At 38.7% G+C, this 72,089-nt stretch overlaps 1 protein-coding gene and 1 long non-coding RNA gene across 6 annotated transcripts; both read right to left on the bottom strand.

Moving 5' to 3' along the window:
- Window positions 1–14,680: 14,680 nt before the first annotated feature.
- Window positions 14,681–48,846, bottom strand: LOC105607767 (uncharacterized). Of its 5 annotated transcripts, none has more exons than XR_009599541.1 (8): window positions 48,776–48,846; window positions 43,685–43,796; window positions 39,033–39,100; window positions 37,835–38,145; window positions 31,162–31,260; window positions 29,136–29,204; window positions 19,429–26,140; window positions 14,681–19,265 (listed from the first exon to the last, which is right to left on the bottom strand). It is a non-coding gene; the product is annotated as an uncharacterized LOC105607767 (long non-coding RNA). The 5 variants fall into 5 exon arrangements; XR_009599542.1 differs by lacking the exon at window positions 39,033–39,100 and adding an exon at window positions 27,651–27,854; XR_006058644.2 differs by lacking the exon at window positions 39,033–39,100 and having other exon boundaries at window positions 19,429–22,011; window positions 22,421–26,140.
- A 9,384-nt stretch (window positions 48,847–58,230) lies between these two features.
- On the bottom strand, window positions 58,231–58,793 carry LOC101119878 (large ribosomal subunit protein eL21-like). The gene has a single exon (XM_004004295.5). The coding sequence runs from the start codon at window positions 58,751–58,753 to the stop codon at window positions 58,271–58,273; it is 483 nt and encodes a 160-aa protein (XP_004004344.2). The 5' UTR covers window positions 58,754–58,793; the 3' UTR covers window positions 58,231–58,270.
- Between the last annotated feature and the right edge of the window lie 13,296 nt (window positions 58,794–72,089).

Raw genomic sequence — 72,089 nt, 5'->3', positions numbered from 1 at the left:
CCTCCAGAGGAAACATACAGCAAGCCTGAGATGGTGCTCACATGGTGCCCCCAGGAAACCAAGCGGCCAGGACCGGGGAGGTGATTAAGACACATGGCTCACCTGGGACACTGTGCTGGCCAAGCACCTGGTTGCTTGAGCTGCTCAGACCTGGGAAGGGCACAAAACACATGCCCAACCCACAGAGACTGAGCCAGAGCTGTGTCTGAGTATCTCCTGTGAAGGTGCAGATAAGCAGTGGCCTGCCACAGGGCCAGGGGCTCTGGGTGCTGCAGACCTGGGTATGGCATAAGCCCTCTTGGAAGAGGTTGCCATTAACTCCACCAAGAAACCACCAGAACTTACACAGGACTGGGGAAGCAAACACTTGGAGGGCACCAACAAACGTTGTGTGCGCCAGAACCCAGGAGAAAGGAGCAGTGTTCACACAAGAAGCTGACCCAGACATGCCCTTGAGTGTCTAGGAGACTCCAGCAGAGGCGTGGGTTGGTGGTGGCCTGCTGCAGGGTCGGGGCACTGAGTGCAGCTGTGTGTGCATGGGACCTTTTGAAGGCGATCACAATTATCTTCATTACCTCCACCATAGTTTAGCCTCAGCCCAAGCAGGAGGGAGGGAACACAGCCATACCCATCAACAGAAAATTGGATTAAAGATTTACTGAACAAGACCCAGTTTCCCCCTCAGTCAGTCTCTCCCATCAGGAAGCTTCCATAAGCCTTTTATCTTTGCCATCACAGGGGAGACAGAATGAAAACCACAATCACAGTAAACTAACCAAACTGATCACATGGATCACAGTCTTGTCTCACTCAATGAAACTATGAGGCATACCCTGCAGGGCCATCCAAGACAGACAGGTCATGGCAGAGAGTTCTGACAAAACGTGGTCCACTGGAGAAGAGAATGGTAAACCACTTCAGCATTCTTGCCTTGAGAACCCATGAACCATATGAAAAGGCAAAATGGTATGATACTGAAAGATGAACTCCCCATGTCAGTAGGTGCCCAATATGCTACTGGAGATCAGTGGAGAAATAACTCCAGAAAGAATGAAGAGATGGAGCCAAAGCATAAACAACACCCAGATGTGGATGTGACGGGTGATGGAGGTAAAGTCTGATGCTTTAAAGAGCAATATTGCATAGGAACTTGGAATGTTAGGTCCATGAATCAAGGCAAATTGGAAGTAGTCAAAAGGGGATGGACAGAATGAGCATCAACACTTATGGAATCAGTGAACTAAAATGGACTGGAATGGGTGAATTTAACTCAGATGACCATTATATCTACTACTCTGGGCAGGAATCCCTTAGAAGAAATGGAGTAGCCATCATGGTCAACTAAAGAGTGCGAAATGCAGTACTTTGAAGCAATCTCAAAAACAACAGAATGATCTCTATTCGTTTCCAAGGCAAACCATTCAACATCACAGTAATAAAAATCTATGTCCCGACCAGCAATGCTGAAGAAGCTGAAGTTGAATGGTTCTATGAAGACCAATAAGACCTTCTAGAATTAACAACCCCCAAAAATGTCCTCTTCATTATTGGGGACTGGAATGCAAAAGTAGGATGTCAAGAGCTACCTGGAGTAACAGGCAGATTTGGCCTTGGAGTACAAAATGAAGCAGATCAAAGGATAATAGAGTTTTATCAAGATAAAGCACAGATCATAGCAAACACCCTTTTCAACAACACAAGAGAAGACTCTACACATGGACATCACCAGATGGTCAATACCGAAAACAGATTGATTATATTCTTCACAACCAAAGATGAAGAAGCTGTAAACAATCAGACTGGGAACTGATTGTGGCTCAGATCATGAACTCCTTATTGCCAAATTCAGACTTAAATTGGAGAAAGGGGAAACCACTAGACCATTCAGGTATGACCTAAATCAAATATCATATGATTATACAGTGGAAGTGACAAATAGATTCAAGGTGTTAGATCTGATAGAGTGCCTGAAGAAATAGGGATGGAGGTTCATGACATTGTTCAGGAAGCAGTGATCAAGACCATCCCCAAGTAAAATAAGTGTAAAAAGGCAAAATGGTTTTCTGACAAGGCCTTACAAACACCTGAGAAAAGAAGAGAAGTGAAAGGCAAAGGAGAAAAGGAAAGATAAACCCATTTGACTACAGAGTTCCAAAGAATAGCAAGGAGTGACAAGAAAGTCTTCTTCAGTGATCAATGCAAAAGTAATAGAGGAAAACAAGAGTGGGAAAGATGAGATCTCTTCAAGAAAATTAGAGATACCAAGGAAATATTTTATGCAAAGTTGAACACAATAAATGACATAAATGGTATGGACCTAACAGAAGCACAAGATATAAAGAAGCAGTGGCAAGAATAAACAGAAGAACTATACAAAAAGATCTTCATTACCCAGATAATCACGATGGTGTGATCACTCACTTAGAGCCAGACATCCTGGAATGTGAAGTGAAGTGGGCCTTAGGAAGCATCGCTATGAACAAAGCTAGTGGAGGTGATGGAATTCTAGTTGAGCAATTTCAAACCCAAAATATGATGCTATGAAAGTGCTGCACTCAATATGCCAGCAAATTTGGAAAACTCTTCATTGGCTGCAAGACTGCAAAAGGTCAGTTTCCATTCCAATCCCAAACAGATGTAATGCCAAAGTATGTTCAAACTACTATACAATTGCACTCACCTTACACACTAGCAAAGAAATGCTCAAAATTCTCCAAGCCAGGATTCAAGAGAACGTGATCCATCAAATTCCAGATGTTCAAGCTGGATATAGAAAAGGCAGTAGAATCAGAGATCAAATTGCCAACAACTGTTGGATCATCAAAAAAGCAAGAGAGTTCCAGAAAATCGTCTCAGTTCAGTTCAGTTCAGTTCAGTTCAGTCGTTCAGTCGTGTCTGACTGCGACCCCCTGAATTGCAGTATACCAGGCCTCCCTGTCCATCACCAACTCCCAGAGTTCACCCAAACCCAGGTCCATCGAGTTGGTGATGCCATCCAGCCATCTCATCCTCTGTTGTTCCCTTTTCCTCCTGCCCCCAATCCCACCCAGCATCAGAGTCTTTTCCAATGAGTCAACTCTTCGCATGAGGTGGCCAAAGTACTGGAGTTTCAGCTTTAGCATCTGTCCTTCCAAAGAAATCCCAGGGCTGATCTCCTTTAGAATGGACTGGTTGGATCTCCGTGCATTCCAAGGGACTCTCAAGAGTCTTCTCCAACACCACAGTTCAAAAGCATCAATGCTTTGGTGCTCAGCCTTCTTCACAGTCCAACTCTCACATCCATACATGACTACTGGAAAAACCATAGCCTTGACTAGACGGACCTTTGTTGGCAAAGTAATGTCTCTACTTTTGAATATGCTATCTAGGTTGGTCATAATTTTCCTTCCAAGGAGTAAGCATCTTTTAATTTCATGGCTGCAGTTACCATCTGCAGTGATTTACTTTTGCTTTAATGACTACACCACAGCCTTTGACTGTGTGGATCACAAGAAACTATGAAAAATTCTTAAAGAGATGAGAATACCAAACCACCTGACCTGTCTTCTAAGAAATCTATATGAAGGTCAAGAAGCAACAGTTAGAACTGGATGTGGAAAAACAGACTGGTTCCAAATAGGGAAAGGAGTACATCAAGGCTGTATATTGTCACCCTGCTTATTTAACTTATATGCAGAGTACATCATGAAAAATGCCAGGCTGAGTGAAGCACATGCTGGAATCAAGATTGCTGGGAGAAATACCAATAACCTCAGTTACTCAGATGACATTACCCTTATGGCAGAAAGAGAAGAAGTAAAGAGCCTCTTGATGAAAATGAAAGAGGAGAGTGGAAAACCTGGCTTAAAACTCAACATTCAGAAAACTAATATCATGGCATCCAGTCCCATCACTTCATGGTAAATAGGTGGGGCAACAATGGAAACAGTGACAGACTTTATTTGGGGGGGCTCCAAAATCACTGCAGATGCTGACCACAGCCTGAAATTAAAAGACGCGTGCTCCATGGAAGAAAAGCTACGACCAACATAGCCAGCATATTAAAAAGCAGAGACATTACTTTACCAGCAAAGGTCCATCCAGTCAAAGCTATGATTTTTCCAGTAGTCATGTATGAATATGAGAGTTGGATTATAATGAAAGCTGAGCTGAAGAATTGATGCTTTTGAACTGTGGTGTTGGAAAAGACTCTTGATAGTCCCTTGGACTGCAAGGAGATCCAATCAATCCTAAAGGAAATCAGTCCTGAATGTTCATTGGAAGGACTGTTGCTGAAGCTGAAACTCCAATACTTTGGCCACCTGATGTGAAGTACTGACTCACTGGAAAAGACCCTGATGTGGGGAAAGATTGAAGGTGGGAGGAGAAGGGGATGACAGAGATTGAGATGGTTGGATGGCATCACCAATGCAATGGACACAAGTTTGAGTAGGCTCCGGGAGTTGGTGATGGACAAGGAAGCCTGGTGTGCTGCAGTCCATGGGATCACAAAGAGTCGGACACGACTGAGCGATGGAAACAAACTGAGTGATGTACCTTACACAATACATTTTGCATACCAAGTGATGCCACATTGTTAAGGAAGTTAGCAGTATGGTCTGCGGCCAGGAGATATGAGTTTTGGTGCAGTCTGTGATACCCACTAGCTGTGGGATCTTGGAAAAGAATGCATGGGCCTCAATTTCATTATCTGAAAATCAAAAAATTTAAGTGGATTATTTACAACCATCCTGCCAGTTCTAAAAGTCTGTAGTTTGAAATACATGTTTGATCATTTTTAACTGTTCATGCAAATTTATATATGTCTTTACTTTGGATCATTACTTCACTTGATGCTGGATTCCTATTCAGAAAAACAAAGCTCATTTATAACAGTTTCCTCAGGGAGACTCTGAGGTTATATATTTTACAATATAATTTTCTCTTGGGCCTTTGGGTGAAGTGGTTGGACAATCCGTGTGAATAGTTTCTAAGGTTATTTCATGTAAGACTTAAGACCTGAGCAGACCAGGTTAGGATTTGGTAGGTAGTAGGGGAGGCAATGGCAACCCACTCCAGTACTCTTGCCTGGAGAATCCCATGGACAGAGGAGCCTGGAAGGCTGCAGTCCATGGGGTCACTGAGGTCGGACACGACTGAACAACTTCACTTTCACCATTCACTTTCATGCATTGGAGAAGGAAATGGCAACCCACTCCAGTGTTCTTGCTTGGAGAACCCCAGGGACGGGGGAGCCTTATGGGCTGCCATCTATGGGGTTGCACAGAGTCAGACACAATTGAAGTGACTTAGCAACTTAGCAGCAGGGGAGGCCAGAAACCAGGAGACTTAAGTGATTAATGAAGAACAATAAACATTCAGGCAAGTTTATTTGTCTTAAATCAGTAGAGCAAGGATATGTTCTAATGCCAGAACCGGTCACCACATGAAATGTTAAGTGTTAGTCGCTCAGTTGTATGAGCCACTCAGCACACAAAGTGTTAAGTGTCTGTTGCTTAGTTCTATCTGACTCTTTGCAAACTCATGGGCTGTAGCCCACCAGGCTCCTCTGTCCATGTAATTCTCCAGGCCAGAATACTGGAGTAGGTAGCCATTCCCTTCTCCAGGGATCTTCCCAACCCAGGGATTGAACCTGGGTCTCCTGCATTGCAGGCAGACACTTTACCATCTGAGTTACCATGGAAGTCCTTGGCACACAAAAGTGCAGGATTGAGGAACACATAGATCCCCAAAGGACCGAAATACATAACAGGTTAGATATGATACCATAGTAGAAACAGGAGTCGGCAAACTTTTTCTGTTTAGAGCCAGATACTAAATATTTTAGGACATACAGACTTTGTCCCAACTGTTCAACTCTGCAGCTGTAGCACAAAAGCTACCATAGATATATGTAAATGAATAAGCATGGCTATGTTCAAGTAAACCTAATTTATGGACATTGAAGTTTTAATTTCACATTACACTTACATGTTATAAAATATACTTCTTTTGATCTTTTCAAACACTTAAAAATGTAAAAATCTATTCTTAGCTGCTGGGCCATACAAAAGCAAATGGCCAGCGAGATTTGGCCTGCAGGCTATTGTTTGCCAACCTCTGATAATAACATAACAGCCAAATTAGGGGCTTTTAAAATATGAATGAGTCTTTAATATGTTAATTTTTGTAAATTACTATCAGCTAAAATTTTTGTATTTTAAATGTTGTCTTATTGCTTTCAGTGATAGGCTGTAATTCAAACTAGCTCAGCGAAAATTTACTGAACCTTAATTTAAGAAATAGGGAGGGAAAACTTTAATAACCACATGTATAATTTGTGAGATTTATTTTATCCATATTATTTGAACACATTCCTTTTTTTAGGTTGAAATGTTCCCTTGCAATGGTATTTGCATTCTTCATTAATTTGATAATCATATATAGTACTTGTAGTTTCCTATCAATGTTCCAGTTATAATCATTTTATAGACTTTTGCAATTATTCTCTAAAATAATAGTTGCATTTTATATACAAATGAAGTGATCAATAGTTAATTTATTCAAGATTTCATAGCTAGACAAAAATTGAAAGCATGTTTTTTTAAATACTCTATTTCATTGATTCAGATATGTTTTCCTTTAGTAAAACACAGGCAAACTTGGTTCATGTTCATATGGGGTCAAATTCTGAATTGATTGTTGTTGCTGTCAGTCGCTAAGTCGTGTCCAACTCTTTGCAACCCCATGGACTGCAGCACATCAGGCTTCTCTGTCCTTCACTATCTCCCTGAGTTTGCTCAAACTCATGTCCATCGAGTCAGTGGTGCCATCCAACCATCTCATCCTGTGTCACCCCCTTTCCTTTTGCCCTCAGCATCAGGGTCTTTTCCAATGAGTCAGCTCTGCACATCAGGTGGCCAAAGTATTGATAGTGAATTGATAGTGAGGGCTAATCTTGTATTCTTTCATCAACCTTTTTATTTTGAGGAAATGTTTTTGTAGAATTTATATGAAAATTTAAAAATAGTGAAAAACAGAGAACTAAACGTTCAAAAAAGAGATAAATACAGAGTTATTTTAAGGCCATAATGAAGTACAGAAATCACTGTATGACTATTTCCAAGGTCAACAGTTTTTAACAATCACATCCCTATTTAATTCAATCATAATATTTTTAAGTATCTTAGTACATTTAATAGAAACTGGAAGTGCATTCATTTATTCAATCAATCATTAAATATTTATTAAGCATCTACATATGCCAAACAATATGTTCTACTTAGAAATGCAGAGAAAGTGTTGGAGAAAGACAGATCCTCCTTTCTGTCCTCAGTCTCATCAAAGACAAAAATTTATTAAACGAGCAAACACGTATCTTTCTTTATTTTTTTGGCTGTGCTGGGTCTTACTTGCAGTATGAGGGATCTTTGATCATTTTTGTAGCATGTGGTATTTTTAGTTGCAGCATGCAAACTCTTAGTTGTGTTAAAAATGCATGCTGTGAAAAAAAGATTAAGGATTCCACAGATTTGTGTCCATTTTAGGATGGAGAGTCAGGGAAGACTTTTGAAATGAAACAGAATCCCATGGACAGAGGAGCCTGGCAGGCTACAGTCCATAGGGTCGCACAGAGTCAGACATGATGGAAGCGACTTAGCATGTACACGCATAGCATGGCAAAGCTAGTGACATGAAGAGCAGGGGCCAGAACTCTCATAGCCCTGAGACTGGAGAGCATGTGGTGCTGTCCAATGCCTGCATGCAGCAGCTGGGTAGCAGCCCAAACTCACACTGTGGTGACAGGCAGAAGGAAGACCATGTAGATGGAGACAGCATGTGGAGAGTTTTGGTGTTTATTCCAGGAGTCATGAAAGTTTTAAGCAATGGAATGGAATGATCTGATTCTATGATGTGGAGACTAGAATGCAATGGGAACAGAAGTGACCTGGGGAGTCCAGTGAAAAGGGCACTGAATGCTGATAACATTTTAAACTAAGATGGTTGCTGAAGAGAGAAAGAGAAGTAGGCAGACATTAATAATACCATGGATGGCCCTTCAAGGGATATACTAAGTGAATTAAGATGGAGTGGTGTCATCTGTGTATCTGAGGTTATTAATATTTCTCCCAGCAATCTTGATTCCAGCAAGTGCTTCATCTAGCCTGGCATTTTTCATGATGTACTCTGCATATAAGTTAAATAAGCAGGGTAACAATATACAGCCTTGACATACTCCTGTTCCTATTTGGAACCAGTCTGTTGTTCCATGTCCAATTCTAACTGTTGCTTCTTGACCTGCATACAGATTTCTCAGGAGGCAGGTCAGGTGGTGTGGTATTCCCATCTCTTTAGGAATTTTCCGCAGTTTGTTGTGATCCACACAGTCAGAGGCTTTGGTGCAGTCAATAAAGCAGAAGTAGATATTTTTCTGTAACTCTCTTGCTTTTCTGATGATCCAGCAGATGTTGGCAATTTATCTCTGGTTCCTCTGCCTTTTCCAAATCCAGCTTGAACATCTGGAATTTGACGGTTCATGTACTATTGAAGCCTGGCTTGGAGAATTTTGAGCATTACTTTACAAGCGTGTGAGATGAGTGCAATTATGCAATAGTTTGAACATTATTTGGCATTGCCTTTCTTTGAGATTGGAATGAAAACTGACTTTTTCCAGTCCTGTGGCCACTGCTGAGTTTTCCAAATTTGCTGGCATATTGAATGCAGCACTTTCACAGCATCATCTTTTTGGATTTGAAATAGCTCCACTTCCATCACCTCCACTAGCTTTGTTCGTAGTGATCCTTCCTAAGGCCCATTTGACTTCACATAGTGATCACACCATTGTGGTTATCTGGGTCATGAAGATATTTTTGTATAGTTCTGTGTATTCTTGCCACATCTCTTAATATCTTCTGTTTCTGTTAGGTCCCTACCATTTCTGTCCTTTATTGTGCCCATCTTTGCATGAAATGTTCCATTAGTATCTCTAATTTTCTTGAATAGATCTCTAGTCTTTCCATTCTGTTGTTTTCCTCTATTTCTTTGCATTGATCACTGAGCAAGACTTTCTTATCTCTCCTTGCTGTCCTTCAGAACTCTGCATTCAAATGGATATATCTTTCCTTTTCTCCTTTGCCTTTAGCTTCTCTTCTTTGCTCAGCTGTTTGTTGTACACATACATGTATCTGTTCTCTTTTGAAGTTCTCTTCCCATTTACAGATTATTACAGGATACAGAGCAGCGTTCCCTCTGCTACGCAGTCTTTGGCGCTCATCTGTTTTAAACACAGTAGTGTGTACATCAACGAACCCTCCCCCACCGTAACCATAAATTTGTTCTCTACATCTGTGAATCTGTTTTGTGAGTTCACGTCTATCATCTTTCTAGACTCCCATATGCGTTATATGAAATTGGTTTCCTCTGCCTCACTTCACCTAGTATGGTATCTGTGGGTCTATCCATGTTGCTGCAAAGGGCACTATTTTTCATTTTTTATGCCTGAGTAATATTTCACTGTATACATGTACCATATCTTCTTCATCCATTCCTCTGAGGATGGGTGGTTAGGTTTCTTCCATGTCTTGGCTCCTGTAATTAGGGCTACAGTGAACACTGCGGTGCACGTGTCTTTCCAAACTATGCTTTTCTCCAGTTAATGCCCAGGATTGGGATTGCTGAACCATGTGGTAGTTCTTATGGTTTTAAGCAACCTCCATACTGCTCTCCAGGAGAAGGCAATGGCACCCCACTCCAGTACTCTTGCCTGGAAAATCCCATGGATGCAGGAGCCTGGTAGGCTGCAGTCCATGGGGTCACTGAGGGTCAGACACGACTGAGCAACTTCACTTTCAATTTTTACTTTCATGCTTTGGAGAAGGAAATGGCAACCCACTCCAATATTCTTGCCTGGAGAATCCCAGGGGCAGTGGAGCCTGGTGGACTACCGTCTATGGGGTCGCACAGAGTCGGGACACGACTGGAGCGACTTAGCAGCAGCAGCAGCAGCAGCATACTATTCTCCATAGTTGGTGTATCAATTTACATTCCCACCATCGTGTAGGAGGATTCTCTTTTCTCCACACCCTCTCCAGCAATTATTATTTGTAGAGTTTTTTCTAATTAATTTTTATTGGAGTATAGTTACTTTACAATGTTCAGTTCAGTCAGTTCAGTCAGTTCATTCGCTCAGTCATATCCTACTCCTTGCAACCCCATGAATCACAGCACACCAGGCCTTTCTGTCCATCACCAACTCCCGGAGTTCACTCAGGCTCACGTCCATCGAGTCAGTGATGCCATCCAGCCATCTCATCCTCTGTCGTCCCCTTCTCCTCCTGTCCCCAATCCCTCCCAGCATCAGAGTCTTTTCCAATGAGTCAACTCTTCGCATGAGGTGGCCAAAGTACTGGAGTTTCAGTTTTAGCATCATTCCTTCCAAAGTACTCAGCCTTCTTCACAGTCCAACTCTCACATCCATACGTGACCACAGGAAAAACCATAGCCTTGACTAGACGGGCCTTTGCTGGCAAAGTAATGTCTCTGCTTTTGAGTATGCTATCTAGGTTAGTCATAACTTTTCTTCCAAGGAGTAAGCGTCTTTTAATTTCATGGCTGCAGTCATCATCTGCAGTGATTTTGGAGCCCCCAAAAATAAAGTCTGACACTGTTTCCACTGTTTTCCCATCTATTTCCCAGGAAGTGATGGGACCAGATGCCATGATCTTATTTTTCTGAAAGTTGAGCTTTAAGCCAACTTTTTTACTCTCCACTTTCACTTTCATCAAGAGGCTTTTTAGTTCTTCTTCACTTTTCTGCCATAAGGGTGGTGTCATCTGCATATCTGAGGTTACTGATATTTCTCCTGGCAATCTTGATTCCAGCTTGTGCTTCTTCCAGCCCATCGTTTCTCATGATGTACTCTGCATATTGTCACCCTGCTTATTTAACTTATATGCAGAGTACATCATGAGAAACGCTGGACTGGAAGAAACACAAGCTGGAATCAAGATTGCCGGGAGAAATATCAATAACCTCAGATTTGCAGAGGGCACCACCCTTATGGCAGAAAGTGAAGAAGAGCTAAAAAGCCTCTTGATGAATGGGAAAGAGGACAGTAAAAAAGTTGGCTTAAAGCTCAACTTTCAGAAAAATAAGATCATGGCATCCAGTCCCATCACTTCAAGGGAAATAGATGGGGAAACAGTGGAAACAGTGTCAGACTTTATTTTGGGGGGCTCCAAAATCACTGCAGATGGTGACTGCAGCCATGAAATTAAAAGACACTCCTTGGAAGGAAAGTTATGACCAACCTAAATAGCATATTCAAAAGCAGAGACATTACTTTGCCGACTAAGGTCCATCTAGTCAAGGCTATGGTTTTTCCTGTGGTCATTTATGGATGTGAGAGTTGGACTGTGAAGAAGGCTGAGTGCCAAAGAATTGATGCTTTTGATCTGTGGTGTTGGAGAAGACTCTTGAGAGTCCCTTGGACTGCAAGGAGATCCAACCAGTCCATTCTGAAGATCAGCCCTGGGATTTCTTTGGAAGGAATGATGCTAAAGCTGAAGCTCCAGTACTTTGGCCACCTCATGCGAAGAGTTAACTCATTGGAAAAGACTCTGATGCTGGGAGGGATTGGGGGCAGGAGGAGAAGGGTCGACTGAGGATGAGATGGCTGAATGGCATCACGGACTCGATGGACGTGAGTCTGAGTGACCTCTGGGAGTTGGTGATGGACAGAGAGGCCTGGTGTGCTGCGATTCATGGGGTCGCAAAGAGTCGGACACGACTGAGCGAGTGAACTGAACTGAACTGAACTCTGCATATAAGTTAAATAAGCAGGGTGACAATATACAGCCTTGATGTACTCCTTTTCCTATTTGGAACCAGTTCATTGTTCCATGTCCAGTTTGAACTGTTGCTTCCTGGCGTGCATATAGGTTTCTCAAGAGGCAGGTCAGGTGCTCTGGTATTCCCATCTCTTTCAGAATTTTCCACAGTTTATTGTGATCCACACAGTCAAAGGCTTTGGCATAGTCAATCAAGCAGAAATAGAAGTTTTTCTGGAACTTTCTTGCTTTTTCGATCATTCAGCGATGTTGGCAATTTGATCTCCGGTTCCTCTGCCTTTTCTAAAACCAGCTTGAACACTTGGAAGTTCACGGTTCACATATTGCTGAAGCCTGGCTTGGAGAATTTTGAGCATTACTTTACTAGCATGTGAGATGAGTGTACTATATAATAAAATGAATCAGCCATTCATATACAATACATGCCCTCCCTTTTGGATTTCCTTCCCATTTAGGTCACCATGGTGCTTTAAGTAGAGTTCCCTATGCTATACAGTAGGTTCTCATTAGTTTTCTATTTTATACACAGTATCAGTAGTGTTGGGCACTTTGGACAGATGAGCCTGGCAGGCTATAGTTCACGGGGTTGCAAAGAGTCAGACATGACTGAGCGGTTAACACTTTCTTTCACTTTCATCTTTAGTGCATATGTTTCAGTATGTCTCCCAATTCCTCCCACTCCCTGCTTACCCCTTGGTATCCATATGTTTGCTTTCTGTATCTGTGTCTCTATTTCTTTTGCAAATAAGATCATCTATACCATTTTTTTCTAGATTCCACATATAAGCATTAATCTATGATGTTTTTCTCTTTGCAACTTACTTCACTCTGTATGACAGTCTCTAGGCCCATGACCTGATTTTGACCTCTATAAATGTCCTGATTGTGTTCCTTTTTATGGTTAATATTCCTTTGTATATACATGCCACGTCTTCTTTATCCTCTGTTGATGGACATTTAGGTTGCTTCCCTGTCCTGGCAATTGTAAATAGTGCTGAAGTGAACGCTGGGTTGCTTGTAATCTTTTTGAATTACGGTTTCTTTGGGAAAAAGATTACAAGCACTCCAGTGTTCACTTCAGCACTATTTACAATAGCCATATACCAAGAAATCCCACTCCTGGGAACATCCATACTATTTTCCATAGTGGCTGTACCGGCTTACATGCCCACCAATAGTGCATGAGGGTTCCCCTTTCTCCACATCCTCCCCTGCATTTATTGTCTGTAGATTTTGTTGATGATGGCCATTCTGACTGGTGTGAGGTGATACCTCATTATAGTTTTGATTTGCATTTCTCTAATACATAGCAGTGTTGAATATCGTTCTATGTGCTTTGTGGCCACCTGTGTGTCTTCTTTGGAGAAATGTCTGTTTAGGACTTCTGCCCATTTTTTGATAGGGTGGTTTGTGTTTTTTACATAGAACTACATAAGCTGTTTGGATATGTTGAAGTCTCTGCTTTCCACCCCCCCCCCCCCCCCTCCCCGGGAAAGGCCTTGTGTATGCTGAAGAGTAGAATCTCTGTTTCCCCCAGTTCTGTGGAGTTCTGCACTAAAGCCCAGCTGCTCTGAGGGACTCCTCCTCCTAATCCCAGACTGTCAGGCTGGGCAGCCTGACCTGGGGCTCAGAGCTTTCACGCTTGTGTGAGAACCTCTGCACCATAATTATTTTCCAGTTTGTGGGTCACCCACCTGGTGAGTATGAGATTTGATTATATCACATATGATCCCCTCTTACCATTTCCTTGTGACGTCTCCTTTGTCTTTGGATGTAGAATATCTGTTTTAGTAGCTTCCAATCTTCTCTATCAGTGGTTGCTCAGCAATGACTTGTGATCTTGGTGTTTTTGTGAGAGGAAGTAAGCTCATCTTACTCTGCAGTCTTGTCCAGAATCAAGGGGCTGATTGGAGTTTGGGTGCTTACTGCCTCTTTCCTCAGTGTGTCGTGCAGGTGCAGAGACCCTTGTGTGCTCCTGGGATGGCGGGGGCAGCCTTTGGCACTTGGGTTTTTTAGTGGCACGGGTGACTCGTTCCCTGCCACCCCCAGAGCTCCTGTTGTTTAGTCACTCAGTAGGTTCCATTCTTTTGTGACCCCGTTGTAGCCTGTCATGCTCTTCTGCCCATGGGATTTCCTTGGCAAGAATCCTGGAGTGGGTTGCCATATCCTTCTCCAGGGATAGAACCCACATCTCCTGGATTGGTAGGCAGATTCCTTATTGTGGAGCCACCAGGGAAGCCCTGTAAGTGGTATTGTTTTTACCCAAATGTGCTCACAGGGAGAGAAGCTTTTATGGTGGTGCTGCCCCTCTCCTTGTACAGCCCCCTAGTAATGGCACCCTGCCTTTCTCATGGGCCCAGGCTTTTTCTGAGTACATCCTCTGTTACCACAGTCCAACTTCTTCACCCTGGGGAGGGAAGGGCAACAGTGCTGGCTTTCCCTGTTTTAATTCCTGCAAACCCACTGCCATGCTTCCCTCCCAGGCTCTGAAGCCCTGCTCATTCCTCCACCCACGTCAATCTCCCTGCTCATAAAGGGGCTTCCCAGGGTGTGGAAACCTTTCCTCCTCCACAGTTTCCTCTCTGGGGCACAAGTCCTATCCCCATTCCTATTTTCTTTTTGTCCTACATGATGTTTTGGAGGTTTTCTTGTCCTTTTGGAAGTCGGAGGTCTTCTTCTGGCTGTTCACACAGTGGATGTTCTGTGTAAACAGTTCCACTTGTAGATGTATTATAATGATTTTGTAGGAGATGTGAGCTCCACATGCTATTCCTCTACCATCTTGATCTCATCCCCATGAATTCTTTATTTTAAAAAATTCAAAATCTAAAGATTATATAAACTCAAATGAATGAGTGAATGGAAATCACATTTAATAACTGAGAAAAATATAGACATAGTTTGGGCAAACAAGACTATTTGGTGAGGATTTAAGCTTGGTATTAGAAGGGCTTGAGAGTGAAAGAAGTGAAGATTAAGAATTGTACCCATAATGAAACCATCTGATTTACAAAATTATTTACTTATCATCACTGAAAGTGTTTTTAGATACCTGCTTACAAAGTGCTCCTAAACTGGTTGGAGACTGAGACAACCTAAAGAGCATCTAAGGATTTTCCCAGCTGAAGACTCTGTAATTTATTTCCTAGGACTGAATCATTTTCATTAGACAGAAGTAAAATATAAATATTATTTTTCAAATTTCATAGCCTCTTTTTGAAAGCAGGTTGTATGGGCAATCTACTTGCCTTCATGGCAACATTTCTTAAAACCATCTGCAAATATCCCAATAAAGGTGGGTAATATCTTTAAGTTCTAGAGGTTCTCAGGCTCCAAACCACCATGGAAACATATTGGTGAAAGCAAAATCAGATGCAAAAGAAAAAGTTCAGATACTGGGCTATTTGGTTTGATATGCGATACACGTTGACCCAAGACTCTGAAATTATCACAAACTTATAATCCAAGATGTATAGCTACATTAGATTGTTTGCCATGAAGACCACTTCTTCTCCATTCCAGGTCCCTGAAAACACTTTGCTCCGAGGCTCAGGTACAGGTGAATGCTGCTATTTGTCACTGATGCCTCCTGTCTGCAGTGGGTGACTGATCACTTCACATTTTCCAGTGAGTGTTTAGGGAAAGATTTTCAAAATGCTCTTTGCTTTACCACCATTTTACAAACAATTACAGCGGGAGCACATGGGACAGAGTTGCCAGGATACCATTTCACAGATAGTTGCTCCAGTTGCTGGTACAAGAGGTACTGTTTTCTGTCTCCCCTCCTGTGGGACTCCACCTTTTGTGCCAGTAGGAATGGCTTTTGCTCTGAGAATCAGGATACCCAGAATGCTCCCACTTATTCTGGTTGCTGGCCTCCACCAGGTGGTAAACCACACCTAAACTGTTAAGCACATTATGCTGAATATCTTCCTACTTCAACCTTTTTTTGTTTGTTTTCGTGTTTTATTCTAATATAAACTAGAGGGAAAGAAGTGTAGACGGCAAAGAATTGTAGTATGTGTTTCAAAGCCCTTTGCTCTTCACTTAACTTATGCATTTCTATTAGCATGGAACAAAGTTATCTTCACAAGTCCTAGTCATGGCAATCAGAAAAAAAAAATCAAAGGAATCCATATTGGAAAAAAAATAAAACTGTCACTCTGCGGATGACATGATATTATACATAGAAAATCTTAAATATGCTTCCAGAAACCTACTGAGCTCATCAAGGAATTTGGTAAATTTGCAGGATACAAAATTAATATACAGAAATCTTGCATTCCTATATACTAACAATGAAAAATCAGAAAGAGATGTTAAGGAAACAATCCCATTTACCACTGCAACAAAAGAATAAAATAGGAGTAAACCTACCTGCAAGGAGATCCAACCAGTCCATCCTAAAGGAACTCAGTCCTGAATATTCATTGGAAGGACTGATTCTGAAGCTGAAGCTCCAATACCTTGGCTACCCTGATGCGAAGAACTGATTCACTGGAAAAGACCCTGATGCTGAGAAAGACTGAAGGCACAAGGGGACAACAGAGAATGAGATGGTTGAATGGCATCACCAACTCAATGGACAGGCATTTGAGCAAGTTCCAGGAGTTGATGATGGACAGAGAAGCCTGGCATGCATGGGGTCTCAAAGAGTCAGACATGACTGAGTGACTGAACTGAAACCTACCTATAGAGGAAATGATCTATACTATGAAAATTATGTGATGCTGGGATGAAAAAAATTGCAGATGACACAAACCAATGGAAAGATACACTCTATTCTTGGATTGGAAGAGTCAATTTGGCAAAACAAGTATACTATCCATGGCAATCTACGAATTGAATGCAATTCCTGTCAAATTACCAATGGCAAGTTTTTGCAGATCTAGAGCAATCAAATCTTGAATTTTTTATGAAGACATAAAAGATTCAAGATAGCTAATGCAATCTCGAAAAAGAAAAAAAAATAACTGGAGGAATAAGGCTTTCTGGCTTGGTAATCAAAACCAGTATGGTACTAGGACAGAGACAGACTTATAGATCGATGAAACAGGACAGAAAGCCCAGAAACAAATCTGTACACCTATGGTCAGTTAATCTATGCCAAAGGAGACAAGGGTATACAATGGAGAAAAGACAGTCTCTTCAATAAGTGGTGCTGGGAAAGCTGGTCAGCTACATGTAAAAGAATGAAACTAGAACATTCTCTAAACACTATATGCAAAAATAAACTTAAATGGATTAAAGATCTAAATATAAGACTGATACTGTAAACTCTTAGAGGAAAACATAAACAGGACATTCCTTGACCTAAATCTCAATAATTGACTTTTTGGATCCATCTCCCAATAATAGAAATAAAAACAATAAACAAATGGGACCTAATTAAACTCAAAAGCTTTCTACACAACAAAGGAAACCATAAACAACATGAAAAGATAACATACAGAATGGGGGAAAACATTTGCAAACGATACAACCACACAGCATTAATCTCCAAAATATACAAACAGCTCTTGCAGCTCAATGTAAAAAACCAAACCAACTGGAAAATGGGCAGAAGCTCTAATAGACATTTCTCCAAAGAAGACATACAGATGTCCACAAAGCACATGGAAAAATGCTCAACATAGCTATGTATTAGAGAAATGCAAATCAAAACTACAGTGAGGTATCACTTCATACCAGTCAGAAAGTCCAACACAAAAATCTAAAAACAATAAATGCATGGGAGGGTGTGTTGTTACATTTCCACCTACACTGTTAGTGAGAATGTAAATTAGTGTAGCCATCATGGGGAACAGCATGGAGTTTCCTTTAAAACTAAAAACAGAAAAATAAAAAAATAAAAAAAAATTAAAACAGAGCTACCATATGACCTCGCTGTCCCACTCCTGGGCATATATTCAGAGAAAATCGTAACTTAAAAGATACATACGCCCTAGTGTTCACTGCAGCACTGTTTAGAATAGCCAAGACATGGAAGCAACCTAGTTGTCCATCGACAGATGAATGGATAAAGAAAACGTGGTGTGTATATATACACACACACACAAAAAAATGCAGTATTACTCAGCCATTATTACGTGGGAGAGGGGTTCAGGATGGGGAACACGTGTAACCCGTGGCGGATTCATGTTGATGTATGGCAAAACCAATACAATATTGTAAAGTAATTAGCTTCCAATTAAAATAAATAAATTTATATTTTAAAAAATAAAAAAATAAGTGAAATAATGTCATTTGCAGCAACATGGATGGACATAGAGATTATCTTACTAGGTGAAGTAAGACAGACAAATATCATGTGATATCACTTATATGTGGAATCAAAACAAATGATACAAATGAACTTATTTACAAAACAGAAGCATAACAGACACAGAAGACAAACTTATGGTTACAAAAGGGAAAATGTTGGGGGAAGTGATAAATTAGGAGATTGGGGTTAACATACACACACTACTATATATTAAATAACCAACAAGGACATACTGTATAGCATAGGAAACACTACTCAACATTCTGTAACAACCTATGTTGGAAAAGAATCTGAAAAAGAATGAATATATGTATCTATATAATTGGACCACTTTTGCTTTACACCTGATACTAATACAACATTTGAAATCAACTATATTCCAGTATAAAATAAAAATCTTTAAACACTGTGGGGAAAAATAGATACGTATGTGACTTATATGTCTATTGAATAGTGGTCTATAATATTGACTGACTCACTCTCCATCTCTCTTTCTCATTCTACCCCTTCTTCCCCTGCTATCTTTGATGAAACATTTTAAGAAAGTTAATTATCCTGAATATATTACTGCTATAATGATAGTAAAATAAAAGTAGAAAAATCAAAAGCCAAAAGGAATACTGCAGCCATGAAATTAAAAGATGCTTACTCCTTGGAAGGAAAGTTAATGACCAACCTAGATAGCATATTTAAAAGCAGAGACATTACTTTGCCAACTAAGGTTCGTCTAGTCAAGGCTATGGTTTTTCCTGTGGTCATGTATGGATGTGAGAGTTGGACTGTGAAGAAGGCTGAGCGCCAAAGAATTGATGCTTTTGAACTGTGGTGTTGGAGAAGACTCTTGAGAGTCCCTTGGACTGCAAGGAGATCCAACCAGTCCATTCTGAAGGAGATCAGCCCTGGGATTTCTTTGGAAGGAATGATGCTAAAGCTGAAACTCCAGTACTTTGGCCACTTCATGCGAAGAGTTGACTCATTGAAAAAGACTCTGATGCTGGGAGGGATTGGGAACAGGAGGAGAAGGGGACGACAGAGGATGAGATGGCTGGATGGCATCACTGACTCGATGGCCGTGAGTCTGAGTGAACTCTGGGAGTTGGTGATGGTCAGGGAGGCCTGGTGTGCTGCGATTCATGGGGTCGCAAAGAGTCAGGCACGACTGAGCGACTGAACTGAAAAGGAATACAAAAAGTATCCAACAACTAAGATCATTTAATTACTGTGATGATACATTGTTTAAGAATTGAAATTCTTGGAGGCTTGGCATAAAAGTAGGATGAATTATAAAATCCATTGATTGATTTAATCATTCAGTGTTATTTATTGTATCATTACCATGCATTAGGCTGAGAGGATTTCTGAATATATTCTAGTTGACAGTTTGCTTTCACCATTTATAGATTCTGCTTATGGTCCTTTTCTTCTTCAGCTGAGGCCTCAAGCTGCCTGTGGAAAGGTGAGGAAATAAAAGAGACTCTTTCTCACACTAATTCATCAATTTGGTAATAATGTCCAGATGGTGAAGCTCTGGCCAAAGAATAGTTTGGGAAATATGGTTGGAAGCTTATTCAATAATAGGAAGTACCTTGCAGAACCATTGATACCTTAAAACCTGTAATTTATGACTTGGGCCCCAAATCAGTAAGTCCTGAGTATGACCCTGATATGTTCCCATCTGTAGCAATCACTGGAACATATTTTCTATATATTGAGCATTTGACTCACCCAAAGACAGCTGAAACACCTAGTCTTGGAATGATAGGCAATTCACTTACCTCCAAGCTTCAGTCTTTCCATTCCTAAAATGGTAATAACAGTATTTATCATGCCAGGAAGTTGACAAATTTGAGATAATATAGATAAATGCATTCATACAGAGTGGCTCATACATATCTGGTTTATAATAATAATTATCCCCATTTTAAAGGTAGGATAAAAAGAGTTATTTGCCTGAGAGAACATTCCTAAAAAGTGGCAGAGACAGAACTTTAGGTGTGCTGTCTGGCCACAAATTGGTGCCATGTTGTCCCGAAGGGAAATCATCAAGTTTTTTGAATGAGGGAATGATAAATCAGTCTGACAGTGACACATATAGTAGATTATAGTAGGGGGAAATGTGGTGATAGGAACACCTGTTATTAGACTATCTCAGCAGAATAGGTTAGCATTCATCTAACTCTGACCTAAGAGTTTGGAGTAAACACAGAAGGGGAAGAAAGCTAAAGGTTACAAATGTAAAGTTTCAAAGATTTGGCAATGACATGTGTTGTGGGAAGAGGAAAGTCAAAGAGAAAAGAAGTAGATGCCCTGGGTAATCAGGAGAATGAAAAAGCCAATTACAACAAGAACAAAGTCGAGTAGAGAAGTTTATTTGAGACCCTGGAGAAAGGTGATGAACATTATTTGGGGATATGTTGTCTGGGGTGTCAGAGGGACAATTAGACGGGGATATAAAACTTGGGGCTTCCCTGGTGGCTCAGAGGTTAAAGCATCTGCCTGCCATGTGGGAGACTTGGGTTCAATCCCTGGGTCAGGAAGATCCCCGAGAAGGAAATGGCAACACGCTCCAGTATTCTTGCCTGGAGAATCCCATGGACGGAGGAGCCTGGTGGGCTACAGTCCACGGGGTCATAAAGAGTCAGACACTGCTGAGTGACTTCACTTCACTTCACATAAAACTCGGAGTTAGTGAGGTCTCTGAACTTAGGCACATTGTTGTTATTTGGCAGGTAGGGAGGTAAGTAGCTGGGTATTTACATGGCAAACAAGCTTTTTATTTGAATTTGATTATTATGGGGCATTATGTGGCTGATACAGATTATGGTACACTGTTCCACCCAATCAACCCTTTAATGCCATCAATATCTATAAGTCACAAGCAAGGTGTGCAGTCATCTACAAACTGTAATAATTGAAAGGTGATAATAATCATCATTTATAAAGTATAATAATCATGAAAATACTTTAGATTATAAAAGGAAAGTACCAAGATAAAAGTTTTCTTAAATAAAACTTTGGGAAACTCAGAACTTCCACCTATGAATATTTCTTCCATAATTTTTTTTCCCTTGCCTACCTGGTTTGCCAATCAAAACATCTGTCTTTAGGACTCAGTTTAGCCACATTTCTTTCTTTTTTTCTTTTTAAATCTTAAAAGTTTTGGCCCTCTTTCCCCTGATTAGTTTCCAAAATAACAGTAAGAATTGAAATTATAGTGTACTTCTTTCCAGTCCCTGCTAAATCCATTAAGGAAAGATAGTATAGAATAGGAATCAGGTACAACTGTTGAATTTCCTTGAACCTCATCAGCTGTTCATTGTTAAGGGACAAGAAAAACTCATCTCTCCACAATATGAGTGTGTTGCATTTATTTCTATTTTGAGTCCACAACACCTTTTCCTTTGTTCAACCACCCTGTCTACATTGCATACAACGCAGTAAGATGATGAGTTGTGGATGCCAAATTCTACAATGTGGTTTACAAAGGATGTCTTTTTCTCCTCCTCTATACTGTCTCTTCACTAAACCTAACTTTGAGGTGTTTTTGCTGACTCTGAAGTGTCCAGATCACTATATCTGTATATGGTTAGCTAACTTAGGGAGAAGGCGATGGCACCCCACTCCAGTACTCTTGCCTGGAAAATCCCATGGACGGAGGAGCCTGGTAGGCTGCAGTCCATGGGGTCACTAAGAGTCGGACATGACTGAGCAACTTCACTTTCACTTTCATGCATTGGAGAAGGAAATGGCAACCCACTCCAGTGTTCTTGCCTGGAGAATCCCAGGGATGGCAGAGCATGGTGGGCTGCCATCTATGGGGTTGCACAGAGTCGGACACAACTGAAGCGACTTAGCGGCAGCAGCAGCGACTTTGGGAATGAACCTCTTTCTTCCAACTTTTATATGACAGTAAGGCATCTGAAAAATAGGGAAGGAAAGCAGACAGATGGTATTCTTCTTACTGCTAACAGTTTTTAACAGGCCGCCATCCTATATTGGTAGCCTAAAATCTTCAAATGTTTTTGTCTTTTGCCCCCTGTTTTCTTACAGTGAATAATTTTTAACCTTTCATACAATGTCAGGTACTATTCTAAGCATCTAAAAATTTCCAATGCATCTTCTAAAAGTTTTACTCTATAAGCTGGTTTTGTGTATTATTTATATCTTTAAAAACTAACGTTCTGATGATAGAAAATAAGGACTCTTAGTAGCTTAGGAGCCCTCATTCTTACTTGTTTAGGCTGTAACGTTAATCCTATCTCAGTGGGCATGCCTAAATATGACAGAATGCTATATAATTGTTGTAAGTTTTCCTTATCGCTCTCACCTATTGTTGTTTATGGGCTTCCCTCATAGCCCAGGTGGTTAAGAATCCGCTTGCAATGCTGGAGACCCTGGCTCAATTCCTGCAATGGGAAGATCCACTGGAGAAGGGATAGGCTACTTACTCCAGTATTCTTGCACTTTCTTGGTAGCTCAGCTAGTAAAGAATTTGCCTGCAATGTGTGAGACCTGGGTTTAATCCCTGGGTTGGGAAGATCCCCTGGAGAAGGGAAAGGCCACCCACTCCAGTATTCTGGCCTGGAGAATTCCATGGACTGTATAAGTCCATGGGGTTGCAAAGAGTTGGACACAATATTCCTCATGTTGTGGTAGCTCAGCTTGAGTTCCTGATTTTTAAAAGTAAGATCAATCAGTCACCATCCTTTACTGGTAATTACGATCTTAAATGTTTCTTTTCTTTTCTTTTTTTTTTTCTTCTGTTTCCCTACAAGGGATAAAAATCAGAAATGAAGGTAACTTGAGAAATGACTCATCTAGTAATTGCAAGGGATTCATGTTATCTTTATTATGAAACTACTGATACTGGAAATTGGTAGAGTTTTGCCTAGAATATTCTCGTTTCCCAAGCCACATCACTGAGATATCAGAGGATGCCTCTCTGATGCCATCTTGGGACACATCACCAAATAGGGTTGATGCAGGCCTAAGAGTTTTGGGCTAGAATGAGGGAAAATTCATGGAAACCTATTTTTCTTCATTTTAGCTCCTATATTTTTAAGCTCAGGAAGCTTCAAAAGACATGTAAGAAAACAAGAAACCATGCAAAATGAAATGAAAAATTCTGGCCAAAGTTGCTCACACTGAAATCAGTAATTTGTCACCCAGATGGGAACATTTTCTCATTGGACACTGTCTTCCATTTTGTTTCTCTCTTAACCATTTCCGGCTACGTTCAGCTGACAACCTTATTTACATCACTTTGGATAAGCTTAAAGGCCTGAAGACTGTATTAGGGAGACTGTTAGGAATTATGATGAGATTCTGGTGGCTTTACTATATTCCTGAGAGAGTTACACACACAGACATTACTTGAAGGAGAATTAAGGCACCACCTGGGCAAGGAAAATGATTATTGTGTTGGGCTATTTGGTAAGAGTTGATTTATAGCAGAGACCTCAGTTCAGTTCAGTTCAGTTGCTCAGTCGTGTCCGACTCTTCGAGTGGGAGGCTTTGTTTTTATCCTTACAGACCACCATACTTTCCACTTCTCGAATCTTAATCCTGAGAGAAGAGTCAGGTTTCAGAGCAAGGCCCAGTATAATCTATGGCTCAATTTTAGTAGAACTAAAATGAGAACTTGATGACCCTTGATGACCTTGGCCAATGGGATCTATTTATCCAGGATGTGGGGAACAGAGGAAAAGAGAAGGGGCCTACACTCAGGGTCTCTGAGATACTTCCCTATGACCACCAGATAGATTTGCAGCCCACACACTATCTGACAGCTTCTCCTTTCCAGGCTGGGGAGCAAAACTAGACAAAGAGGTGAGCATATATGTAGATAGAAAGGAGCACAAATGCTTATTTTTCAACTTCTACCACTTTATATCTATAAAGATTGGCAAGAATATTGTTGCTGCTGTTAATCTCCAAAAATATAGCTATTAGCCTGCAAGATGACAAGCACTCTCTGACAAATATATTCTGACAAGAAAAATATCCCAATATGAAATATTTTGAGTATTAATTTTCTTTTGAAGAGAGATCAAAAGTATCATTATAACCAAAAAATATTAGTTAACAATGAGATAAACTAGTTGCAAAAATTATTCTGATCGTGCTGCTGTATAATCCAGCAATGCCATTGCTGGGCATATATCTGGGCCAAACTATAATTCAAAAAGATATGTACACCCCAGTGTTCATAGCAAGCACTATTTACAATAGTCAAGACATAGAAACAACCTAAATTTCTATTGACAGATGAATGGATGAAGAAAATATGGTACATACAGATAATACAACAGAATACTACTCAGCCATAAGAAAGGATAAAATGATGCCACTTGCAGCAACATGGATGGATGTATAGATCATACTAAGTGAAATAAGTCAGAAGGAGAAAGACAAATATCATATGCTATCATTTATATGTGGAATCGAAAGTATGACACAGATGAACTTGTCTATGAAATGGAAACAGACTCACAGACATAGAGAACAGACCTGTGGTTGCCATGGGGAGGGACGGGCTGGGAATTTTAAATTAGCATATGCAAAGTAATACAGAATGGATAAGCAAGGTTCTATGTATAGCCCAGGAAACTATATTGAGTGTCCTATAATAAATCATAATGAAAATGATTTTCAAATAAATGATTCTCCACTTCTTTCACATCCACACCTTTTGAAATAGCACTTGAAAGAAGCAAGTTCCATCAAGAAGTGGAATCTACTCCCCAGCTCCTTAATTCTTGGCTGACCACGTGACATCCTTGGACCAATAGTTTGCCTTGGAAGTCAGAGAATATCAGTTCCAAGCCTAGGCCTCAAGAGGCCTTTCACATTTCCACTCAGTCTCCTGGAACTCTGCCGCCCCCATGAAAACAAACCCCAGAGCAGACTGTTAGAGTGTGAGGGACCACTCCGAGAAGACCTGAGTCATTCCAAGTTAAGCCCAGACTAGCAAGCCCATAGTCAGCCCCACAGTTGACAAGCTGCAGGACCAACTGAGATGGCTGAAACCTGAGTTCAGGTTTGTAGGCCATCCTGTGCTCTTGCGTCTTCTATCTTGTCTCACGAGAGTATTTATCCTCTGCTTCCTTGTCTGATTCATCTAAGTAAATTCGCCCTCTTTATCCAGCCAGCCCACTGCTCTAATTGATTTCTTCCTTTCTATCTCTTTAAGATCTGTTATTGCTGAACCCCAAGCAGTGCCTGGGGTTCACATAAATATTCATTAATTAATGAACAAATCAATTCCCTACAAAAAGACTTTCTTGACTATATAAAAAATAATTCTTCCTCCATAAATGTCATGATGCTTTTTGTTATTTGCTACATGTAAAAATAAAAAGAGTAATCCAAACTACACAGGGAACGTGCAATTTTATATTGTTTTTTCAGAGTTAGTGTATTTTCATCCATAAGATTTATTTTTAGATTTAAAACTCCATAGAACAGAGGTTAAATCTATTTAACCAACTTAAAACCATAGTCTGTAGTTTTAAAATTAGTAAATAGAAGCTTATTGATTACTTATTTCACCTAGATGATGATGATGAAATAAATGATAGTTTAGTAAATCATTCTGCCTAGGAATTACCGCAAGATAGAAAACAGAGACTATCAAATATGATATCAGGATTATAGATTTGGAAACAGACCAACATTTTGAGGGAACTAATCCTTACTTCTATATAAGATGCCATTTTTAAAAATCTTTTGATCAATATGATTTTTTTTTCTCCATTCTCTGTCTACTGATTCAATGTCGGAGTCTATTTAAAATTCCCTCCATCACGTGTGCATCATGAAGAAAACTGCATACCTCAGGAACCAATTAAAGTTTAACTTACCTCCTCCTGACCATCCCCCAGCAGCTGTTCCCAGAGAAGGCTGAAGGGAGCTCAAAGAAAAGCCGCCTTGGAACAGACTCACCTGGAACTCATGGACTCCTTTGAGCCTGCAGTGCCGGGGGCCCTGGTGTTTCTCTCTGAGCCGTGATTTCATTTAGCTTGAGCGCGGCATTCTGAACAGGGTGCTAAGGGAAATTTACAGACTAGATTAGACATGGTTTTTACCCTCAGGAATTTCACAATTTAATGGAGGAAATAAGATTAACACACAGTCAATTAAGAGAAAGTAGATACACATGTACACATAAAAATATTGATTTAAGTTTGGGAAAGAGGAGATAGGGGCAAAGGATTTAGATGCTAATCAGGAAAGTCTTGCAGACTTTGCAGCCTTCACGTGCACTCATCCGAGTGGATGGAAAGCTCACCATGAGCTGAAAGAAAGAAAGGGGACAGCTTTGCAAGGAGAGATTCCTCGTTTCTCCCACTCCACCCACCCACAAATGGCTCTGGAGCAGGAGCAACTGCGTGCTCAGCGATTATAGGTCGTGTCTGTGTGACTGGCCAGCTGGGTTATTGGATGATGCTGTGGAGACATTTTCACTTGGCCTTCTAGTCATTTGAGATTAGCCAATTTAAAATGCACTTATAGTTTCTGTCCCTAGCTCTTCACTCAATGAGTGAAGTAACATCAACTAGTTTCTCTCTTTTATTAAAGACATAACATTGATATGGTTGACAAAAACATTTCTACTGCCAATGGTTGAGGAGGAATACTTAATTTCATACAGGGGAATCAAACTTGATATTGGTCTCCCATAGCCTATATTTCTCCAGAATTTATGCCTAGCACCATGCTTGCTTTTTGGCTCAGAATGGTATGCATAGGAAACGGCAGTCTAGGCTTTGTAGAAATGCTGTGGAGCCCTGGGGAATCCCAGAGATGATCACCAGAGAGGCTCTGCAGTCCTCTGCGGATTTCCTATACCTCTCACCTCACGTTGAGATAACATTATCCTACAGAACAAAGTCAAGCAATTGCTGTCTTTGGGCATCAGATGAATGGCACTTTTTTAATTTCCGATATTATTTATGGACTTAAAATTCCCTCTCTCTCTCCTACCCCTATTTCAGCTTTTTCAATCTAATCAAAGATTGTTTTCTCTTTGCCTGTTGTTGGGGGGAGCTGGGGGGAGAAGAGACAGATGGTATCGTTTGCAAAAGGAAAGCTGAGAGATCACACATATATCTTTCAGCTTTGTGGCAAACCTGATGCCAAGATTCTTGCTAGAAGTGCGTAGTGCTACGCAGGCACAGAGGCGTACCAGAGCGGGTGAGGCCAGCCGTGGAGGGCAGTGCAGTAAATTGCCGTGAGCTGATCCAACAGCAGAACATGGGAGCTATTACACTTTGGCAGCTATTTTATTTTTCCCTTATGGAGTTTCAGACCTGTCCTGTACACTGAGATAGCTTTCATCTGGTTAAAACTTGTGCTGTATTTAAACTTCTTTCAGACCCGTGGAGTTGGAGGGAGGAAAAAGGAAAAAAAAAAAAAAACCACCTAACATAGCCCATAACACACTGAAATGATGTCGGGGGTGGGAGAGGGGCAGTAATTGTGCCCAGATAATGTTGTCATACTTTGTAAAGCCTTTAATGCTGGAATTTATTTATTAATGATGCATGGGTTATTACCCGCCATCTGTCTTGTGTTAGCAGTGGGCTGTTTCAGATTATGGTAATGTGTTTCTGATTTGAGTTGTGTTGAAAGCCAGAACAAGGCAGCTCATGTGCAGGCCTCTTTGAGGCCTGCTGTTTTCAATTCCTCTTCACAGAAAGGGCTTTTATTTGATTTGTTATGGGGATTTTTTTTCTTCTGTTGCCAAAACAGCTGCAAGCCTGGAAGGGAATAAGACATAGGGCCACATCAAACTTGTTAGCTTGTTAAAAAAAAAAAAAAAAAAAAAAAACTGGAATGTTCCAGGAATCAAAAAAAAAAAAAGGTTATGAAAAGGTAGATGGACAGAACTGGGGCAGAGATGGGGGAGAAAAAGCTTTAGTGGTCATTCTGATTGGCTTTTATATAAAGAGCAGACCCCAACATATTTTGTGATTTTAAATATTACAGGCCAGATTGCTATGTACTTAATTTATTATGCCCATTCTTACCAAAGAGGATGGCTTTCTTTTGAATAGATTTAACAGTCTTTACACTAGTACAAGGAGCAAAAAGAAGTCCCCAGTGAGCTAACCATCCTCCTCCAGTCATCAAAGCAAACACTCAATAAATAAGCTTTTTTTATGTACAAACAAATTGGTTTGTTAATGAATATGAAAAAAATGAAATAGGTAACAGTCAAGCATATCTTGCCTGCTTTGAACATTCACCATGATCTGAGTTCTCTGCATTTCCTCTCACAGGCTATATAAGCTGGCAAAGTATGTCTCAAGACCACTGCTATCCATCTAGCAACGTTGACGGAGAGGCTCTGTGTCTATTCTGTCCAATATGGTAGCCACAGCTACATGTGGTTATTGAGCATTTGACATGTGGCTAGAGTGACTGAAAAACTAAAATTTTTTTGTTTAATTTTAATTAATTTACATTTTAAAAGCCATATGTGGCTAATGGACACCATATTGAAAAAATTCAGTTCTAGGATTAACTAAGCAAAGAGACTTTTCTTCCTTCTGATAAAAAGTAAAGTCATTTTATACTAGTTATTATTATGGCCGACTTTTCTCATTGAGAATTTGTTTGAAAGACTCATCCCTGTTGTATTATTAAAGGTTAATGGCACTAAGGCTTTTTTCCAAAGGCCACTGTCAGTTATATCTTAAAGCAAGTTCATAAATGTTTCCCATGTATAAAATATGGACTTACAAGAAAACTTGATACTCATATGATAAACAAATAAACAACCATGAAGATCTGTAACCAAACTTCTCAAGTCATAACAAATCTACTAATACTAAGGATATTCAAGAATTTGTTTTAAGTTTACTGGCAACAATTCTCTCAATTCAATTTAACACAGACTGATTGTTTCTGGAACATATGGTGTGTTCAAGGAGAAGCCCAAAACCATGTGAAATTGACTTTGTACACACAAATACTACACTGTCCAGATTCTAATTAATTCACATTTTAGAAATTATGAGATACTTCTTACAACTTACAAATAAGTTTTGCAATGTCTGTGGTTGTCAGTCTGCTTTTCCACAACTGTTTCATCAGTGGAGAAGAGGCTATAGAGAGAGATGAGATAAAGAGATGTAACAGGGACAAGACGTGTGTTCACCATTGCCTGATAACTTTGCCACCCACACACATTTAGACTCCACTTCCCAGCCACCCTTGCAGTTTTATGGGACCTTGTGAATAATTCATAAATTGAGTTCCAGTGGAATATGGGTGGAAATAATATATGCCATGTCCAGACCTGATATTAATGTACTTTTTGCATAATTCACTTAACTTGTGTCATTGCAGAAAACAGGCAAAGCTCTGAGGCTCTGGAAGATGGCCACTATATGACAGGAGCAAGCCTCAATCCCTCAGTGACATAGTGGAACAGAGCTATCTCTCCCAAGTAAGATTACTTAGATTTTAGACTATAATTAAAGAATATTCATTTGCTCAATGTAACTGAGATTTGGAGGATGCATTTTGCAAACTAATACTGATACAAGATGACATCTTGGAGAAGGAGAAGTCAGGCCAAGAAGAATTTTTCATAGTGTGAACTTCATGTTACTTGCTCTGTCCCTTAACTTTGCTGTTAAAAACCTAACTTCTAATAGTTTTACCATGAGTTGTTCATATCCAGGGAGAAAAACTTCCTTTTTTTAAAGTAAACAAGATGCAAGTGTATGGAGTGCAAGGTCAATTTATTTATAAATTGACACACACACACACACACACATACACACACACACACACATATATTATAATATAAATATAAATATATATTATATATAAATATAATATACATATATTATAATATAAATATATATATATACACATATACATACACAAAATAAAACATAGTATTACCATGTAGATTAAAATGTAAGCTAAAACATTCTTTCCATGTAGTAAAATCCAAAGGGCAAGCCAACTACAGGTCTCAGGGAACTTCATGTTACTTACTCTGTCCCTTAACTTTGCTGTTAAAAACCTAACTTCTAATAGTTTTACCATGAGTTGTTCATATTCAGGGAGAAAAACTCCCTTTTTTTAAAGTAAACAAGATGCAAGAGTACGGAGTGCAAGGTCAATTTATTTATATATATATATGTATGTGTATATATATGTATGTGTATATATATATACACATATATATTTATATTATATACACACACATATATATTTATATATATATACACATATATTTACATATATATTATAAATGTATATATATGTGTGTGTGTATATATATACACATATACATATACATACACAAAATAAAACAGTACTACCATGCAGATTAAAATCTAAACTAAAACATTCTTTCCATGTAGTAAAATCCAAAGGGCAAGCCAACTACAGGTTTCAGTGAGATAGGCCCTCACATTATCATATTCATTGACATAAAAATGACCATGATTTTGTTCCTGAGATTCTGAGACTTTTTCGCAGGCTCCTCCTATTGTCCTCCTTTTGGATACTTTCATTCTTAGTAGTTTGGTCCTTCCAGCTTCTCTCCTGCCTGGGTGCTGCTTCTCAGCCCATGCCATTCAAATTGATGATACAGCTGGATAGCCTACTTGGCTTGTTATCTTGGTGTCTCCACAATATCCTGCTTAACTTCTTTCTATACACTGAGCCTGTAGGCCTGTCCTTCATTGATCAGAACTCCTGGTACATCAAAACCTCAGCTCAAAACCTCTCTCTATAACTCCTGCTCATCTGGGGTGAGCGCGCAGTTTCAAATAAAATAATAATTACAAGTTTACTGATAAAGTTTTATATATGTTTGTGTCCCCCCAAAATGTGTATGTTGAAGCTCTACCCTTCAATGTGATGGTATTTGGAAATGGGACCTTTGGGGATTTGTTGAGGTTATCATGGTGAGGTCCTCAGGGAGAAGACCCCAGAAAGCTTGCTCTTTCTCTCCCCACACATGCACAGAGAATTCTTGTGAACACACAGCAAGATGGAGACAATTTACAAACCAAAAGAATCCTCAGAATGAAACCTTACCTTGCCAGCACCTTGATCGTGGACTCCTCAGCCACTGGAATCGTGAGAAATAACTTGTTATTTTAAGCCACCCAGGCTATGATATTTTGCTGTGGCAGCCTGAGCAGAATAACACAGCAGGTGATCAAAGGAAGGAAAGATTTTTCTGTCATCTTACATAAGGTAAATGCGGACCACATCCCAACCAGGATGGAAAAGTTTTATTGGCCAGTATAGCCCATTTTATAATCCAGTGGACACATTATATTTGTTTTTTTAATTCTCCCCTTTTCTTAACTTCCTCCTTCCTATTAATGCTGTTTAACTTTTTACAAGTTTTGATACACCTCATTAAATTTCAGCTTGTCTAATACAATCTTCTTATTCTACTATAACTGAGGTAAGAAATTGATTAGAACTGAAAACACTTCAGTTGTTTTTATTTCTAAGTATTGTTGATAGACCTGTTCTCATGTCTATATATTGACTAGGAGAGCCTGTGATATATACTAATATATACAGTAAGTCCCTTACATATGAATGAGCTCCATTTTGAGAGCATGTTCATAAGTCCAATTTGCTTTTAAGTCCAACTAATTTAGCCTAGGTGCCCAAATAACACAATTGGCTATATAGTACTATACTGTAATAGGCTTATGATACTTTCCACACAAATAATACATCAAAAACTAACCAAAAATAAACATTTACTCTTACAGTACATTACCTTGAAAAGTACAGTACAGCAGTTGGCACACAGAGGAACGTTCACATCTTTAAAAGTTCACAACTTGAAGGTTCATATGTAGGGGACTTACTGTATTTCAGTTCAGAAGTTTCATTGTAAAGTCATAAAATGGACCTTAGTTTGAATTCTCAAAGCCACATTTTATAGTCAACATATAAGGTGATACACCTGGATATACAAGATAAGTAAACCAAACATACCCAAGGATAATGTTCCAGACCCATTCTGAGAAACACTGCATTATATTAACCAGTGAAATGATTTGGAAAAATGTAGAGGGGAACCATTTGTTATTCTGATATGCAGTGGTACCAAAATGTGTTATGATCACGAAAGAGCAGTTTGTTGGAATAAAAACTAAATTTAAAGATCAAACATTTAAAGTCTGGAAAGACTAACTAGTTAAAAAATTTAAACCTTATTTCTGTGTATCGAATGATAATGCCCAGTGAACAGATGGAGGCAGGAAACTTTAGGTCTGTGCCCACATCTATGGAAAAGCAGTATAATGCAGGAGGCCCAGAGTCAAGCTATCTTTTAAAGGATATTGGCATATTGGTAGCTTGAATCACACATTATACTTCCAATTTAGTGACATTTTTACATTTACTGAATAAATTACTGAAAAGTACCTTGTATTACTTTGATAATAAAATTATTATGGAATACATATTTAGACAACATTTTATCATTTTAAAGCTTCCCTTTTTTAATATTATCAAAATGCTAAAGAGCCTGCAAAATCCCACAATCAACTAAATATAGAAAGGAGACAGAAATAAACTTCATGAATTTTAAGTTAAAGAAATGTCAAAATATAAACCCCAAAGTAAATGCTCCCATAAGGATAGTTTTGTCATCTCTGGAATCATTTGCTTTATTTATTCAAGTGATGAATATAAAGTTGAAGGAAAGCACTCAGGCCAATTAATGTTTCCCAGCCCCAATGTGTACAGAAAAAGTATAAAATCTATAGGGTTTCCAAGTAGTGGTTAGCTATGCTGCTCCTGAGACTGTTTGCCCTTTCTCCATCCTTGCCTTTTTGTCTCACAGGGATGTTAATCCCTGCAGGCTGTGTATCACAGGCCCTATTAATGCTAGATTCCACCTGGATTCAGTCAGTGGGTGCCACCAGGGGGAGACCAGAGAGCACAAGCATGAAAGGACATATTCTATCTCGGTCTCATACCCCTTGCACCAGGCAGCCTCTGGATGTAGCTGTGTGTACTCCATAGTCTATTTCCCACATGACAGAGCCTATCTTGATTCCATTTTCTTCCTGGAATTCTTGAACCCAAGGTAGCCTAGATAACTTGGCTCTTCTCTTTACCTTTCCAATGACAAGTGACATTGGCTTCTTGTTTGTTTAACTTCTGGGTTTTCTCACTACCAGCTTCCCTTGTGACTCAGCTGGTAAAGAATCCACCTGCAATGTGGAAGACCTGGGTTCGATCCCTGGTTTGGGAAGCTCCCCTGGAGAAGGGAAGGAATACCCACTCCAGTATTCTGGCTTGGAGAATTCCATGGACTTTATAGTCCATGGGGTCACAAAGAGTTGGACATGACTGAGTGAACTTTCACTTACACTTTCTCACTACCATCCCTTATATAGTTCCCAGCTCTTTGATCACATAGCTAGATTAACTTCATGTTGTTTTAAATACTTGCAGAGATTGGTCTGACCTTGACTGATGCATTAACTTTATTTCCTTGAAGATGCATAAGTTTTCTATGCTTGTTAGCTTCCCTATAGAGACATATGTAAAAACATACAGTGGGTATGAGAGGAAGAAGAGTAAGACTCCAAATATTTCTTTAGGGCTAAAGAACTCACTCAATTCAATAAGCAGAATGCCTAGATTATATGTAGGCAATAAATATACTATAACTCACTGGAAAATGGATAGGTCCACCCTAAATTTAGTTCAAGACTTGATGAACTTAAATGGACTTTATTATAATATTTTGTACCCCAAACTGTCTTGTGTTGACTAGACAGTTTGGGCTAATGCTGATCTAAATTTTGAAGGGAAGGGATCTCTATAAAATGTTCCCTTTTTAAAATGGCAGAGGCTGAAAATGGGGTTCAGTGAGTCACTTAATTCCTAAATCTATCACTACCCAGACAAGTTCAGCCAATGGGAAAAAAAATACAATAAAATAACGGGCTGATATCCAGTGTCTGATGCAATACAACAGATGAGGAGGTTTTGTAGTATCTTAGTATCTTTATTTTACTCTTATCATAATTTCTTTAGGTGTGACACTATGGAATCATCAAACTGAAAACTGACTAAATGGCTAGTCTCTATCTATAATACTCTAATGTAAATGATCTGATAAGACCTAAGCAAAACGTTTCATCTGTGAACCTCCAGTATTGTTGCTCTTAGCATCTTCTTTAGTAACTAACATCAAGAAAAACCTCAAGCATGTTTCTCCTAGTTTTTACTGTTGTTAATTCCACTCGTTTGCTTATTACCTACAATACAGTTGATATAAAAATGTATTTTTCTAAGTAGTACAGATTATTTTGCTACACAGAAACCTATTTATTCCTATTTTGAACACTGGTTCTCGCCTGAAAGTCTGCAACAATGGGTGCTTATAAGCTGAAACATAAAACATGATTGACAATGGAGCAACAGGAACTCTCATTCATTGCTGGTGGGAGTGGAAAATGGGACAGCCATTTCTGAAGAATGTTTGGCAGTTTCTTACAAACCTAAACATACCTTTAGTATACAATCCAGTAACTGAACTCCTTGATCGTGTTCAAATAATTTGAAAACTTACTTCTATGCAAAATGAAATAAGCCAATCTGAAAAGAATACATACGAGTCTAACTATGTAATATTGTGGAAAAATAAAACTTATGGAGTCAGAGAAAAGCTCATGACTGCTAAGAGATCTGGGGACAGATGGAAGAATAGATGAAACACAGAGGATTTTTATGGCAGTGAAAATACTTTGCATGATACCACAGTGATTGGAAGCATGTTTTATTATACCCTTAGGCAAATCTGTAGAATGTACAGCACCAAGAGTAAACCCTAATGTAGACTATGGACTCGGGGCAGTCTATGCCTGTTTAATGATTATAACAAATACACTACTCTTGAGATGAGATCTAAGCTGGCTGCCTTATTTATTCACCAAAAACTCACCAGTGTCTTTACAATGCTCACAGATGTCAAAATTGAGTCATGTTGTCAGGAATTAAAACATCCTTACTTGCTAGTCTTTGATGATTTGTAAGGATAGCACAGAAAGCCTATATCTGTAGAGATTTATGGTAACTCGGATCTGGATTTGTGTCAGACAAGCAGAGGTGCTGGTTGTGATCAAACACAGTTTCTAATCCCAAATCTATGGCTCAAAGCAATTTTCACCTTTTGTTCTTCATCATATAAACTCTCTGTGGTATTCATCACTATTTAAAACTGAATGTAGTCATAACTAATATCAACATGGTGTCTGATACACAGTAGGTGTTAAGTAAATCTTTTCTGGATTGATGACTTGCATAAATCTGCCATATTTCTTCTTGCACAACTTTCCTTATTTTTTTCTTGCATGAGTTTCCTTTTAGTGTGTTATGCAGAATAATTATCTATGTTAGTCGTTCTTAACAAGCCAGTATCTTCCTTCAATAAACATAAATGCCAGAGGGCAAGAATATACTGTAGAGATAAAGTCTCTTCAGAAAGTGGTACTGAGAAAACTGGATAGCTCCATGTTAAAGAATGAAATTAGAACATCCTCTAACACCATACAAAAATAAACTCAAAATGGATTAAAGACCTAAATACATGACCAGATTATATAAAACTCCTAGAGTAAAATATAAGCAGAACACTCTTTGACCCAAATCACAACAATATCTTTTTCAATCTGTCTCCTAGAGTAATGGAAATAAAAACAAACAAATGGGACCTAATTAAACTTAAAAGCTTTTGCATAGCAAAGGAAACTATAAACAAAGGAAAAGAAAATCTACAGAATGGGAGAAAGTATTTGCAAACAAAGTGACCAACAAGGGATTAATCTCCAAAGTATACAAACAACTCATGCAGTTCTATGTCATAAAACAACCAAGCAAAAAAATGAGAAGAGACCTAAATAGATGTTTCTCTTTCAACAAAGAAGACATACAAATGGCCAAAAGGCACAGGAAAAGATGCTCAACACTGCTAAGTATTAGAGAAATGCTTCCCTGGTGGCTCAGATGGTAAAGAATCTGCCCGCAATGCAGGAGACCTGGGTTCGATCTTTAGGTCAGGAAGATCCCCTAGAGAAGGGAATAGCAGCCTACTCCAGTATTTTTGCCTAGAGAATTCAGTGACCAGAGGAACCTGATGGGCTACACAGTCCATGCGGTCACAAAGAGTTGGACACAACTGAGCAACTAACGCACAGAGAAATGCAAATCAAAACTACAATGAGGTATCACCTCACACCAGTCAGAATGGCCATCATCAAAAAGCCTACAAACAATAAATGCTGGAGAGGATGTGGAGAAAAGGGAGCTCTTCTACACTGTTGCTAAGAATGTAAGTTGGTACAGCCACTACGGAGAACAGTACAGAGGTTCCTCAAAAAACTAAAAATAGAACTACCATATGACCCAGCAATCCTACTCCTGGGCATATATCCAAAGAAAACCATAATTCAAAAAGATGCATGCACCCCAGTGTTTACTGAACCACTATTTACAATAGCCCAGACATGGAAGCAACCTAAATGTCCACCAACTAATGAATGGATAAAGACGTGGTATGTATGTATGTATACATATGTATATATGTATATACACATATACGAACAATGGAATATTACTCAGCCATAAAAAAGAATGGAAGAATGCCATTTGTAACAACATGATGAAGCTAGAGATTACCATACTAAATGAAGTAAGCCAAGTAAAGATAAATATCATATGATATCACTTATACGTGGAATCTAAAATACAGAAAAAGATTCAAATGAACTTATATCTGATAGAGAAAGACACCCACAGACATGTCAAACAAACATATGGTTACCAAAGGGGAAAGGGAATGGGGGGGGGAATGGATAAATTAGGAGATTGAGATGAATATATGTATGTTACTGTATATAAAATAGATAACCAACAAGAACCTACTGTAAAGCACAAGGAACTCTATACAATATCTATAAGGGAAGACAATCTGAAGAATATATATATATATAAAACATACATACACACACACGTATATCTGAATTGCTCTGCTCTATACCCGAAACTAATATAATATTGTAAATCAACTCTACTTCAATAAATAAAAATTTAAAATAAAGAAATAAGTACCAAAATGCTCTTGAATTTTTTTTGAATTCTTGAAAGTTCAAAATATCATAACCACAAAATAAATAAAATCAATGGAATTTTAAAGGATAATTTCAATTTGAGTTTAAAGGTATAAATTATATATTTTATTTATTTCATTGACTATAGTTTGTTTACAATACCAATTAATTTATTATAATGTAAGATAGAAATTAATTTTCCTCCTTTGTTCGCATTATATCCATGTATGCATTGACTTTGCTTATTTGTCACAAGAATTCCTTCCCTAGATTGTACATAACATAGAGCAAGTTGGCCATGTAAACCAAATATGCTTTATTTTAGAAACAGGAGTTAAGTAACATGAGCCCCTGCTCATGTTACATAACCAAATATCCTATATATTATAGATCACTAAATATTTTAATATGTTGGATACTCTTTCAATTATGCAGGACAACCCTCCTCCCCAGCACACACACACACACACACACACACACACACACTCCACTGTGCCCCATCAGGATCACGTCCTCTCTCCAGCAAACTGTGAAGCAAGGTCTTGGATGTGTACTAACACACATGTACTGGTATCTTATAGTCTTGATTTAATTATGAAATTTCATAGACTTACAGAGAAAGAAATGGCAACCCACTTCAGTATTCTTGCCTGGAACATCCCATGGACAGAGGAGCCTGGTAGGCTGCAGTCCATGGGGTTCCGAAGAGTCGGACACAACTGAGTGACTTCACTTTCACTTTTCACTTTCATGCATTGGAGAAGGAAATGGCAACCCACTCCAGTGTTCTTGCCTGGAGAATCCCAGGGACAGCGGAGCCTGGTGGGCTGCCGTCTATGAGGTCACACAGAGTCGGACATGACTGATGCGACTTAGCAGCAGCAGCAGCAGCATATACTTCATTTCTGGTGATTGCTTCAACTTCCTATAATAACACGTAGATAAAGATTCACAAATCAGAAACATAGGAAATGCCTTTTCTGATTTGATTAGAAAGAAACATATGTCACTTCTACCTTGTGTTTATTTTGCTTTCCAGAATTTTAATCACTTATTTTAAAAACCTGAGGTTTTGAAAGAGACATTTCTGACTTCAGTTGACTTTAAAATTAATATCAAAATCTTGGAAGATGGCACTTTCTAAATTATCTGCATAATTGCAAACAGAGCCTTTAAGTTTGATATCATCAGAGTCAATTCTATCATAGTTCATCTTTGACAAGTCTTGTTGACCAAATACAAGTTTTAAAATGATAGGTTCTGGATGAATGCTTCAGCTTGAAGATTCCAGAAATGGTCTAGCATAAACTTAAACTCTTAAGAGACTAATAGAAAAATACAGATAAATTGAGAATTTTTTAAACAAAACTAGTCTCAGCATGAAGTTGGGAAAAAAAAAGGATAACATACTGCTGGTTTGATGATGGTACTGAGGAAGAAAAAGAGAACAAGGAGAAAGTCTATGAAAAGAGTTGGCAGGAATGTTCATCTCACAGACTGACCTCTAATAAGGACAGAAGATCCAGTTCTCTTAAGGAGAGATTTCACTATCCTAACAAACATGGTCAGTTATCTGAGAATGAAGAAGCCACCCCTAATGACGGACATTTATGTCAGGAAACCAATGTCAGACAAGTGGCAAACTACAGCCCAAAAGCAGACCGCAAAGCGCAGCCAGCGGCTACAGGAATCTGGAAACCACTTCTACTCTTTTCACTTCTTCTTCTAATTTAAAACAATTTGCCAGTTGTACAGTATATTTTAAGAATATGTACTCATATTTTTACTGATTCAATATATTTCATCAAGCACCTGTTATGTGCCCTGTAACTGTTCTAGAAGACGATTCGTCAGCGAACCACTCAGGGGGGGAAAAAATCCTGCAAAGACAGAATTTGAGAGATTTTAAATACATGTGCATTTCTTTATGGAAGTATCAGTGAATATATGTATATAACATGTCTCTGTGTGTATATGTATGCCCACAAGGATTATGGTGGTTTTCTTGCTCAATCATGTCTGACTCTTGGGACCCCATGGACTGTAGCCCAGCAGGCTCCTCTGTCCATGAGATTCCCCAGGTAAGAATACTGGAGTGGGTTACAATTTCTTCTCCAGCGGAATCTTCCGGACCAGGAATTGAACTCAGGTCTCTTGCATTGTAGGTGGATTCTTTACCAAGTGAGCTACCAGGGAAGCTCCATGGTAAAGCAGAACAGGATTGTCTGAGGAGAAGATTTGCTATTTAAAAGAAGCAAATGCACCTGGAGCTGCTGAGAAACTTTAAGGAGACTGGGATAACAAGGAAAGGGTGGCTGAAGGAGAGAGAAATAGAAGATTTAGGTAGAAAAGGCTGAGTCTATGTAAAGTCTCCGAGGTGTAAAGTCTTGGCGGCTACTTGTTTGCTCTGAAACCCTCAGAGAAACTCCGCAGAGGAGAGACATGCTCAGAGTGCTCTTGAGGCAGTCACTCTGGCTGCTGTGTTGAGGATCCATGGAAGCGGCATAGGGACAGAAAGCAGCAGGGAGAGCAATTACGAGGCCAGTAAAAAGGCATTCTATAGAAGTTTCCTTGCTCTCCTGGTGGCTCAGACAGTAAAGAATCTGACGGTGATGCAGGAGACCCAGCTTTGATTCCTGGGTTGAGAAGATCTCCTGGAGGAGGGCATGGCAACCCACTCCAATATTCTTGCCTGGAGAATCTCCATGGGCAGAGGAGCCTGGCTGGCTACAGTTCATGGGGTTGCAGAGTCAGACACAACTGAGCAAAAATTTCCTTTCTGAAATCAGTTTGTAGAATCATTTTTAAGAAATGAAAATGCACACTCGGATGCTGCTGAATAGACTGGAATGGAGATAGGCAAATCACAAAGTCACACAGATTCATCTGAAGTGGTATGGAGTTTCAGAGAAAAAATATTCAAGGAACAAGGGCAGACTGCTCAAGCTGAAAAGTTCAAAGGTCACTCAAGTTTATATTCACATCTTGAGCCTTTCAAGTAGATCAAAGGTGCTTGTCTTTGTACGACTGATTCCTGGGGCTGCCAGATGACCACATATGGTGGGGTGGCCTCTGTTTTATGAGCCTGCCCTACCTGCTGTTCTCCTTAGGGGTTCTGAGTTCCTATTTACTCTGCTGTCTTACCCTGGCTACTCAGAGCAGTATGGGGAGAAATGAAAATTCTGACTTGGAAATTGCACGGGATGCTACAAATTTTGAGATTAACAATGTTCTTTTGCTTTATTCACCAGAGATTATACAACAGTTTCCAGAAGAAAATGGTTCCAAGATCATTGTGGGATCTCAGGAAACCCTAGGTCTGAAACACCTTGGTCTGCTGCCCAGCCAAGCTTCACGGTTCGTCTTCAACCCATGGAAATCTCAGTCTCACGTTCTAGAAGGGCAGACTGGACATAAATTTGTAAAATCTTTGACTTATTACTGATAGTGTATTTATCTGTGTTTGAATTTTGAAAAGATTAGGAAAAATAAGGAAAGAAGTCTAGAGTGGAGAGGAAGAATTGAAGTAAGTCAGGCAACATTTATAGGACTCCTACCACAACATTTATACATAGTGTTGAAGGTGCAAAGCACCGTTTACTTACCTTATCTAATGAAATTAGTTCACACACCATTTTAGTACCCTAAACGAAATGTATATTACCAGAAATAAATATTAAAATATCTTTGATATCCCTTTAGTACTTTATTTCTTTTCAAAATTATGTCAGTCTGCAAGTTTTTCATTAAGTGAACTGTGTTTTCCCTACATATTGTAGTATTGTCGTTACGGAATCATGAACTTGAAAATCCAAAAACAAACAGGAATGATTTCTCCCGAATCATAAATTTGTAAAACCATTGACTTATTACTGATACTGTATTTATTCACATATTTTTTATAAAAAACTTATGTCAACACTTTCAACTACAGTGTTTTAGTAGCATTTTGAGAATGAAGCCTTCCATCTTAGCATTTTATCTAAGTGAATCTGACACGCTAAGTGCCCGCTGCCTGTATAATATTGCAGCAAATAGTTAAGTAAGTCTCTGGGTACTTTTTGCTTATTATGAATCTTAATGTACTTTAATTGAATTTCCTAAGCATTGTTCAAACTTATTCTTTCACTTCCTAATGCTACTGCAAAGGGAGAAGTCTCCTCCCTAAGTCATTTAAGATCATAGAAATCATTAAACTCATATCATGTGAAATCAGCCATTCCCAATTATGGCCAACCTATTGGAAACCTAATATATGCCCAGGGACTCGTCACATGACCTCATAGCACTGATTTCGAGGAAAGAGCACATGGAGGCACTTGCAATATCAATTTAGTCCAAAGAAAATAGGGTGTAGTAAAGAACAGGACTGAAAACACATTCCATGTCTCAATAATACCCTAATAATTTCTTGGCTTCACATGATTAGAAGTGCTCATGATAAACAGATACTGAGAAATAAAATCAAGGACAAAAAAGAAGTGTCAGAATAGCAAGATAAATTTTAAAACATAAATATCAAGGTGATTAGAAGGAGTGATAGAAATAGAAGACAAAGTAGAGCCAAATGACTAAATGAGATGTAAAAGTATGCTAAGATGCAACAGAAGGAAATGAACACTGTGTCCCAGAAAAATCTAGTACAGAATAGTCAACACTGAATGCAGTCTTGATGAAGTTACCAGACTTCAAGGGCGACAATAACTCCTTTGAAGATCAAATAATTTTTTTTAAGGTCCTAAAACAGGGAGACAGAGGATGAGATGGTTGGATGGCATCACCAACTCAATGGACATGAGTTTAAGTAAGCTGCAGGAATTGGTGATGGACAGGGAAGCCTGGCATGCTGTAGTCCATGGGGTCTCAAAGAGTCAGACATGACTGAGCGACTCAGTGACTGAGCTGAACTGAAAACAGGGAGAGTGGAATTAAAAAAGAAAAATCTGAGTGATCTCAGACTTCTCCAAGGCAATACTTAAGGGTAGAATATTGTTAAAAAAAAGTCATCTACAAAATGTTGTAAGAAAAAAATAGTGTGACCCAGCAGTTTTAAAATGAGCCAAATTCTTTTTCTTCATGTATAAAGGCAAGGGACATATCAAGATTGAGGAAATATGGAATTTATGAATGTTTCACAAGAAGAATTACTATTCACAAAATCTAAATAATTAAGAGATAAATCAAAATAAAGAGCTCAGAAACAATAAAGCCCTAGTACAAAAGAACCGAAGCCAAATACTAGCTATAATTACAAAAGAAAATGCAACTCTATAAATCTTAAAATATAGAGGAACACACAACAAGCCTAGCAATGATTGGGAAGTGCTAAGTATGATGAAAATGCTGGGAGAATAATAAATGCACTTACTTTTTTGTCTCCATTAAGAAACAAATATTTGGGGATAAAAATATGCATCAAAATCTATCCTCTAAAAACAAGAATAAGATTGATTTTCTAGGGCTCATGCTACACAGTATCAAAAACAAAAATGACCATTTATTAGATCATAAATAAACCTCATCAAATTTTTAGAAGTTCATGCCAACTTTTAATGTCTACTCTGTCTAGTTTTATTGGACAATGGTTAAAAAAAAATCTAACAATAACAAAAACTAGATACAAACAGGACGGGGGAGCCTGGTGGGCTGTCATCTATGGGGTTACAGAGTCAGACACGACTGAAGCAACTTAGCAGCAGCAGCAGCAGCAGCAGATAGAAACACACAAAAGAAATCCAACAATCTTGATATTTCATAGTTTTGTTATATCACTAGAGTCAAAGAAAAAATAAAACTTAAAATTGCAGAATATCTAGAAATCAGAAGCAATGAAAACATGTCAGAACTATGAGATACACAGTACTTACAGAAAATATTTATAAGTACACAAGGCAGAATCAAAATAAATCAAATCAAGTTAAGAAGTTAGAAATTGAATTTAGGAAATACAACTTAGAAAAGGAAATAATAGAATTTAATAAACATAAAAGCAAACTAATGCATTTGGATGAATTCCCTTTCCTCTTGGGAAGAAGGGTATCAGTCTTTTATGGTTTTAATGCCTTTAACTGATTAGATAAGGACTACCTACATTATGGAATACAATCTAGTTTATCCAAAGTCTACTGATTTAAATGTTAATCTCATCTTAAAAATACTTTCCAAAAATGAATAGTTTTTTATCAAAATTATAGCTTATGACCTGGCCTTCTATTATATTTTTTAAATTGAAATATGGAAATTGTATGTAGAAGAGAAAAAGATGCTGAAGTAAATCCTTTTTAAACCTGGGAATGGATGCACCTCTTCTTCTGCCAGGCTGTTAATATGAAGGTGTCAGCCTAGGGAGTAGCTGAGCCAGGTGAGCTGGTATGCAAGGCATAGATTTTTGTGTCCTACCATTACGCTCAAATGCATCATAAGCGTCAAATTCCTCCAGTGGTTTCCCTGCTTATAGTACTTACTGATGTGCCATAGAGGTGTTCCTGCTCCACGTTCATATTTGGAAATTTTTGCACAACTGGGCCACAGAAGAGTCTCTTTCCATGTTCTTATCTAAGGGTTGGCAAACTTTTCCTGTAAAGACAGTAAACAGTTTGGCTCTTTAGGCTATATATGATCTCTGTCTCATACTCTTTGTTGATTTTAATTTATAAACCTTTAAAAATGTACAATCCGTTCTTAGCTCACAGGCCTTGCAAAAACGGGCTGCTTGGTAGAACTGGCCAAAAGGCCATAGTTTGCCAGTCTCTTTCAATCCTCTCACTCCTTCCCGATGAAGAGAATTGTTAATGGTTACTCTTGCCTGGAAAATCCCACAGACGGAGGAGCCTGGTGGGCTGCAGTCTAGGGGGTAGCGAAGAGTCGGACACGACTGAGAGACTTCCCTTTCACTTTTCACTTTCATGCATTGGAGAAGGAAATGGCAACCCACTCCAGTGTTCTTGCCTGGAGAATCTCAGGGACGGGGGAGCCTGGTGGGCTGCCGTCTCTGGGGTCACACAGAGTTGGACACGACTGAAGCGACTTAGCAGCAGTCAGGGCTAGACTTACCATAGCAGCTGGGTAGGCCTCTCTGTTTTCTGTTCTAGTTTTAATCTGAGGCAAGTCCTTGGAGGTGGAGCTTCCTCAGTGACCTTGCCTCTTGATTGTCAAGGCAACCAAAGTCACCCTTGTATCTCTGAAAGAGTCTAACTCCTTCCCTTAGCACTAGAAGCAATCTGCCTTGTATTGTTGCAGTAATTATTGATGCAAGAGGTGTTCTTGCCTCTCCTTCAGAAGCAGGCCTTTACTGGAAACAATAGATCTTGGGTTGACTCTGGTGCAAGAAGTAGAGTTTACTAGCCCTCCGTAAGATGCAGAGAATCCCTCCTTCCATAATGGCCCTCAGACAACAGGGTTTCCTACTTCTTTCCCAGAAGGCTTTTACTTCTTATGAGATGAAGATCCTGGGAAAATGCCTCTACCCCAACGAGAGACAGTCACTTTCTGTGTGTGGGAGCCACTGAGCAGGTTCTTGCCCATCTCCAGCTCCGCCTCTAGTATTTCTCAACAGTGCTCAGTGGGGCCTTTGCAGTAAAGCTGAGCAAAATGTGTGTTTGGAGTTCTCAGGTACTATAACAGATACTCTCACCCACACTTAGCCCTTAAAATTTCATTATTTTTGCTGCTTTCTTCTCACCCACCTCTGTGGAGCCATCTCTGCTCACTCCTTCTAAAGGTGAAACTGCATATTCCCTATGCGTCTCAGAAGAACTTGTCCTTCTTTAGAATTCAGTCCCCTTTACTGTGTTATGACCTTAGGTTTCTGCTAAGAAAAAGCTTTTCAAAAGAAGTTACTATTTTAAAGCAATTATCTTCCAGGTAAAAAAAAAGTAAAACACACAAACTCAGTTACTATTTCTTAAATTATTTGGCTCTCTCTCATTGTTAGGCAAGGAGTGGCTAACTGTATGGCTTTCTACATTCAAAGCAGAAGCATTCATAAAGCTTCCCTCCCATGGGAGGAATGACTCAATAAATATTTAGTGATGGATTCATAATTTAAGAACTCACAGAATGTAAGCTGTATTCCTTTACAAGACTATCTTATAATATATTAAAATTGTTTTGCTGTCTTATGGAGCTTATGCACATGTGGAGTATGGATTTCTGAATATCTGTCATACCACATATCCTCAAAGAATAACAGGTAACTAAATGTTAGCAGTAAAAAATATCAATTCTATTTATGACTGAGCAGTTTCTGGGGGGAAGAAGAGGACCTGTTAAATTTGTTTAATGCCAATCAAAATGTTTTGTTCTTTTCCCACATTGATCAGAATGAGGACTTTGTTGAATAATCCAGGATTTTACTTAATACTTATTATTTTGTATTATTATTATACATTCCCTTTAGCAGCATCCATTTATGTTCTATCATATGCATTGCTAAATACTCTGAAGTAAGAGTTGAAAAACTATAATTTGAGGGCCAAATCTAATATTCAACTTGTTTTTGTACAACTCACAAGCTAAACATGTTTTGTACATTTTTAAATGGTTGTTAAAAATGGAATTTTGAGACAGAGACTGACCACGTGAGGCCCCCAAACCCTAAAATGTTTACTGTCAGGCCCTTTACAAAAAAATGTCTTCTGTCATTTGTGTCTAGAGGATACTAAACTGGGTGATGTGTTGTCCCTGTCCTCAAGGCCCTTGCCCTCTGGTAAACAATTCAGCCATACATATAAACAAGTAAAATGTGAATTAGAAAGTCAAGTGCTATGTGAAAGATAAAGAATACAGAGGAGAGAGTGACTAATTCCAGGCAGGAGCATCCAGGAAGCCTCTTTGGTGGAAATGGCATTTTAATAGGACAGTAAAATATGAATAGAATGAATATATGCAGGGACCTAAATGAATCAAATTCAGTGGATACCCCGGGTTCAGAAACAAGAAGGCTGACTTCACAACTTATGAACTGGAAAATCATGTGACTCATTTATTTTTTTGTCCTCAGTCATTAGCCCTGTGCCAATAAGATTCATTTTTGAATGAGATTTATATTAATGTTAAAAGATTTTGACTTGTTACAGAAACAACCCACTTTCCATTAATCTATATTTTTTCCTCAGAAAGCCTATAAATATAGTTTCTTTACTTATTAGCTACTCTAAAACAGTGCTAATGACATGGAACTGAGTGATCATTCTTAAATTGGAGCCTGCGTATTTCCTGGCATTACACCCTCAGGCAACTCAGTGAGTCAGCATAGTGTATGTACTTAGAACATTAATTGCACTGCAGAGTTAGGATGAAGACTTTTTTTTTTTGTTTGTTTTACTGCTGTGTTGTTAAAATCTTTGAAAGGTTTATAGCACGTGCACACACACAAGAATCAGCAGAATGTGTATTCCATGTGAGCCAATCTTTTTTTTTTTTTTCTTTTTACTAAAGCCCAAAGAACAGCATGCTTTAACTATACTGGGACTAAATAGGAAATCTAGTATTTTTGTGATAATTAGAAACTCAGCATGATACTTACATAACCAATTGGGAATGCTTCTGTGACAAGAGCAGACTTTCCTAATGTCACTGGCCCTCAAGACTGATTCTTGTCTGTCCAAATAAGTTGCAACATGGAAATTCAAAAATAATTCTCACTGGTAGTCTACTTAGGCTTTCTCTTTATTTTATAGATTAGTGTAATAACCGAAAATCCATTCCTTTGATTACACACACTCACCCCATTGTTGGCTCTTCCTGCCATGATTGCATTCAATAAAATGAAGATGTGTGGCGTAGTGCTTTATGTAATGAAGATGGATTTCATGAATTTAAAGACTCCCCCCATATACTTCCCTTTTATATCCATGTCTGTTTCCTTGGTTGTTAAAGACCTCTGTCTCTATTTTGAGGGGGCTTAAGCATTACCCAAACTCTAAAAAAGAGAGGTGTATCAATAGGGGCAGATTAAGCAACTCAGCAAAGTTTCGGAGTAGGTAAACTGCTTTCTGCTGGATGATCCATCAATATGCCGGCTTCTGTGAATGAGAAGTGCACAGCCCACAGGGTTGAAACCACTGACTTCCTCCAAGGGCCATGAATGAGCTATAGAAATTGGCAGACCCTATTGATGGCTTCTTGAAACTGAATGTTGGCAAGTTTCTTAATGCTGGTCCTGAAACTCTCCACGTGATTCTCCATGGGCTGAGCTTCTCCCAGATTTAGCTTCTTCCCATTCTCCTATAGCCCTTTCACCACCAGGCTCTGTGATCTTCTGAGATAGAGACAATCCTTAGATCTTTCTCTTTTCCTAATTATATTGTCACGGACCTAACACTTAATTTCCCTCAGGTCTTCCCTTTTGATTCTCAAAGTCCTGATTGGAAGGTCAAGTAAATGAACACAGAGGTATTTTAAATGCCGCTATTAAAAACAAAACAAAACGAACAAATTAAAAAAAACTTGCATCTCTGGAGGCAATGTGGACTATCTGCCACTAACAAACGAGCAATTGGGAAAGTTACAAACAAGCAATTGGGAAATACAATAACAAGCAGAAAGTATTTTAATCTATGATCTGGATAGATTCAGATTAATACAGTTACATTTAGCTATGATTTCCACTATAGTTAGTACCATAATATCATAAAATAACCCCAAAAGTTAGTTTTTATTATTATAGTATCATTTTGGATTATCTTTTAAAGGTAGTAATTTTAAATTATATTTTGAATTGAGTGTATGAAGTACTGGCTTAAATAGAAAGTTCTAATCAGAAGCTTTAAAGCTGTGAATTTAAACATGATTATTTTAGAAAATTGAAAAATCTGAAGGCATTGACAATTGTCATGGGCATGTTTCTCCACAGATTCACAATAAGTATGACATTCTAAAAAAATCATAATAGTACCCTGGTAAGTGATAAGCACCAGCAAAATGAAATACATTTTAACATTTATTTAAAATATGAGATTTTTATTATAGAGGAATAACAAACCTAAAACCTAGAAAACTTTGACATGAGAAGGTCTGATTGATATCACTTTCATAGTATAATTTAAATCCCAGTCAACACAATTTTGAGAATACTCACTAGAAATTTTTCCAGGTAAAAAATAGACTCTGTGAGGAGCAATTCAATAAAAATACACATAGACAAATAAAATACCTTTCAAAGTTAACGTCAAGGTCATTTTCCAAAATACTTTAAAAGATGAAGCTCATGTAACTAGAGAAGATTTGATAGAGCTCATGTTGTAGGCATGGCTACATCTATTGTGGATCAAAAAGAGGCAGTCAAGCTGAAAAAAAGGTGCCCATATCAAACCTGGGTAGTGGTAACCTGCATCAAGGACATCACTTAACGTGAATAGACCCAGCAGCCACTGCAGCATTCACCAGGGACACTCTCCTTAAACAATACGCCTCCTGATTTCCTTTGTGTGTTCAATGGGGTGGTAAAAATGGAAACTTTTAGTTAAAAAACAAACAAACAAACAAAAAAAACACAGGCCACTGATTTGAGTATCATTTTTTAAAAAAAACAGGAAAGGACTTTGAAAACTTACCATATAGATGAACTACAGCTTAATCTGGACAATTGCAGCCCAGATGTGCAATGAGAGGGCTGGTGCTTTCTGATCCTGGCTTCAGTGATGATTTTCCTCACAGAGAAGGGAAATGAAGACATCTAGTGAAGGGTCAACCTTCAGATAAGATGAATTAGTTCTTTTTGTTCTCAATGATAAAAGATGTTTAACAAAATTGGCTTATCTAGAAGATACTTTTTTCAAGGCTAAATAGTTCAATCAATAACTATAAGAAGACACTCTCAAGGTTGTTGCTGCACGTGACAAGATCACTACAGTTAAAATGAATGTTGAGAGGTGAAATGGGAGAATTGCTGTAGGGATGATGAGGTATTTGAGCACTTTAGCTCAATTAAAAGTAATGATGTTTACAATGTCTTTGTTAAAGTTAAGAACAACATTGTCATTTATCTTTCTTTGCTGAAGAGAGTCCTTTGATGAGTATATGCCAGAGATGGTAAAAGATAATGCCCAGTGAAGCAGAGAAATTTCAGCCCTGTCACGTGATTCAAATGTACAAACAACTCGTAAAATTTCCAGCAATGGTATGTATGTATATCATTTTAAACTCTCTTTGGAAACATTATGGGCATTTTTATTCACTGATCATTACAACATAATTTATAAGCCAGTAAAAGAATAGGTATGTAATTTGAGTCCAGGTATCTATCCATATATACATTTTTTTTTCTTTTTACTTTATTTTACTTTACAATATTGTATTGGTTTTGCCATACATTGACATGAATCCACCACAGGTGTACATGCATTCCTGGAATACCAGAAGGTATTTCTGGGCCACAGAACCTCCCTCATCTTAATCCACTTCATTTTTAAATGTCATAAAGTCATTGCAACAGTATATTATCCAACAACCGGGAAACATGGAAAACAATTTCTCTCAAGTGTAAGCAATGCCATATAAATATATAAGTAACTTACACTTAAACTAGCACAAACATATATTTGAGTAGAATGTAATATCTGAAAGAATCATTATGATAAATATGAAAGCTATTATTTTTGTTGAATCATCCAGAACAGCAAGGTCTTCTTTCCCTCTTATTTTAGGGCTATGTTGCAGAAAGTCTTGAGAAGTTTAACATTATTTAAGCATCTGCAAAATGTGTGTTTTCCATTTTTCCATGAAGCCTACCACAGGAGTGATCAGTACTCTTTTAGGCAGTCTCTTCTGTGAACAGTGGTTTTGAAATGAGATGTTGATGTTTAGAAAAATCAATACCAGTTTTAAATGAATATTGGAATTCAGACATCAATGCATTAAAGAACAATATTGCGGATATAGCCCAGTTTTGCTTAAAGCATAAAAAGCATAGTTCAGTGATTACTAAATGGGTATTTGGCCAAGTTACTTAATCTGTCTGTAAACTATTTCTTCATCTCTCAGATGAGAATAATGTAATCATCTCATGGGTTTGATTTTTTGACACTGATTGTAGACAGAGGGAGTAAATTCATCCCAAAGTTGCAAATACTCTGAGGTATAGCTTGAGAAATTTGAGGTTAACAGGGAAGACTGAGATTAATTAAACAGAAGTATACTTCGAGGGTACCATCAAACCATGAATATTCTGAGATAGAAGAAGGAACTAAAATGTAAAGCCTGTAATAAACATTAAATTAATAACCATCAGGAAAATGTACCTACAGAAATGACAATCTGTGGAAAATTCAGAATCAGCAGAATCCAGTGGCTAGCCTTTCAACATGTTTTCTGTTGTGTGACATGTGGGCAGTCCATTTGGTGCCTTGTCTTGGGGAAACTTGAGAAACACCACCCCCCAAAGAAAAAAAACAAATGATCAGGGTTTAATATCATAGCATATACTATCAAATTAATAGAAAATATTTTAATCTATGGAGGACCAGTTGTCTTAAGTCTATACAAAAAGCTCAAGTCTAAATAAGTTTTTAAGCCTAAATAAAAAGCTGCTATCTTCCAGCATTTCAGTGACTGTATTAGGAATTTGCCAACCAGTTGATCTGAATGTTCATGAAGGGCTCAAAAGATGGAATTATTTAAATAAATTTAGAGTGATTTTTGTCAATTAGAAAAAAAAAGGGAGGACATTATAATCAAGCTTTGGGTTTCATCATCTTGACATGACGTGTTAGTTTGCTAGAAGTGTCAAAACAAAATACCAAAGACTGGGTGGCTTAGCAACAGAAATTTGTTTCCTCACAGTTCTGTAAGGTAGAACCAAGACCCAGGTGAAGGCAGACTTGTTTCTTCTGAGGCCTCTCTCCTTAGTTTGCAGATGGCTGCTTTCTTGATGTGTCTCCACCTTTCTCTGTGCACAGCTTCCTGGAAGCTTTCTCCGTGTCCAGGTTTCCTCTTCTTGTAAAGACACCAGTCAATTGGTTAGGACTCATCCTTGCATTCACAGCTGCAGAGCGCCCCCCCCCCCCCCCCCTTTATTTTTTCACATAAATTATCCAGAGTTAGTTTCTGTTACCTGCAAGAGAGAAAAAAAAAAAAAAACCTCCTAGTAATAAAAACCACATTAATAAGATTTCTGGACAATTTACATCTCTGTATGGCTCTCCTCCTGCCTCTTTCAATAAATCTCATTCCCATGATGTCAACTGAGAATAGAAATATCTTTGCAGAACTAAAGAGCTTTCCAGGTTGAGGCACTAGAATGGATGGGGGAGATCTAACTATGTATGGATACTTCTTTCTGCAACCAAGAATAAACTAAACACTGAAAACTATAGTCAGTCCTCAGATGTGATTACAACCTTACTAATTTGTAAGGAAAACCTAATTTATTCTTATTTGCATGTGTATATGCACTTAATCTATTTGGAGCCTGCTGGTCCTTCATAAGCATGTTCTGGGTCAGTCCTCAAAATGTGGTCCCAGGAACAGCATCACACTAGAAACTGTTAAAAAAAAAAAAAAGCAAATTCTCTGTCTCCACTCCCAGACCTACTGTACGCTCTAGAGGTTGGACCGACAACCTATGTTTTATAAGCCCTCCATGAGATTCTAATGCTCACTGAAGTTTAAGGACCTTTGTGCTAAGTAAAGGCTCAAGCTGGAATAGGATTCCACACCTCAGTCATAGACCTGACTTTGTTCTTGGTGCCAGAATATAAGAAATACTGAAGGCATCCCTCTAGGGGCCTACCCTCGTTGGGCCAGAGCCTTACTTCTCCCCCTACCCCTAGCTATTCTTGTCTGCTGTCTCAAGAGAAAGGGGAATGGTCATTAAAGAAAGGCAGGAGATCTGAAAATGGAGCAGTGCAGTCTGTCATTTACACGAAGCTGACAACCCCATTTCTGACTGTTTGATTGTTTTATTTGCCCCAGAGGCGCTAATTCTCACACATTCAGCTCCTCTCTTTAAAAGGAACCCCAACTAATCATTTTCTTGAGCTTCCATGCACTAGTCTCTCAAGTATTCTTTTTAAATTGAGTGAAAATTAAACCTAATGCACACGGTTCCATAATAACATTTCTTTTAATGAGACCCATCTTCTAATGGAAAGAACTGCCCTACTAAATTAAAAGCAGGAAGATATATAAAAACACATAAGCCAGTGCATGAAACCCAAAACCTAATTTACTCATTCCTTTCACTAGACAATGTGATGAAGCATAACAGGAACATGAAAAAATGAAGTTGTCTTCCTGCCTCCTCCTCCCATTTCCCCCTTTCCTACTTGGAAAAGGTCAGCTTGAGAAAAACTTGACCTTAACATTGACTTCCCAGTAAAGCAAACCAGTGAAAGCAAATATTTTTCATGTCCCACTAATCTTAAAATCTAATTGTAAATTTAAAAAATCTTCATTAAATGCAATCTTTTTTATTTCAAATGTCTTTAACTTAAAAAAATTGTTTTCAGCCAGACTGGGATGAATTCCAAGCAATTTCAAAATCACTATAAGAATAGTACTTTACTTATAGTTAAAAAAAAAAACAAGTATTTCAATACATAACCTGCAATATTTTATGGGGTTATTAATTTGAATTATGGAATTCTAATTGCTTAGGAGATTGTCCATAAACCACTGCTTTCCTCCAGCAGAATGGAAAAGAACACAAAGTATTCCCACCAGGAAGCTTGGAAGCTTGTCAGAACCTACAAATGTTTCTCAAACTTCATGGTTTCTTCAGGGCTTTGGCTATTTTGCAAACGCCCTGATCAAAAGGTAACCATGACCTCAGAGGTGTGTGGGGTGTGTGTGTGTGTGTGTTTAGCTTTTTCTTTCTTTGGCATGGCTTATGCACATTGAAATGCTGACACTGTAAGAGGCCAGAACTATGTCAACTCCTGTAATAACTAGGTGTGTTTGTTTTATAATGATAATTAACTAACTGGAGGTTATTTGATGTGTTTGTGTGTGCGTGTTTATACTTACAGGCATGTGGAAGCATATATGGATACAAACACTTTGTATGTGTATGATTAAATAATCTTGTGGTAATTTTTCTTCTAGCCCTACAAAAATACAAATTGCCTCAAATTTATTTATTGGTATATAATATGTTGAGGTCACAAATCCTGTTTTGAGATAGATTTTCTGTGAAAGACATCCAGCTCAGTAATTTATTTTCTTCAACTTTTTTTCATTGTTTTGAAACAGTGTCTGTTTTCTTAAGATTTTGTGATTCAGATAAAAAGGTCTTCATTCTATTCATCTCATCATTCAGCTGATCTATGTGCAATTTGGACTATGTACAGGGAATAAGAAAATTAATTTTGAACTTGCCATAAAACTGTACAAGGTCCAAAAACAAACCACACAGAATAAACATAAATTAGTGAGGTAACATTATAATAGATTCTACTATTATAATCTATATAATAGTTTAAAATATATAATATATATAAATAGCTTAAAAACTATATAATAGTTTTTAAATGCCTGTGCCAGCAGAGCAAACTTATCCATAGCTTTAAAAAAAAAAAGAGAGAGAGAGAGAGGAACTTGAAACCATTTGATATAAAACTTCATTGGGAACACCCTTACTTTTGGCAGTTTGTATCCAGAATTTATTTCCTGTTAGAATCTTGCAGTAAGTAGCAAATACTAATTAACAAACCTGCACTGCACTCCCTGGGTGGTTAAAAAAGAAAACTGAGTAGCAATATTGTGGCTCATGGAGTTTTTAAGTATGAGCTCTTGGACCATAAGGTCCTTTGGATCAACAATATACTGGAAAGAAAGGTATCTTTATCCAGGCATCTGTGCAAGTCAGTGGCTCTGCTGGACTAACCACAATCTTCCAGACCTAAGACCAACCATTCAGCCACAATGTTTCTCAACTGGCTTTGTTTGGTTTTGGTGTTGAAGTAGTTTTCCTCCTATGAGTAGGTGACTCAGTGAGAATCCCAAAAGAAAACAGCTTCTAAAAGAGCTTTTGGTACTTAGAGGTTTTGGAAAGATGATGAGAAGAAGCATTTTCCTGGTGTAAATATTATTCCTCGGAGAAAATCAAGGCATTGACTCTGACAACAACAAAAAAAAAGTGAAGAAAAATTCTGTATAGCAGCAACTGGGATAACTTCTGAGAAATTGCTTTCTAGTGACATTAAAATAGTAAATATTCAACCTGATTTATAGCTGTTTTTTCTTTTGCCTGAAAATGTCCAATGTACGTGGCTTGAATACACATTCTTGTCTCAAATGTCCTACCACACACATTTCCACCTACTGTGAAGACAAACACATTTTGACTAATGTTATTGCTTATGAAAATTTTCCCTATGACTTGAAATCCTACCTCTGTGTTTTCTTTTCAACATTCACATTTATAAATGGGCAATTGTTAAACCACTTGCTGTTTCTCTTAGAGGTATCATAATAAGGGTGATCAAGTAGTAATCTAACCTTTCGGATACTATGAATTTTCCATTTTCTATTCAAGAATAGCACTTAGGAAAAAAGAATCTTGAAGAGTGGGAGAATTTTAAGAACGATTCTTAGATGCCAAGACCACTCATTAACATTTCGCCAATGAGGGTGTTTCAAGTTATCTGAAGTTGTATTTCATACAAAAAAAGCAACTTAGGTAAAACTTGTCTGCTCTTACATTTTAAGACCATTGGCAAATTCAAGTTCTTTAGCTGCACTTAGGGACTCACACAAACAGAATAAAAATACACCAGCCTGTTCTTCTAGTGTTACATACGTATTATAGCCAGAGCACTTGCTTAGAAGTAAGACATTACTCTTGAAAATTATTTTTATATGTGGTACTTAGGACCATTTTATATAGAATGTTAAGTGTTTTATGAGTAAGTCCCACTCCAGATGTGGGAGATGAATCCCAGAGGAGGTGAGCAAATCTCTGTGTTTCTGACTCAGTCTCAAAGCCAGGGCTGAACTATTCTCCAGCACCTCAAAAGGCTCTGCAGCCTAAACATCAAGGCCAACTGCTCTAAGAGAAGGAAGCATTGAATGGACAGGCTGTGATGGGACAAGCTGGAGATCAGATTTTAATTGTGCTCTGCATTGATTGTATGACTCTAGAAATGTAGCTAAATTGTTCTATCACACAGATTTTGAGGAAAATGCTTGTGCTGGTTAGTATGCTATGTCTTCAGCTCCTAATTCACTTCTCTATATTCTGCTTGTATGGCTGGAGCTGGGGCTCTGCCAACTACATGTCTTCACTGCCAGCTGGCTTCCTATTAGATGATCCAGAAGAAGGGGCAGAGCAGAGGAAAAACCTTCCTTCTTACTTTTTGCTCGCAACTCTCTGACTCTTCTCTCAGCCCAAACTGTTGGCTCCAGTTTTTATCTCCTATTGGTACTTACAGAATGAGGCTCAGGGTCACACCAGTATCATCAAGGCAGCAAATCCTCTAAAGTCCAAGTCCCAACTCCTCAGCACCCATTATTTGAGCTTCTGTGTTCTGATAGTCTCATTAACTTCTTCCCTTTATTTCCCCAGCCTTAGGGATGGATGCTTCCTGGGTTCCTCCCATCTTCCCTTTCTTCTCATTCAGCTGAACAACACATATATATCGACTGCCTAGGTTCAATTCTGTCTGTTGAAGTATCTAAAGTGCTTTCTATTTCCCTGACATGTCCCTCACAGATGCACTGTAAGAGACTGCTGTCTATTTTTTTTTTAACATGGATTAAGTGAGATATTGCATGGTAAATGCCTCCTTAAAAGCTTGAAATGGAGTATAAACTTTAGATACATGACTCTTTTCTCCATTACTAAAAGCTGTCTTCTTGGAAAAGCTCTCTCCCCATCTTCTCCCTCTCATACAATGTTTGTGCAAATTGTGATTTTCAGTATAAATATTTGAATTCAAAAAGAACACTGGATTTCTAAATCTCAAGAGATTTCTAACTCTCCATAAGATATGCAGTCATAGAGGGAATTTATGACCACAAGCTCCCTGATGCTTTGAGTGTGTGTAAAATTGCACAGTTTGTGTCGTCTTTGCTTACTGGAATAAAGAACACTGTTTCTTAATCACATGGTACAGTGATAATGCCATGATGTGATATCAAGAGATTGGGCAATTCTTCCCCTTGATAACCGATTTTCAATAATTATTGATAAACCCTTCTCATCTACTGAAACTTATCTGTCTCTAATATCAAAGTGAAGACTCTTTATTCTCTCATTCTTCTCTAAAATTATCTCATATTATTCAGAAGTTATCGTCATGCTAATTATTCATGCCATGCCCATTTTTATTTTATACTTTCACTCCTATTCTTTTCTCTTTTATGAAATACTTTCCCCTTTACCATTTTATTTAAATCTATCAAGACCGCTGAGAAAACATTCCCTTGGCCCACCAAGATATCTACCATGAATTCCTGTTATACCTATTGCAGTTTTTTGCACTATAGCAATTAATTAGTCTCTGAGTAGAAATCTTATTAGCTCAGTTAATTTTTTTTTTTAAGCAACTTTACGATATGGGCCATTTTTTTTTTCTTTTTTAAATCATCGCTCATGACTGCCTAGAGGGTTTGAAATAAATATGTGTTGGCTGACTGGCCAACCTTTAATATTTTTTATGATGGACGTGTCACTTGAGACTTCAATTTTCTCTGAGAGTAAGGTTGAAATACGAAAATAAGTAGATAGTAGGCAGATATATAGATACAGATATATGATATGTTTCTGGGAATTAATATGATTATGATGAAAGTTTTAGAATTTTTCTTCATTATGAACTCAGCAGGAGATGAGACAATATGAGGCAATACTAGAGACAATATACCATTCTTTTCTTTCTGTGCTCTAGAAAAACAATCTCTCCTACTAGATTTATTAAAATATTTGCAATATAACCATGATCTTAATGAAAAGAACCGAATTTTTGACTGGAAGAACTGAAATGCTTGATCTTTTACTGCTTTTTTCATGAAATGGATAGGGTAGTACAAGTAGGCACAATTCCCCTTACTCTCTTTGCACAGACACTAAATTTATGAAATGAAGAGTCAATCTCTTTGCTTTCCAATTCTGTCATTATAATGATAGACTGAGTGGATGACATAAGTTATTGCTTCAGAACAGCTAGTGAATTCAAATATAGTTGCTCACTCTAAAATATGTGCAGGTAAGAGTGATTGTGCAATAGGAACCACCTGAGACTGAAATGGACCAAATCTGAATGAAAAAAGACCCTCATCAGGTCATGATTAAGCCCTCAAGTTATCAATTATTTAGCATTATGATCTATCTTATGCCAATGACCCTTGAAGTAGATGAACAACTAGAAAGCACAAGAAGGGTAAAGAATTAAATGAAAACATAAAGTCTGCATTCAACATGACTTTGAAGATACTTAGAACACCTTGAATATGATAAATATTTTCAAATATGAAAACCAACTTCCTGGTTTTCTATCCCTGTAGTATATATGTATTGTCCCTTCAGTTCAGTTCAGTCGCTCAGTCGTGTCTGACACTTTGTGACCCATGAATCGCAGCACGTCAGGCCTCCGTGTCCATCACCAACTCCCGGAGTTCACTCAGACTCATGTCCATCGAGTCAGTGATGCCGTCCAGCCATCTCATCCTCGGTCGTCCCCTTCTCCTCCTGCCCCAAATCCCTCCCAGCTTCAGAGTCTTTTCCAGTGAGTCAACTCTTCGCATGAGGTGGCCAAAGTACTAGAGTTTCAGCTTTAGCATCATTTCTTCCAAAGAACACCCAGGGCTGATCTTCAGAATGGACTGGTTGGATCTCCTTGCAGTCCAAGGGACTCTCAAGAGTCTTCTCCAACACCACAGTTCAAAAGCATCAATTCTTCGGTGCTCAGCCTTCTTCACAGTCCAACTCTCACATCAATACATGACCACAGGAAAAACCATAGCATTGACTAGATGGACCTTTGCTGGCAAAGTAATGTCTCTGCTTTTCAAGATGCTATTCAGGTTGGTCATAACTTTTCTTCCAAGGAGTAAGTGTCTTTTATTTTATTTTATTTTTTTTACAGTCCAGGTCTTTATTTTCACACCCATCAGGCCGTGAATTCATAGGGGATGGGCTCCAACAGTTCGGGTTCCTTTCCATTGGTCCTCACAAAGTGTGCTTCTCTAGGTGGAGCAGGCTGGCGCTTCATCTGAACCCAAGTCCCTTTCTCTTTGGCTTCCTTCTTTTTCTGATCATTTTCCTTCACACGTTTCAGGAAGCTATCTCGGCTCTTAGAGTGCCTAATATGCTCAATACGCACATTAATTCTCTTGGCAAGAATCTTGCCCTTAACTTGTTTGTTTACAATGATGCCAACAGCATGCTGAGTAACATTGTAGACTCTCCCAGTTTTGCCATGGTAACATTTGTGGGGCATTCCTTTTTGAACAGTACCCATTCCCTTGATATCTACAATAGCACCCTTAATGTAGATTCGCATGTATGTGGCCAAAGGAACAACTCCATGTTTTCTGAAAGGCCTGGAGAACATGTAGCGGGTGCCCTGCCTCTTTCCCTTTGTGTTGGTCATCTTGGCGAATCACTGGAAGATGGCGGTTCCGGCCGAAAAGCAGTAAGTGTCTTTTAATTTCATGGCTGCAGTCACCATCTGCAATGATTTTGGAGCCCAGAAAAATAAAGTCTAGCACTGTTTCCACTGTTTCCCCATCTATTTCCCATGAAGTGATGGGACCAGATGCCATGATCTTCGTCTTCTGAATGTTGAGCTTTAAGTCAACTTTTTCACTCTCCTCTTTCATTTTCATCAAGAGGCTTTTTAGTTCCTCTTCACTTTCTGCCATAAGGGTGTTGTCATCTGCATATCTGAGGTTATTGATATTTCTCCCAGCAATCTTGATTCCAGCTTATGCTTCTTCCAGCCCAGCATTTCCCAAGATGTACTCTGCATAGAAGTTAAATAAGCAGGATGACAACATACAGCCTTGCCGTACTCCTTTTCCTATTTGGAACCAATCTGTTGTTACATGTCCAGTTCTAACTGTTGCTTCCTGACCTGCATATAGGTTTCTCAAGAGGCAAGTCAGGTGGTCTGGTGTTCCCATCTCTTTCAGAATTTTCCACAGTTTATTGTGATCCACACAGTCACAGGCTTTGGCATAGTCAATACAGCAGAAATAGATGTTTTTCTGTAACTCTCTTACTTTTTCGATGATCCTATGTGGGAAATTAAATTACAGAGTTATGATAGTGGAGACTTTTGAAAGCTAAGTATTTCTTATCAGTAGGAGAGGGTAAAAGGAGATTCAGACCATGAGTGCTATCTATGTATTTGGAAGGCCATTTTTAAATTTTTATTTACTGTGTACTGGGAACTACTGTACTGTACTAAAAATCAAGTTTTCTATTAATTCTTTACATATATATATATGTAAAGCATATAACTGACACATACAAGCTGACCAATGAATCAGACAACAGGCCTTGCTGTAATTTTCATTCTCACAAAGTATCTTCAAAAATGTTTCTCTCTCAGACAAGTCCAGAGAGTGTTTGGTCCGGTTAGGAGAGAAGTCTCTGTGCTCTCCAGATAGTGGGTGGTGGGCCGGATGGTGGGTATTGTGCCCTGAATGTCTGGGGCATTTCTTGGGGCCGGCTGGGGCTGGCAGCAGGGTCAGTGTGTCAGTGGGGGTGAACTGGAGCCATCATGGGGTCCCCGGGGAAGGGCTCAGGCCCAGCCACAGTGTGGCATCCCAGGGGCCCAGGCTAAGCCACGTGGGTGGGCCTCATCCAGCCTGACCATCTATACTCCGAGAAGCACTTCCCAGCCAAAGCACTCCACCATATGCCTGGTGGGGCAGGTGGTGGCCGGGGGGCCCCAGGACTTGGGGGCCAGGCACTTCTATCTTGTCACGTGCTGACATTTGGTGTCGAGTGCACGGGTGGCTCCTGGACCACGTGTCTGCCCATTGACATGGAGGGGCTGGATTTGTTTCTCAGGCAATCCTGTATTTTAATTTTAGATGTATTTCCTGAAGCATATTTTTCATAGAATGTAGCATGTAAATAGCTTTTTAAATAACTTCTTTTTTATAAGAGTAAAAGTATCTTTAGGAATTTCTTTCTATAGAGTCCTTCATTAACATTTATACGAGTTTTTTGCCGAGTATGATGAACAGTTGAGTTTCCGATGCTTTTCCTTCTTTCTTTGTATTATTATGGTTATTATTATTATTTTTTCTTTTAGGAACTAAGGTATTGCCTGAAAAACAAGTGATGTCTGTGCAGCCTTATATCTGTCTTTACAGAAGCATACGTACACACAAGATCTATTTCAGACACATTTGGAGAGGAATCTTCAACTTGAATACCAGCTCTTTCTTTCCTTCTTGTTGACAAAGGGGGTGGGGGTACAGTTACTTTACTAGCACCTTGTGAAGTGTTTCTGTGTTTTGTGATGCTGTAATTTATTAATGTTTGTAGCTTTTTATATTTGTACATTTCTTATGAGCTTTGTTTATATGCCCATCCCTGGGTGTTCTATCCATGAGGAGAGGCAGCTTTGTGTGGGCCTTGCCATACTTGCTCATCCTGTTTGTGGGGGGAGACACAGCCCCGGGGCCCAGAGGCTGGAAGGGGCAAGCCTCACGGGGCCCTGACTATTCTGACCCAGCGTTTGGAAGGTTTCCTTTCCTGTCCTTGTTGAACATTTATATAATCTAACCTGGCCATCAAGCTGTTCTCTCTCTTCCTCTCTTTTATTTTTTTTAATTTTATTATTATTATTTTGGCAACATGTACATTTCTAACAAAGTTTATTGTGGCTATTAAAGTGTTTTATTTCCCAATTCAAAAAAAAAAAAATGTTTCTGAAATCAACACAATTTAAAGGGCACATGCAGAATGAATATATACCAGGCTGATTATATTTATACACACACACATATACACACAAAATGTGGTTTATTGTCCAAGAAATTTCATTGACCACCTTTGATTTATTTAAAAGTTGGAAATGTCAGTTTGCAAAACTGTGTGTGCAGATTAAGTTTAAGTGTTAGTCATCCAGTTGTGCCCGATTCTTTGTGACCCCATGGACTGCAGCCCACCAGGCTCTTCTGTCCATGAATTTCCCAGGCAAGAATACTGGAATGTGTTGCCATTTCCTTCTCCAGAGGATCTTCCCGACCCAGGTATCGAACCCAGGATTCTTGCACTGCAGGCGGATTCTTTACCGACTGAGCTACAAGGGAAGCCTGTGTGCAGATTAGGTCATGACTATTAATATTAAGAGTATAAAGTCCCATTTGTAAGAAACAATTCATGTGTAAGAAACTTGAAATTTCAAAATATTTTCATGCTCTTAAAAATTCATGCTTTTTAGATATCCCATACTCTTGGATTAAAACAATTATATTGTTAAAAATGGCCGTACTACTCAAAGTAATCTATAGACTTAATGAGATCCCTATCAAATTACCCCTGATATTTCTCACAGAACCAGAATAAATAACCCTAAAATTTATATGGAACTGTGTGAAGTTGCTCAGTTGTGTCCAACTCTTTGCGACCCCATGGACTACAACCTACCAGGGTTCTCTGTCCATGGGATTATATAGGTAAAAATACTGGAGTGGGTTGCCATTTCCTTCTCCAGGAGATCTTCCAACCCAGGGATTGAGCCCATATTACAGGCAAATGCTTTACCATCTGAGCCACCAGGGAAGCCAGCAATGGAACCATGAAAGGCCCAGAATTGCCAAAGCAATCATGAGGGAAAATAACAAAACAGGGAGCATAACTCTGAGACTTCAGACAATACTACAAAGCAATAGTAATCAAAACACCATGGTATGGCACAAAAAGAGCCATAAGGATCAATGGAACAAAATAGGGACCAGAAATAAGTTCAGACACCTATGGACTTATATACCCTATACAGAATAGAGAGACCAGAAATAAGTGCAGACACCTATGGGCTTAATCTTCAACAAAGGAGGCAAGAATATACAAAGGAGGAAAGACAGTCTCTTCAGCAAGAAGTTTGGGAAAGTTGGACAGCTGCGTGTAAATCAATGAAGTTAGAATGCACACTCACACCACACACAAAAATACACTCAAAATGCCTTAAAGACTCAAAAACAAGACAAGACATAATTTTAAAAATTGTAGAAGAGAACAAAGGTAAAACATTCTCTGCCATAAAATATACCAATGTTTTCTTAGGTCAGTCACCCAAAGCAATAAAAATAAAAGCAAAAATAAACAAATGGGACCTAATCAAATTTACAAGCTTTTGCACAGCAAAAACAAAAAGACAACCTGAAGACTGGGAGAAAGTATTTGCAAATGATGCAACCAACAAGGACTTAAAAAAAAAAAAAGAAAACAAGGGCTTAATTTATAAAAAATACAAACAGTATTTACAATTCAATAACAACAACAACAACAAAATTAAATTGAATAAACAACCCAATAGGAAAATGGGCAGAAACCCTAATAGAAATTTCTCCAAAGAACAAACACATTTGGCCAATAGGCTCGTCATCACTAATTATTAGAGAAATGCAAATCAAAACTACAATGAGATACCACTTCACACCAGTAGAATGGCCATTGTTAAAAATTCTGAAAGAGTTGTTCAGTTCAGTTCAGGTCAGTTGCTCAGTCGTGTTTGACTCTGTGACCACATGGTCTGCAGCATGCCAGGCCTCCCCGTCCATCACCAACTCCCGGAGTTTACCCAAACTCAAATCCATTGAGTCGATGATGCCATCCAGCCAACTCATCCTCTGTTGTGCCCTTCTCCTCCCGCCTTCAATCTTTCCCCAGCATCAGGGTCTTTTCAAATGAGTCAGCTCTTCGCATCAAGTGGCCAAAGTATTGGAGTTTCACCTTCAACATCAGTCCTTCAAATGAACACTCAGGGCTGATCTCCTTTAGGATGGACTGGTTGGATCTCCTTGCAGTCCATTGCACTCTTAGGAGTCTTTTCCAACACCACAGTTCAAAAGCTGCAATTCTTCTGTGTTCAACTTTTTTTATAGTTCAACTCTCACATCCATATATGACTACTGGAAAAACCATAGCCTTGACAAGAAAGACCTTTGCTGGCAAAGTAATGTATCTGCTTTTTTTTTTTTTTTTAGTTTTTTATTTTTTAAATTTTAAAATCTTTAATTCTTACATGCATTCCCAAACATGAACCCCCCCTCCCACCTCCCTCCCCATAACATCTCTCTGGGTCATCCCCATGCACCAGCCCCAAGCATGCTGTATCCTGCGTCAGACATAGACTGGCGATTCAATTCTTACATGATAGTACACATGTTAGAATGCCATTCTCCCAAATCATCCCACCCTCTCCCTCTCCCTCTGAGTCCAAAAGTCCGCTATACACATCTGTGTCTTTTTTCCTGTCTTGCATACAGGGTCGTCATTGCCATCTTCCTAAATTCCATATACATGTGTTAGTATACTGTATTGGTGTTTTTCTTTCTGGCTTACTTCACTCTGTATAATCGGCTCCAGTTTCATCCGTCTCATCAGAACTGATTCAAATGAATTCTTTTAACGGCTGAGTAATACTCCATTGTGTATATGTACCACTGCTTTCTTATCCATTCATCTGCTGATGGACATCTAGGTTGTTTCCATGTCCTGGCTATTATAAACAGTGCTGCGATGAACATTGGGGTACATGTGTTTCTTTCAAGTGTGGTTTCCTCGGTGTGTATGCCCAGCAGTGGGATTGCTGGGTCATAAGGCAGCTCTATTTGCAATTTTTTAAGGAATGTCCACACTGTTCTCCATAGTGGCTGTACTAGTTTGCATTCCCACCAACAGTGTAGGAGGGTTCCCTTTTCTCCACACCCTCTCCAGCATTTATTGCTTGCAGATTTTTGGATCGCAGCCATTCTGACTGGTGTGAAGTGGTACCTCACTGTGGTTTTGATTTGCATTTCTCTAATAATGAGTGATGTTGAGCATCTTTTCATGTGTTTGTTAGCCATCCGTATGTCTTCTTTGGAGAAATGTCTATTTAGTTCTTTGGCCCATTTTTTGATTGGGTCGTTTATTTTTCTGGAATTGAGCTGCAGAAGTTGCTTGTATATTTTTGAGATTAGTTGTTTGTCAGTTGCTTCATTTGCTATTATTTTCTCCCATTCAGAAGGCTGTCTTTTCACCTTGCTTATATTTTCCTTTGTTGTGCAGAAGCTTTTAATTTTAATTAGATCCCATTTGTTTATTTTTGCTTTTATTTCCAGAATTCTGGGAGGTGGATCATAGAGGATCCTGCTGTGATTTATGTCGGAGAGTGTTTTGCCTATGTTCTCCTCTAGGAGTTTTATAGTTTCTGATCTTACATTTAGATCTTTAATCCATTTTGAGTTTATTTTTGTGTGCGGTGTTAGAAAGTGATCTAGTTTCATTCTTTTACAAGTGGTTGACCAGTTTTCCCAGCACCACTTGTTAAAGAGATTGTCTTTACTCCATTGTATATTCTTGCCTCCTTTGTCAAAGATAAGGTGTTGGAAGAATCAATATAGTGAAAATGAGTATACTACCCAAAGCAATTTACAAATTCAGTGCAATCCCTATCAAGCTACCAGCCACATTTTTCACAGAACTAGAACAAATAATTTCAAGATTTGTATGGAAATACAAAAAACCTCGAATAGCCAAAGCAATCTTGAGAAAGAAGAATGGAACTGGAGGAATCAACTTGCCTGACTTCAGGCTCTACTACAAAGCCACAGTCATCAAGACAGTATGGTACTGGCACAAAGACAGACACATAGATCAATGGAACAAAATAGAAAGCCCAGAGATAAATCCACACACATATGTATCTGCTTTTTAAATGCTGTCTAGTTTGGTCATAACATTCCTTCCAAGGAGAAAGTGTCTTTTCATTTCATGGTTGCAATCACCATCTGCAGTGATTTTGAACCCCCAAAAAACAAAATCTGTCACTGTTTCCACTGTTTCCCCATCTATTTGCCATGAAGTGATGGGACCAGAGGCCATTATCTTCGTTTTCTGAATGTTGAGCTTCAAGCCAACTTTTTCACTCTCTTCTTTCATTTTCTTCAAGAGGCTTTTTAGTTCCTCTTCACTTTCTGCCATAAGGGTGTTGTCATCTGCATATCTGAGGTTATTGATACTTCTCGCAGCAATCTTGCTTCCAGCTTGTGCTTCATCCAGCCCAGCGTTTCTCATGATGTACTCTGCATATAAGTTAAATAAGCAGGGTGGCAATATATAGCCTTGGCATACTCCTTTTCCTATTTGGAACCAGCCTGTTGTTCCATGTCTGGTTCTAACTGTTGCTTCCTGACCTGCATACAGATTTCTTAAGAGGCCAGTGAGGTCAAGAGGCCAGTCAGGTGGTCTGGTATTCCCATCTCCTTCAGAATTTTCCAGTTTATTGTGATCTACACATCAAGGCTTTGGCATAGTCAATAAAGCAGAAATAGATGTTTTTCTGGAACTCTCTCGCCAGCAGATGTTTGCAATTTGATCTCTGGTTCCTCTGCCTTTTCTAAAACCAGCCTGAACATCTGAAAGTTCATGGTTCACGTATTGCTGAAGCCTGGCTTGGAGAATTTTGAACATTACTTTACTAGCATGTGAGATGAGTGCAGTTGTGCAGTACTTTGAGCATTCTTTGGCATTGCCTTTCTTTGGGATTGGAATGAAAACTGACCTTTTCCAGTCCTGTGGCCACTGCTGAGTTTTCCAAATTTGCTGGCATATTGAGTGCCACACTTTCACAGCATCATCTTTCAGGATTTGAAATAGCTCAACTGGAATTCCATCACCTCCGCTAGCTTTGTTCGTAGTGATGCTTCCTAAGGCCCACTTGACTTTGCATTCCAGGATGTCTGGCTCTAGGTGAGTGATCGCACCATCATGATTATCTGGGTTGTGAGGATCTTTTTTGTGTAGTTTTTCTGTGCATTCTTGCCACTTCTTCTTAGTGTCTTCTGCTTCTATTAGGTCCATACCATTTCTGTCCTTTATTGTGCCCATCTTTGCATGAAAATTTCCCTTGGTATCTCTAATTTTCCTTAAGAGATCTCTAGTCTTTCCCATTCTATTGTTTTCCTCTATTTCTTTGCACTGATCACTGAGGAAGGCTTTCTTATTTCTCCTTGCTCTTCTTTGGAACTCTGCATTCAAATGGGGATATCTTTCTTTTCTTTTCACTTTTTTCTTTTGACAGGTATTTGTAAGTCTTCCTCAGACACCCATTTTGCTTTTTTGCATTTTTTTTCCTTGGAGATGGTCTTGATCCCTTTCTCCTGTATAATGTCAGGAACCTCTGTCCATAGTTCATCAGGCACTCTGTCTATCAGATCTAGTCTTTTAAATTATTTCTCACTTCCACTGTATAATCATAAGGAAGTTGATATAAGTCATACCTGAATGGTCTAGTGGTTTTCCCCACTTTCTTCAACTTAAGTCTGAATTTGGCAATAAGGAGTTCTTCAGTCCTGTCCAACTCTTTGTGACCCCATGGACTATAACTCCCCAGGCTCTTCTGTCCATGGAATTCTCCAGGAGAGAATACTGGAGTGGGTTGCCATTTCCTTCTCTAGATCTTCCTGATCCAGGGATTGAACCCAGGTCTCCTGCATTGCATGCAGATTCTTTACCATCTGAGCCACCAGGGAAGCCCCCTGTAGAAGGAATGGAGAAAAGGGAGCCCTCCTACACTGTTGATGGGAATGTACACTGGTGCAGACACTGTAGAAAGCAGTAAAATAGTTAAAATAAAAATAGTAGTAAAAATAAAATTGTCATATGATCCAGCAATCCCACTCCTGGGCATTTACCCAGACAAAACTGTAATTTGAAAAGATACATGTGCCCCTACGTCCATAGCAGCACTATTTAAAATAGCCAAATCATGGAAACAACCTAAATGTCTATCAACAGATGAATGGATAAAGAAAATGTGGTAAATATATACAATGCAATATTTACTTAGCCATCAAAATTGAAATAATGCCATTTGCAGCAACTTGGAAAAAACCAGAGATCATCACACTAAGCAAAATAAGCCAGAAAGAGAATGACAAATACCATATAACAACACTTATATGTGGAATCTGAAGTATGACACAAATGAACTTCCTTACAAGACCAAAAAGACACCCAGATAATAGAGAACAAACTGATGGCCAAGGGAGGGGCAAGCTCCCAAAGACTAAGAATTAATTGGAATTAGTAGGTGCAAACTAGTATATATAGGATGGATAAACAATGTCCTACTATATAGCACATGGAACTATATTCAATACCCTGTACATAAGCCATAATGGAAAAAATATGAAAAAGAATATATTGGATAATCGAGTCACTTTGCTGTACAGAAGAGAAATTAACACAACAGAGTAAATCAACTATTAAATATTTTTTTAAATCATAACTTTCTAAATTTAAGTTGGCTTCAAAACTTGGCTTGCATGAATATCTTAATTCTTTTAATTTTTTTTTAAGTTAAAGCTAATAATTTTTAGAGTTCTTCCTTTTTTCCTCTTGGAACAAACTGATGGTTCTATAATTCACTTTTAACTACAGATGATTTTACCTGCTCCTAGCAGGTAAACCAATAGTAATAATTCTAATATACTCTGGTTCATGTGCATTGCTCCTATAACAAATCCCTATTATCTTATAATTCTGAAAGTCAGAGGTGAAAAAGTCCCTTATGAGATTGATGTCCACAAGGCTGCATTTTTTTCTGGACTCTGTAGAGAATAATCCATATCCTTGCCTTTTCCAGATTTTAGAAACTGCCCACATTCCTTGGCACATGGCCTCTTTCTACATCTTTAAATGAGCAAAAGAAAATTGAGCCCTTCTTAAACCACATCAATTCAAGCTTTCCTCCACAGTCATCCTTCCCTCTGATTCTCTTCTGATTCCTTCCATTTTTAAGGACCCTTGTGAGTGTACTGACTCTACCTGGATAATCTAGGATAATCTCCCCATCTCAATGTCCTTAACATAACTGAATCTGCAAAATCCCTTTTCCATGCATCTAAGCATAATCAAAAGTTCCAGGGATTATAATCTGGGATCCACTCATCGGAGACATTCTCGGGAGACATTCATCAAATTCAGCATCTGATGGGTGCACATCAAATAGACAGGACATTTCATTAGATTGAACATTTCATTATATTCTTAACATCATTAAAGCACCTTTAAAACCAGCAATAAAGTTAACAAGATAAGGAAGTTTCAGAAATTTCCAATTTTTTACATGAAGTAGTCTTTCAGTTCAGTCACTTAGTTGTGTCCTACTCTTTGTGACCCCGTGAATCACAGCACGCCAGGCCTCCCTGTCCATTACCAACTCCCAGAGTCTACCCAAACTCATGTACATTGAGTCAGTGATGCCATCCAACCATCTCATCCTCTCTCGTCCCCTTCTCCTCCTGCCCTCAATCTTTCCCAGCATCAGGGTCTTTTCCAATGAGTCAGCTCATCACATCAGGTGGCCAAAGTATTGGAGTTTCAGCACCAGCATCAGTCCCTCTAATGAACACTCAGGACTGATCTCCTTTAGGATAGACTGGTTGGATCTCCTCACAGTCCAAGAGACTCTCAAGAGTCTTCTCCAACACCACAGTTCAAAAGCATCAATTCTTCTGTGCTCAGCTTTCTTTATAGTCCAACTCTCACATCCATACATGACTACTGGAAAAACGATAGCCTTGACTAGACGGACCTTTGTTGACAAAGTAATGTTTCTGCTTTTTAATATGCTAAGTTGGTTATAACTTTCCTTCCAAGGAGTATGTATATAACCATTTAACTCACTGCTACCAAACTACTTTATATTTCTGCTGATATAAAGTGAAAGACAAAATTTAAAAATTATCTAGGGTATGTATCATTTTCAAACTGTATTTTTATTATTTTCATTCATAAGATGCCTCTTCTAGACCCTATACAAATAGAAATAAGCAGTATTTATTAAATGGTTGAATCACACATTAATCACATATTAATAAGCATAAAGACTCCTGGAGTAAGCAGACTTTCAATAACTTTTGAAGATTAAAAATAAATGTATCTGTATAAATTATTTAATATAATAAAATTTTATAATAATATAATCAGATTTTAGGATTCCTCCCAGAAAACAAAAATTAAAGCTCCTTCTACTTAATGAGATGACACCGTAATGTAATAATTAACAGGAAATATGAGTCAGTCATCAAGAACATGTACTCAATATAGCTAACACCCACTACCACTAAGTCTCATCCCATCCAGTGATGTGAGCATCTCGGCACAGCACACAACACGCACATCCTTCTCCAATATCCAAGTCAGTGCTGAGGGAAGCAAAGGAGAAACAAGACCCTTGCTAACAGTGGACTCAAGGGACTCGGTTTCTGTTCAAAATCAAAAGAGGACACTACACTGGCAGAAATGCTTCAGCAAAGGAAAAACACACACAGACTGTTTTTGTTTGTTGTTTTGTTTTTGTTTTTTTAGAATTATGTTTTATTTGAAGGAATTTCTGAGGACTTAAACCCAGAAGACAGCCTCTCAGCTCTGAGGGACTGCTTGTAAGAGGTATGGGAGGATCCAGGGTAAATAGGAATTTTGCAACAAATTTTGCAACAAAAACCAGGGCCCTAGACTATTTGCCTTAAATATTGCCCCTGGCAGTTAGGTAAAATCAGTTCAGTTCAGTTCAGTTCAGTCACTCAGTCATGACCGACTCTTTGCGACCCCATGTATCGCAGCACGCCAGGCCTGCCTGTCCATCACCAGCTCCCAGAGTTCACTCAGACTCACGTCCATCAAGTTAGTGATGCCATCCAGCCATCTCATCCTCTATTGTCCCCTTCTCCTCCTGCCTCCAATCCCTCCCAGCCAAATGGTTACTGACAAATACATTTTCTGATGCCTGGGAGATATTTAATAGATAGGATGTAGCTTAGCCTTTTTTTTTCTTTTTTTCAAAATCTACTCTCAGAGGCAAAATATGTGTCCCTAGAAAACTTGATTCTCTGCTCAGCCACCAGTATAACCCAGAATCAATTAAGTTCTATAATAGAGCAACAAGGAGCTTTTGACCAAGTACTCTGTGGTACCCATGCTCAGCAATAACCAATGGATAGACACTGCACCAGGAGTACAGAGAGAGCAAGATGGTTTACAGACACTGGACATCTTCTTTTACAGAAATATAAATCAAATATTTTAAATATGCAAGGCCTCCTTGCTTCCAAGCATTTCTATTAACAGATTCAACATGAAAAGTTATTGTATCATCTCAAAGAGATTTTCTACAATTAGTTAAATTTACCTTGAATATCAGAGCGCTTCCTATGCCTAATTTAAATCAGCAACTCATAGTTAATTTTTAAAATATTATCAGCTAACTAATATAACCTATCAAAATTAATAACATGGTGAAATAAAAACAACAACAACAATGAAAGCCTAGGTGTGGTAGGCATAATCATGGCCCATTAAAGAAGTACACAAGCTCAGTCCTGGCCCTGAGACTATGATGGTTTCATGGCAGAAGAAATTTTCCAGATGTCATTGAGATGGGAAGACTATCCAGGTGGACTCTGGTGTAATTCCAAAGATCCTTATAAGTGAAACAACACAAGCAGAAGAGAGCAAGAGGAGAAGAAAATATGACAACCAAAGCCAAGGTCAGAATGATGAGATTGCTGACTTTGAAGTTAGAAAGAGACTTGAGCCAAGAAAGGCTCTGGAAGCCGGAAAAGGCAAGGAACTAAACACTTCCCTAGAGTCTTCAGAAATCCCTGTAGAGATTTTGGGTTTAACCACACAAGACTATTTCAGATGTCTGAACTTTGGAACTGTAAGATAATACAGTGGTTGTTTTGAGACACCAAGAGTGTAGTAATTTGTTCCAGCAACAATAGAACTAATACAATGGGCAAACTATCCTTTTAGTAAATTATGCTTTAACACAGCTCTGAGATTTCCCCACTGATAATATGCCACAAGGTCTGCCTTTCTGTTGCTCAGTGTTAAGTACTGCCTCATCTTTTCTAGTAGGACATCAGTTTGGCTGCTCATTGGAATCATGGGTGTGATCCATTTGGAAATCCTTAGGATCAGGTATTGCACTGGATCTCAGTACTCTTCATTCAGCTTAGCAATCTGTCTGCTAAATTTCATTGGAAATGTAGCAAACTCAATGAGTTCCATTGCAAAAACAAGCAGTGTGCATGCATGGTAAGTCACTTCAGTCATGTCTGACTCTTTGTGACCCCACATACTGTAGCCTGCCAGGCTCCTCTGCCCATGGGATTCTCTAGGCAAGAATACTGGAGTGGGTTGCCATTCCCTTCTCCAGGGGATCTACCTGACCCAAGAATCGAACCCATGTCTCTTAAACGTCTCCTGCATTGGCAGGCAGTTTCTTTACCACTAGCAAGTGGGTAGCCATTCCCTTCTATGGGATCTTTCTGACCCAGAGATCCAATCTGGATCTCCCACACTGCAGGTAGATTCTTTACTTTCTGAGCCACCAGGGAAGCCCAAAAGATAGCAGTCGATGATATAAACTCTCACACAATTGCAACTGTATTATTCTCACCAGATATAGCCTGATGGATACGATAGTGTTACATGAAACACAGTAATTACTGAAATTGTACTTGTCAGAGCAAAATAAATATCTACCTTTGATGATAGACAATATATGATTTGAAGCAAAAACTTTAATGTGTTTTATGTTAATTATTTACAAAGATTCACAAACACTGTGCTCTAAATGAGCATATAAATATATACATGTAGTTGCATGGAGACATATATGCAGTGAAAGAGGTCTATAGATTATAATGATTTGGGAGGATGCTTCTGTACAACTAATACCCCTTAAAATT

Source organism: Ovis aries, chromosome 2 (genome assembly GCF_016772045.2).
Source record: "Ovis aries strain OAR_USU_Benz2616 breed Rambouillet chromosome 2, ARS-UI_Ramb_v3.0, whole genome shotgun sequence".
Taxonomy (NCBI): domain Eukaryota; kingdom Metazoa; phylum Chordata; class Mammalia; order Artiodactyla; family Bovidae; genus Ovis; species Ovis aries.
Note: the sequence above shows the minus strand (reverse complement) of the source record. Positions and strands in the feature narration are given on the sequence as shown.

Bases quoted from the DNA above. Each gene is read 5' to 3' on its own strand.
- LOC101119878 (XM_004004295.5), bottom strand. From the start codon at position 58,753: ATGACCAACACAAAGGGAAAGAGGCAGGGCACCCGCTACATGTTCTCC.